General features: G+C 45.7%; 7 protein-coding genes and 1 non-coding gene across 16 annotated transcripts; 1 reads left to right on the top strand and 7 right to left on the bottom strand.

Annotated features, from left to right (window-relative positions):
* Window positions 1–5266: 5266 nt before the first annotated feature.
* Window positions 5267–7222, bottom strand: LOC109787309 (uncharacterized). Of its 5 annotated transcripts, none has more exons than XM_040393216.3 (4): window positions 6842–7126; window positions 6662–6751; window positions 5988–6318; window positions 5267–5903 (listed from the first exon to the last, which is right to left on the bottom strand). In XM_040393216.3, exons 2-4 carry the CDS (start codon window positions 6673–6675, stop codon window positions 5487–5489), a joined length of 762 nt encoding a protein of 253 aa, XP_040249150.1. In that variant the 5' UTR covers window positions 6676–6751; window positions 6842–7126; the 3' UTR covers window positions 5267–5486. The 5 variants fall into 5 exon arrangements, with proteins under 5 accessions (XP_040249150.1, XP_020201461.1, XP_020201460.1 ...); XM_020345872.4 differs by having other exon boundaries at window positions 5988–6322; window positions 6842–7071; XM_020345871.4 differs by lacking the exon at window positions 6662–6751 and having other exon boundaries at window positions 5988–6322; window positions 6842–7222.
* TRNAP-AGG (transfer RNA proline (anticodon AGG)) lies at window positions 6530–6601 on the top strand. The gene has a single exon. It is a non-coding gene; the product is annotated as a tRNA-Pro (tRNA).
* Window positions 7223–11039: 3817 nt separating the features above from the next.
* Window positions 11040–12524, bottom strand: LOC109787261 (uncharacterized). The gene has a single exon (XM_020345818.4). The coding sequence runs from the start codon at window positions 12491–12493 to the stop codon at window positions 11861–11863; it is 633 nt and encodes a 210-aa protein (XP_020201407.1). The 5' UTR covers window positions 12494–12524; the 3' UTR covers window positions 11040–11860.
* A 2324-nt stretch (window positions 12525–14848) lies between these two features.
* LOC109787262 (uncharacterized) lies at window positions 14849–16863 on the bottom strand. Its single transcript, XM_020345819.2, has one exon. It carries the CDS (start codon window positions 16723–16725, stop codon window positions 16129–16131), a length of 597 nt encoding a protein of 198 aa, XP_020201408.1. The 5' UTR covers window positions 16726–16863; the 3' UTR covers window positions 14849–16128.
* Window positions 16864–25415: 8552 nt separating this feature from the next.
* On the bottom strand, window positions 25416–30802 carry LOC109787312 (probable cytosolic oligopeptidase A). Its single transcript, XM_020345876.4, has 17 exons — window positions 30387–30802; window positions 30151–30318; window positions 29680–29803; window positions 29408–29484; window positions 28897–29040; window positions 28576–28806; window positions 28400–28490; window positions 27917–28038; window positions 27557–27664; window positions 27240–27485; window positions 26940–27085; window positions 26740–26857; window positions 26275–26434; window positions 26160–26191; window positions 26001–26066; window positions 25741–25812; window positions 25416–25649 (listed from the first exon to the last, which is right to left on the bottom strand). The coding sequence occupies exons 1-17, from the start codon at window positions 30756–30758 to the stop codon at window positions 25569–25571; spliced, it is 2358 nt and encodes a 785-aa protein (XP_020201465.1). The 5' UTR covers window positions 30759–30802; the 3' UTR covers window positions 25416–25568.
* Window positions 30803–32344: 1542 nt separating this feature from the next.
* LOC109787313 (two-component response regulator ORR3) lies at window positions 32345–35694 on the bottom strand. Of its 2 annotated transcripts, XM_020345877.3 has the most exons (4): window positions 35564–35694; window positions 34281–34523; window positions 33008–33149; window positions 32345–32926 (listed from the first exon to the last, which is right to left on the bottom strand). In XM_020345877.3, the coding sequence occupies exons 2-4, from the start codon at window positions 34419–34421 to the stop codon at window positions 32625–32627; spliced, it is 585 nt and encodes a 194-aa protein (XP_020201466.1). In that variant the 5' UTR covers window positions 34422–34523; window positions 35564–35694; the 3' UTR covers window positions 32345–32624. The 2 variants fall into 2 exon arrangements, with proteins under 2 accessions (XP_020201466.1, XP_020201469.1); XM_020345880.4 differs by lacking the exons at window positions 34281–34523; window positions 35564–35694 and adding an exon at window positions 33328–33465.
* Window positions 35695–35904: 210 nt separating this feature from the next.
* LOC109787311 (uncharacterized) lies at window positions 35905–43997 on the bottom strand. 4 transcript variants are annotated; one of them, XM_045230231.2, is made up of 6 exons: window positions 43665–43997; window positions 42972–43113; window positions 42529–42710; window positions 37288–42406; window positions 36752–36834; window positions 35905–36619 (listed from the first exon to the last, which is right to left on the bottom strand). In XM_045230231.2, the coding sequence occupies exons 1-6, from the start codon at window positions 43878–43880 to the stop codon at window positions 36476–36478; spliced, it is 5886 nt and encodes a 1961-aa protein (XP_045086166.1). In that variant the 5' UTR covers window positions 43881–43997; the 3' UTR covers window positions 35905–36475. The 4 variants fall into 4 exon arrangements, with proteins under 4 accessions (XP_045086166.1, XP_045086167.1, XP_020201463.1 ...); XM_045230232.2 differs by having other exon boundaries at window positions 36700–36834; XM_020345874.4 differs by having other exon boundaries at window positions 37195–42406.
* Window positions 43998–55781: 11784 nt separating this feature from the next.
* LOC109787269 (F-box only protein 8-like) lies at window positions 55782–56945 on the bottom strand. The gene has a single exon (XM_020345825.1). The coding sequence runs from the start codon at window positions 56943–56945 to the stop codon at window positions 55782–55784; it is 1164 nt and encodes a 387-aa protein (XP_020201414.1).
* Window positions 56946–69848: the final 12903 nt, after the last annotated feature.

Genomic DNA, 69848 nt, shown 5'->3' on the forward strand with positions numbered 1-69848 from the left:
CGAAGCCCTGCCGGGATCCCGCTACTTCCACCACCACGCCGTCGTGCTGTTGGATCTCCATCAACTTCTCCTCCCCCCTTGCTGGATCAAGAAGGAGGAGACGTCCCGCTCTGTACGTGTGTCGAACGCGGAGGTGCCATCCGTTCGGCGCTAGGATCATCGGTGATTTGGAACACGACGAGTACGACTCCATCAACCCCATTCTCTTGAACGCTTCCGCGCGCGATCTACAAGGGTATGTAGATGCACTTCCCTCTCTCTCGTTGCTAGATGACTCCATAGATTGATCTTGGTGATACGTAGAAAATTTTAAATTTCTGCTACGTTCCCCAACAGGCGCAGCGTATAGGTACGTCGCATCTAAGCTATTTTAACAAATGCATGTTTGAACCTGAGACACGGGACGGACGCGTCGGTGGTGCAGCTCCTTTTTCAGTGTCACGCGCGGATGAACGGGCCTGTTTCCCACGCGGCGTCACCGCCGATGCAAGTCCACGAAACGATGCATCTCGCATGTGCCGCCCGTGCCTCTTTGGATGCTCTGCCCGCCGTTTTTGAATTAATGCCCGCAATTACTTATGCCAGCACGAACGGAGAAGAGAAAACGATTGAAGGCATCGTTTACATTGACTACGGCTGCAACGCGGCTATAAAAGGGCACCATTTCCTCATCCCTCTCACACTCATCTCTCAAGCCTCCTGCGCTTCTTCGTTTCGAGCCAAATCCACCACTCGAGCCGCCATGCAGTTCTACGGCCCTACCTACCGTCGCCCTCGCACCGTGCCGGAGAGGGAGTACCCGGCCGGAGTCATCGTCGAGAATAGCCTGAGGGTGTGGGCCATCTCAAGGTGGAGGGGCCCTAGAGAGTTGACTCGCTTCTTCCTCCAAGCCGGCTACCGCCACCTCCCTTCGGGCACTCCGCCCATGTTCCACCTCCACGAGCAGTACGATGGCGACGCCAACGGCATCGTCATCAGCCTCTACGTCACCTTCACCAACCCCTACGACACTCACCACCTCCTCGGCCAGGTGTTCCGGTGTGGATGCGAGTTTATCGCGTTCACCACCTACAACATCTTCACCAACTTCCACCACATCTTCCCCCACCCCAACGGCATGCACACCCTCCCCTACCAGATGCCGGAGAACGACGAGTGAGGGGCATCGGCTAAGGAGGGGCCAAGGAGTTGTTTGAGTGCGAGTCTTTCTATCTATCTAGCTTGTGTTGTGTTGGTTGGGGCGTGTGTGCCCGTGTCTTCTAGCTATATGTCTAGTTTTAATTATTTTCCTATCATGTTTTATGCACTATATGTTGTAAGGGGATGGCCCTCTATATGTTCTCTAAGGGGATGCTACTAGGGTACCCGATGCCCCTCTATCGTGCTATCTATTAATGTTTTTTCGGGCCTAAAGTTTCTCCATTGCATTTTATTTATGTGGCCATGTGAACTAAAAAATGCACTAAAACATGATCCAATCATAAAAGTTGTTGTTAGCACGTGTCTAATTAATTATCTTCCTTTTATGTTTTATGCACTATATGTTGTAAGGGGATGCCCCTCTATGTTGTAAGGAGATGCTACTAGGGGCACACTAGATGTCTTCTTTTTTGAGAGGGGCACAACCTTTTTCGGTTGAAACACACGAGTAAAAACTTTGAAAACACCATAGCACAAATCAAAAAAATTAAAAATGGTGCTTGGTTGAAATAAACTAGAACCAAACAATTGCAACTTTTTTGGTTCACAAAGACTGCAAGTTAGACTGCTAACTAGAACCAACCTTTTGTTTTAGGCGAAACAACACGGGACCCTACCATCGGACACGATAGCTTGTGCATAAAAATAGCTCAAATAATTATCAGATGAGTTATCTCAAAAAAGGTGACTGCAGGAAACTTAAAATTTGTGAAATAACCTAAAGCCGAAAAGATATATCGATGTCAATGACCGTGTGCACTTTTTTTTTGCACTAGCTACACTTCTTTTATCAATGGGCCTGGATATGTTCTATTCGGCCCTGCCTAACTTCTATATGGGCCTGGCCTTTTCGGGCAACTGTGGACGAACCTTTTTTTCCTTTTCTCCCTCTACCACTGAAACTGATGACGAACTGAAGAACTGAAAAAACGGGGCCGAAACAGAGTGGAGAAGACATGCCGAATTCGTACAGCGCAACACTTTTATTCAAACATCCATATCATTACGATTACAAATGATGCCCAATCTATTCACTTACGACTAATTATCATCACATAAACAAATACGAGAGCAATTACACAAACATAAAAAAGTCCGGCCATCAGCCCCATCAAATTGCCCTGCTTCTGCAATTCGATGAGTTTCTTCATCTGCTTGTTCAGCTCTGCCGTCACTCCTGCATCGCCCCCCCCCCCCCCCCACAGTAGCACCAATGGAATGGGCGCCCCCAATGGAATTGCCAGATCCAGGGGCCCCAGATCCAGACGGGCCTGATCCAAACTTGCCCAACTTCTCTGCCTCCAACGGTAAATCGAGCTCCCCTGATGCACCCTCCAGTTGAATCCGCTCTATGTACTCATCTAGCCACTCAAAATGGATGCATTGCTTCAATTTCTGAAATCGGAAAGATGAACCCTAAATCCCAAATCCGATGAAAAATGGGCAAATATGAAATTGGGAGACAAAAGCCAAAATTGGCATATTGAGAAGTAAAATCTCACCTTTCCCTGCTCTGGTTTGCTCTCGCATTTCACGAATTCCCGCCCAAGGTTGCCATTCTTGTCAGTCGTTGTGACTAGCCGCTTCAGGGGTGCGGTACGTGGGCATGCAGGGCACCCTGTCATGGGCACTGCGCCATAGCGCGGCCATGAGCGGCGGGAGGCTGAAGCGGAGCTCGACATTGCTAGGTCGCGGCCCGGAACGGCGTTGCTGCGCGTCGTCGCCGGAGAAGAAGAACAACAACGGCCGGGGAGGGGGGGAGGATGGGCTCGGGTGCTGCACGGCTCGGTGTCCTCTTGTACCAATGCTGAGCTGGATAAGTTAGTGGGTCCCATGCTGTGGGTCCCGCTCACCTGACCAATGCTGAGCTGGATAAGTTAGTGGGTCCCACGCTGTGGGTCCCGCTCACCTGATTCGAGTTTTAAACATGTGTCTTTGGATTAGGCAGCAGTGTCGCACGGCAACTATTTTTTCCAACGCAGATGTCGCATGAGAGCCATTTGAACCAACGATGTCGCATGAGAGACAATTCAACTCAACGACGTCGCATGGGAGCTATTTGCCCCGAGGACAACTCGCTCGAGGAGTCGGTATGACACGGTGGGGCTGCCACCACAACTCTTTTCTCCGAGCACAGAAGTTTCCAAAAAAGAACTGAGTGTGGGCATGTCCAGAATCGGTGAAGTAGTGTTTCTTCTCTTTCACAAGCTGCACAAAAAACCCCAGCCTTGATATGCCGCCGCTGGAGCTCAGTTCCAACTGCCAGACCATTTCTCATTAACCTCCACATGTGAATTTTTGCCTTGTTAGGAGCACTAGTATCCCACAAAGCTAGCCATCCCTTGTGTTGGTTCACCGAGGAGGAAGAGCCTGGCCGTCCAGTCTTCACCCCGTTCAACCTCATCCTTAAGTGATGCGCCGACCTCACTGAGAACTGCCCATTCTTGGTAAAATTCCATGCTAAATAGTCTTCCATACTTGGGCCTCCAATCGCTATCTGTTTAATATCTCTTGCATCATCTGGTGAGAACATTTCATCAACTAGATTCATATTCATATTCCAGACCTTCCCATTCGGCATCATTAAATCCTGGACTTTTGTCACCCCTGGCACAAAGGTTTGCCCAAGCGGCTTCATACTTCCTTGCCTTGGAATCCAACTGTCATGATGTATGTTTATCCTAGACCCATCTCCTATTCGCCAAATCGTGCCTTCTCTCAACAGATCCCTCCCATAGATTATACTACGAAAGGTATAAGAGGCGCCAGAGGGACATGTTGCATTCATAATCGTCCCATCCTTGAAATACCGGGCCTTCAGAACTCTAGCACACAAGGATTGTGGGTACTGTAGCACTCTCCAAGCTTGCTTTGCTAACAAGGCCTGGTTGAAAGCAACTGGGTCTCTAAACCCAAGTCCACCGTCCCGCTTGGCAGTACACATTTTCTCCCATGCTAGCCAATGCACTTTCCTCTCACCGTTTGCTGCACCCCACCAGAAAATTGACGAAATTGATGTCAGGTTCCCGCACATCTTCTTTGTGAGTTGAAAACAGCTCATGATAAAAGTTGGTGTAGATTGTAGCACAGATTTGACAAGCACTTCTCGTGCCGCCTTTGATAAACCCTGTCCTTTCCATCCCGATACCTTCCCTTTAGAGCACTCGGTAACATATTTGAATGTTCCATCCTTGGATTTTCCAACCACTGTTGGTAGTCCAAGATATCTCTCACTCAGCGCCTCCGTTTCAATTCCAATAGCCTGCTTCAAAGGCCCCTTCTCCTCCTGCGCACAGCCCTTTCCAAAAAATATAGCAGATTTTTGAAGGTTAACTTTTTGACCAGAAGCGGCCTCATACCTCTCTAGAATCTCCCTTAGTGCTATCAAATTATTTTGGGATCCTTCCAAGAAAACAATGTTGTCGTCTGCAAATAATAGGTGTGTTACATGGGGCCGGTGCTCCCAAATGAAACACCCTTAATTGTTTTGTTCTGTTGTGCCTTCTTTAACAAAGCTGAGAACCCCTCGACACAAAACAAGAACAAATATGGTGATAGTGGATCCCCTTGCCGCAGACCTCTTGAAGTTGTGATGATTGGGTTGTGCGACATGCTCTGTTTTTGGGCTATATGGCGAACACAAAAGAAATATTTTCTTTTCAATCGTACTACTGATGCTGTGTTATTTATGTCCAATTTTATCTGTTACTTGGCGACCCTCCAGCAGAAAGGCATGCTCTGTACAGACAGACATAGATAGTAGTAACAAACTTGAATTGGTTGCAAAAATAGCAAATTAAGTTGGTGGTACACATGCATGGATGATGAAGCCTTCTTCAACCTCAACTCGTAGTTGCTGGAGTCGGCAAATTCGACGCGCATGAGATCTGTGGATATAGATCTTACATGAGAGCTGCTATACACACGACGAAATTGCAGCCGACGCAGGCACGATCCAATGTGGCAGCCCCGTCGTGTGTGATGGCATTTCGAGCTTACATTATTGAGAAGTTGGTCCCAATTCTTTTGACATGCAAAGTGCCCGCCTCAATGTCTCATTAACCAATGCATTTAAGCCTTCTCTCCCACTAAGCCATGCAAAATTTACCACATAAGCGAGTCATGCATTTAACTTATAAAGTACGGTTGTTTTTGCATTAGTCTATGCATGCAACGCTGCGAACGAAACAAGTCTAGGAGTAGCAGCCCAAGGCATCGCTTCATTCCCTGCAATGTCACTTAGTCTAGGAGTTGCGTTGCGTTGCTGAATGGTGTCAAGTAGTAGTTCATTTGTAGATCCACTCGTCGGAGCGCTTGCCGCCGCCGGCGGAGTCGACGTCGATGAAGATGCTGACGGCCTTGCCGATGCGGGGGCGGTCCTTGGTGGTCTCGAGCGAGTTGCGGACGTGGGCGACGGCGCCCCAGGAGCGGAGCGTGTTGGCCACGTCGTCGAGGCGGAGCAGGTACTCCTCCTCCGTCAGCGGGAAGGACCGCTGCTCCCGGTACTTCCACATCACGTTCATCGCCAGCAGGCTCCGCCCCATGAACTGCTTCCGGATGAGCGTCACGTCGTAGCTCCGGCCGTAGCGCTTCCGGATGAGCGTGGCCAGGTCGAGCCCGCTGAAGCCGTCGTCGTCCGGCGCCCCCACCAGCCGCTCCAACTCCTCCCGGTTCCGCCTCGACGCCGACGCCGACGACGTGCCCTGCAATCGACCACGATCAGTCGGCTCCCCTGTTCGTCAGCACTCGACGTGCACGCACGCACGCAACAAGATTAGGGCGTGTACCTCGTCGTCGTCTTTTCTTGGCTTCTCTTCGTCGTCGTCGTCTTTGCCGCTGCTGGATTCGCCGCCGTCGTCGGCGACGGCCCTGACCGGGACGACGGCGCCGCGGCGGAAGGAGCCTGAAGATGGCCTCCTCGTGCGGCTAGGAGGATGTGCGTTGATGGTGCTCCGCCGTGGACATAATAATAAAATGTCGTGTTGATGGTGGTGATGGATCATGCGCAGGTTCTGGGGGTGGCCGCTGGAGAGCACATTCATCATGGAGCTCGATCGATCACGTCGACTGGACCGGACAACCCCAAGATGGATGGATGGATGGATCGACTTGTCTGGTCTGCCTGGACGGACAAAGAATCGTTTACTTGCCAGGAGGAAGCACAACCACAATATAGAGTATGAACAAATTGTTTGTAAAAAGTAACTTTATGCGTGTAGTGTACAAAGAACAGAGGAGTCTATAAACGATAAAACTGATTATTCTATCTTGGCGAACTGTACGGATAATGAAGATATAAAGAAGTATGTAAGAGAAGACGCACAACAAAGGGCATTTGGTCTAGTGGTATGATTCTCGCTTAGGGTGCGAGAGGTCCCGAGTTCAATTCTCGGAATGCCCCATATATTTTTTTCATTTTTTTTTGAAAAAAAAAATGTCTTCCTCCCTGCACCACACACACCTGAATATTTCCATCAGTACCCGAAGGAAGGATATTTTGGTTTGTTCCCTGAACAAGCCCTCTGGTATGCATGCAGATGGTCAATCTAATCTAAAGAAAGAAACGCAACAAAAAAGAAACCATGTTTACCCAGGAGCGGAGGTAATTAATTAAGCAACCAGCTAGTTACTTACTACTAACCTCTGAAGCTTCTTCAGATCCTATCCCCTGCCCGGTCCGTCCGTCCGGCCGGCAGAGTTGGTGCGAGCTCGATTGCTTGCTCCGGCCTGCTCGTGAACAAGAAGAAGAAGAAGAAGAAGAAGAAGAAGAGTCGATTGCTTCTGGGAGAGCTCGCTGAGAGGAGGAAGAGGGCGAGAAGGAAGGAAGGTTCAGAAGCGGAGAAAAGCAAGAGGAAGAAAAGAAACAGAGGTGGAAGAAATCCCCAAGCTTTGCTTTTTGGTAGGCTTGCGTGACGCCACAGCCACAGCCACACCAGTGACCAGACCAGGCTCAAGGATGGATGGATGCGTGGTGGCAGACGCAGCGGGGACGCTCACCACCCACATTCCCTTTCTTTCTTTCTTTCTTTCTTTCTTTTCCTCCCTCTTTCTCTCAGATAAAAAAAATCACACCCATGAGGGAGGTTCTTGATTAATTCCCACAATATTGTATACACTCACTTACTTTTCTACTAAATCATTTCCTCGTTGTTTTCAACGGTTCGTTTTACCGGGCCGGATTAATATCTCTAGCACTATATTTATTTTTCTCTCTATCACTTTTCCCTTTTTCTTTGTACGCACGTACTGTGCATAGAATTGTGGTAGTAGCTTATTTTGGGGTGAAAAATGCTCCCTCCTCTGTCCGAAATTAGCCCAAGCTCAAACGGGCATATCTAGCACTGAAATACGTCTAGATACACCCGTTTGAACGTCAACTTATTCCGGACAGATCAAGTATAATTGTGGTAGCTGCTAGTAGTAGTATTGGCATCAAGGTTTTGGATCCCAAGCTGACCTTTTTTCTCGAGGGTCACCAGAATTTGCGGTTACCACGGTAACCGCCAAATTCCAAAAAAATCTCGGACGAAATTTAAAATTAAAATTTGAATTCAAATATTTTTTACTCGATATAGATACGTAATATTTTACTCAAAAGTTTCAGGAACCATTGCCTGGCCTATTTTCTAAAAAAGAATAAAAATGCGCCAGGCCAGAGTCGAACCTGCAACTAGCAGCTAAGGAAAGGATACCTTTGCCACTACCAGTCCTGTTGCCATGGAAGAGATACCGTCTATTTAACTGGTCAGTGAGCGTTTGAATTCAAAATTTTCAAAATATTCGAGATATTTTGCTCGGTATGAGTGTTTCTCGAGGGTGGACGGTAAACGAGGTAACCGCGTGAGATCGCGAAATTTCGCTCGGTACCCAAAACGCTGATTGGCATGCACCGGCCAGACCCCTGAATTAGATGTTTCTCGTTATCGGTGTCATATTATTGGACTTTGAATCTGAAATTAATTGTGTGTTGTAAATCGATCAGATGAATATTCAACGAATTTTGGTTACAAGTCTGTACAAGCAACAACTCAAATGGGAACATCTTGTAGGGCTTCTACTCCTGTCTTATTCTCTCTGTATTATATATGGGCATGGTTTGTGAGTATTCAATTCAGTGCCCGGGCTCATCTGCACCACTAGGTAAACAGTAAAATAAAAAACATATTAGAAAAATTCGGGAAAATCTGAAAACAAAATTGGATGCAAGATGATTCAGTGGACGTGGTGTGTGTGCGCAATGTCATGGCTAAATAAGATTCGAGGAGCTTGTGACAAAAAAGACAAAATGAGCTCCAAACAGTGTTGCTTTCAAAAGTTTCTCACATGCTCGGAAATTTTCTTTTCTGCTGAGAGCTACTCAATTGTCCAAACTCCATGAAATTTGGCACGGACTTCATGCACATGACCAACTCACATCATAACAAAAAATTGTTTTATTATTTTTAATTTAACTATTTTTAACGATTTCACTGTTCACAGATGGGTGCGTATGCACTCAAGAGCGTAACCACCGCTTCCCATGGTTTTTTGTCCCCCAAGAGTCACAAGGATACTCATTTAAGTATACAACTCAACATTGCACGAGAGCATCTCTAACGGATAAAAAAAGCCACGAGCCCCTTTCGGGGGCTTTAACCCACTCTAATCGAAATCCGAAAGGACTTTGATACTGTTTTCGAAAGGCCAAAAAACGTGCCACAGATATCTATCGCCTATTGTGACGTTATCTTCCATCTCGCCACAATGATTTTCATGTCGGGGTGCTACTGGCCGACTCAATATGAGTTCCTCCGGTAGCAGTTTTTAAGTGGCATTTTTTGCCTATCTTTTCCTATGTTTCCGTGCTGGGTTTCATCGTATTTTTTGCTTTTATTAGTTTTCTGTGTTTCTTTAGCAGTTTTTTATTTTTTTTGTTTTTCATTCTTTTCTTTTGTGTTTCGGGTTTCCTGGTTTCTTACTGGGTTCCTTCAGTTTTTTTTTCTGTTTCCTTTTTCTTTCTATTTTTTTCAACACATATCTAATTTTTTTCACACACATTGTACCCTTTTCTCATAGACCAAACATTGTTTTTATACAGATTGCTTTTTCAAAGATATATTTTGATGTCTACTTTTTTCTTCATACACATTATACATTTTTCGTATACATTTTTTGACATGTCAGCACTTTTCAGATATATGATTAACATTTTTTTTTCAAATGCATTTTTATGAAAAAATCAAATACATGTTAAATATTTTCAGATAGCTATTAAAATATTTTTTAGCTACTTGATTGTTTTTACATTGTAGATACATATTTTAAGTGTCATGAACATATTTTGTGAAATGCGTCAACATTTTGTTAAATTTATGGTACATTGTAAGTATTGTTTTTACATTGTAGGAGTATAAATATTATTAAAATTTCGTGTACATTTTTTGAATATTTCGAACTTTTTTTAAATGTCACAAGTATTTTGTAATTCTATCAACATTTTAAAAAATATACACATTTTTTTACAAAGTGTTAACATTTTTCAAATTTGCTGTTTTTAAAATTTGAAGTAATTTAAATTTGGGCAGCGCTAGCTTCAGTCAAACATCAAGCGGCTCGAGCTCAAATGATCTCGGATGAACATTAAAATCAAAGAAGGTGAAAAGAAATAAAAAAATTCTGAATTTGTTCTGGTAAACTTCGACAATTGTTCTAAGTGCTTGCAAATTTTCATCATGAGATCACATTCATCGAAGGATTGGAAAAAAAATTGATGCTTCGAAAATACTATTTTTGAAAGCATTTTGGAGCACTAATTTTGTTTGTTGGTCACGCCTTCCACGAATGTGATCTCATGATGAAAATTTGCAAACACTTAGAACATTTGTCAAAGTTTACTAAAAAAAATCACAATTTTTTGAATTTTTTGCAAGAATAATAATCGATTTTACTATTCAATGGAGCTCAGAAGGGTACTTTGGGCCCCCTCTAATAATATGTAGGAAATTCCTTTTTCGCTCCTATTCTCAATCCCAGTGCCAAAATACTACTTCTCACATGAGTGAAATTTCCTCTCCAAACCACCACTGCCGTCCATTTTCACCTCCACTGCTGATGCGGTTATCCAATTAGGATCTTGAACAACCCTCCCCCGACGGCCATGGTTATGAGCCCTGTGACGGTGCCTACTGCTGTGGAGGCACTACCTCGCCACGCCGCATCATTATCATCCGGGAGGTATGCTGCGAGATCCATCAACACTAACTAATTCAAAGGAGTTGGCAGAGGCATCTAGATTCGAGATGGATTAGGATGGGGTTCACCTCGAGGGAGGGGGGCGGTTAGGGTGGAGGCATAGGAGCACTATCGAGGAGTCGCGATAGGACTACCGCCGTGAGCTCGATACATGCCGAGTATCGCCTTGAGATCCGTTACCATAACCACATGGCTCCGACATGGAGCGCTTGGCGAATAAGGGGTGCACCGTCAAGGCGTCGCAAGCCGAGTACTACCGCGAGTCCTGGTACCGTGACCACGTCGCCGCCTAGTGCCTACACGGTGGTATGTTTTAAATCTCCACAGTTGATTCAATTAAGGGGGTTGTACCGAAGCAGATGACCGTACATACATAATCAAGGGAAATAATAATCGCCCTTTCTCTGACACAGCTTTAGAAACTAAGCAATTTAGAAAATTATTTCAAATACGTACTCAACGGTATATTTTCATGTAGCATATAACTCAAATTTCATTGATCAAATTAATGACCTAGGGTACGCGCGCTCGGCCCTTATAAGCCAGAAGAGAGTGAGTGGCACTAGTTTTTGTCTTCTTGCTCTAATTTTTTTTTAAGCACCAGCCTTGAACATGTGGCGCAAGTATGGACCGAACCTTTGACAGAGGGAAACTTGTCGAAAATCAGTCCATGCATGTAAAACAGTTGGAAAATAAACATTAGTCAGAAAATAGCTGGGGAATCCAAGGCCGTCATAGGTTTCCAAATGCCAGATTCATCATTGGATGGTTTTCTCTTTGCAATCCTTTCTCCGCACGACAATTAATTTATTGGTTCACCCATTAACTTAGTTGTTTATTATCAAATTGTATTTTGTTCCTAAAGTGAACAGTTTTTTTTCTTCCTTTACATATTTCTGTGCCACAAATGAGTTATTACGTAGCGTATTTGGTTGAATCATACGCATACCCTCAGCAACAACAACAAAAGAACCATATACTCCTTCCGTTTCTAAATATAAGTCTTTATAGAGATTCTACTATGAACCACATACGGATGTATACAGATGCATTTTAAGTGTAGATTCATTCATTTTGCTTCGTATGTAGTCCACCTAGTGGAATCTCTACAAAGATTTATATTTAGGAACAGAGGGAGTATTTAAAAACAAAAAAAGCTCAAAACCAAAAGAACCATATGTGTTGGTAAGAGGTGAATGAAATCGGCAGAGGAACCGTGGATCATCACAGAGGTCGATCACAATCACAGGGTAAGTGATAAGAATGGGTACTAAGTATAAACATATGAGTACTGGAGTGGTAGTTAATTTGTTTAATTACCAAAGTCAACGAGAAAACAAAACCATGACCGTACATATATTCTCAAGGAAACTAAAAATCAAACAACTTTAACAAGAGCTAGTAGTATGCAATGAGAGTTTGTTTTTCTTTATTTGGTCACTTTGTTAACGAGCACATCCAGGACAGCCATGGCCTTCTCGGCATCGTTCTTCTTGGAGACATCGTCGGGTGTCTTCTTGTCATTTGCAGGGCGACACCTATCGCAATTCCACTGGGCATGCGCCCCGTTGTTCTCCTTGATGAAGCTGCGGATTTCGGGGAGCTGGGCCATGCCGATGTCGTCCGAGCCCTCTTTGCTCGTGCACAAATTGTCGAGTTTTTCTCCGCCATTGGTCAGCTCCTTGTAGCAGGTTTCAAAGCATTCCTCGTCGGCCTTGGTCAGGTCTGGGTAGCGCTGCTTCTGAACGCCCGGGCTCGCGTCCGCGGACGCTTTAAGAAGGAGGGTGGCGGTGGTGAGCGCCGCCATCCCCGCCAGCTTCTTGTCGTCGGCGCCTTTGCACTCGTCATCGTAGCGCGCGATCATGTCGGCGCAGACGTCCGGGTAGGGCGTTTCGGCGCAAAACCTTTTGACGTTGGCGTCGCCGACCGCCGCTTTGGGGGCGGTCTCCACCGCCGTCCCCAGATCACCGAGCGCTATGGGGGCGGTCTCCACCGCCATCCCCACATCACTGAGGAGGAGGAGGACGGCGAAGGAGGAGATGATGGTGAATAGCCTCGCCATGGCAAGCTGGATTAACTGTTAGCTTCTTAGTTAGTTGTCCTATGCGGCAGTCCATATATATAAGCACATGCATACGGTGCTATATATAGATAGATATACATGCCGACCGCAGGGTACGTCACACTGAACTGACGGATAGCCGGAGGTGGAGGAGTGTGTCTTTGAGGATAGCCAGAGATCATAAAATAGGGGCATGAGAGGCGGTGGCCATGGTTAATCTGTGGAGGTGAGGCCACCGAGCCACAGATGCATGCATGTTGCGAATGGTACGACACGTGGTAACCCACGGATGGTCGGGCTCTTTCAAGAGGTAAGAAGAACTTTTAATCTTAGCCCTCGAGTGATCAAGCGTATGCTTGACCATACGAGTCCTCTAGTAGCTACTTATAGTAGGTGATTGTTGTGTCTGTTGAAAAGGTCATAAAGACATTATTATTTTCAAGTTACCATGTGATATGGTTTAGGACAAGGAGATATGGGTGTTATATTTTTTTGAACATGATATATGTGGGATGTTTTCGTCATGTTAACTGGCATAGGCAAGAGCTTGCACGACACATACGTCACTGAAACATATCATCGGATATGGAGTATCCTATCTTGGCGAAGTATCACTCCAGTGCATAGGGATGACACCATGCTGGAGCCTGGAGACAGAACTGCACATAAGGTATTACAATTTAGTTTTATTGGCCTACTCTTTTCAAGGACGCCTTAAGTTTATATTGTCTTGTGATGAATGTCAAAAGTTGATAATATTAGTACACACCAAGAAATATCTATGAATTATGCTTTTGTTTGGACATGAGGTTTTGACTATATGGATCTTTTCCAACTCCACAGGGTCACATTTCTATTTTATTTACTGTTGATTATGTCACTAAATGGATAGAAATTATTCCAACTAAAGGCGTTGATCATAGATTTTTATTAAAATGCTTAAATATGTTATTTTTCCAAGGCTTGAGGTTCCTAGATAGCTACTGATGGCCGTTCAGATTTTATGTCGGGTGTACTTAGGAAAGTTCTTGCTAAGTATGACATAAATCACACAGTAGCATTACCATATTATCATCAGCCTAATGGGCGGGTTGAATTAACTAATAGAGAGATCAAATTAATTTTCAAAAGACTATCAATAGATCGAGGACAAATTGCTCTAAAAACAATGCACTATGGGCTTATAGACGTGCTAATAAAAAATACTATGGGAATATCACTGTATAAGATGGTTTATGGTGGATATGAGTGTTTGAGTGGAGGAATGAAGCGAAAATGCGAATATGTTAAAGAAAAAGTTAAAATGTGGCATATGATAGGAGAATAGAGAAATGTGAATTTAAAATAGGTGATAAAGTTCTCTTGTAAAAGTCTCGTTTTAGATCTTTTCCAGGAAGTCTTGTCTTCAAATGGGAAGGACCATTCATCATCGAGGAAGTTTATCGGTTTGGGAAATTTAAGGACAACAATGCCGAGGGGACCAAGCCGATAGTAGTGAATGGGAAAATACTTAGGCATTACATTGTCGGTTACCCTCCCGAGGCAGAAACTGATGTAATACAGGTAATTACTTTGGAAGAATTCATTGAAATAAATTCTAGAAGGCTCCAGAACCCTTAAAATAGTAAATATGTGATCAGGTATATGGAAACAATCTCCGTAAAATCCATAAAAATCATATTTGGAAGTTTAGTCAAAGAAAAAATATCAGGCAAAAGAGGCAATTGAGGAGGTTCTAGTGGACCCCACGTGGGTGTCCCATGCAGCCGCCCTCCTAGATGACAACCTCGGATGCCGCCTCGGCTTCGCCTTTCGCCCGATGTCTTCTCTTGCATGATTTTTTACATATATATAAATTTCATGGATTTTTCCGATCTACGTACCACACTTTCGTCCTGTTTTCATTTCGAGTTGTTTCTGCCACGAATTTCTAGTTTCTAGAGCATGTCTTCATTTCATGGATCAAGTAACATGAATTATGTTGCACGACAAGCTTGTGTCGAAGAGAAGTATGGAGAGTTATGGAGGAACTTCATCACAGATCATTTTAGAGTACATGGTAGGATCACTGTGTCGGATGATGAGGGTGACCTTTATCATGAAGCTGACGGGTGGTCGACAGATGACGAGATGCCGCCAACCCGAGAGAACATGTGGAAGAAGTAGGAGACGAAGAACAAGATGAAGAAGTTCCACTTCCCCAACCTAAATATTTACATGTTGAAACCTTCGGACAAGCATCCTATACCCATGGGCTCGATAAGCGTACGACCTCCTAATTCTAACCCTGTGCGGGCTACACCTACTTGTCCCTATTAAGATATTCTCGCTTCCTTCGTCAATTATACGCATAATTATATGGGTAAAGGACCAAGCATAATCATATGGGTAAAGGCACCCTCCTAGGCTTGTTCCAAGCTTGGGGAGGTGCCGCATTATCTTTTAAATCGTTCTTTATTCTCTTTTATCTTTTGATCCTTAGTTTATATCGTGATTTAGAGAAGTTATAGTATGGTACACTGGCTGCAAGATGTTCTACCCTCTTCTTCAGAGAAATTATCAATGGTGTAAGGTTACAAATTTAAGAGATGGCATTGAGACTTCATTTTGCTTTTTCGTTATTATATATTCTAACACTGTAAGGCATGATTATATAGTCCTGATAGCTTGAAGCTTCTACCCACCCTGGAGCGTTCGTAATATGTTTGGCAACTTGTTGAGGTGTCTTGATAAATATTTCCCTCCCTTATTTAATAGATGAGGCAAATCTTTTGCCTCCGTTTCGAAAAAAATAAATATTTCCATTCACATATTCTCGTTTTGGTGGCAATCCTATGTTGGGCCATGTGGCTTTGTAGGAGTGACGTTGCTTTCAACAAAAAAGTGTGTTTCAACTGATGTGCTGGGTATTCATGTATGTACACACCGGCTCCATGCTTGGTCTATCATGTGCTAATGCTTCAGCCACGAGCTTACGGCTAGGGAAATTTTCTCCAACCATGGATGGCGGAGTAGTCTTCGACTCTTTGGATAGAATCTCCTCCATCTTAGTTTTTTTTTCCTGTAAGTCAATGCTTTTTATTTTTCATTTTTAAACGTGTTAGCTATGCATCTTGTTATGTAGAGTCTGGATATTCACTTAATGTAGGATTGAGTTAAAATGCCCTTTATGAAAAAATAATATAAACATATAATTAGTTAGTTTTATTATTTCGATAGCCGACAAAGAAAACAAAATCATATCATACATCTATATCTATACCAATACAAAAGACCCAAAGGGGCAAATTCAATTAATCTTAACCATCAAAACATGTCAATCCAATGACCATATTACTCCAACTCTGAATGCTCAAGAAGTTTAGCGTGCAATTAACATTATACCAGATATCAAAGACTATTTCTTTCAAGAAAAAAATAAACGTTTGTGCTACTCACATAATTAAGATGTAATTTATATCTTACATAATATCTACGTGCAATTAATTTGCACCCTAATAGCAGTGTGCATTGCACGTATGAATTTACTACTCGTATTACATAACCAAGGAAACTAATAAGATGCCCAAAAGACAGAAAATGAAACTAACCAAAAACGTAATAACAGCTAGTACTCAGTGAGTTTTTCTTTTCTTTTATTTGGTTAGTATTTTGTTGACGAGCGCCTCCAGGACAGCCATGGCCTTCCCGGCCTCGTTGTCCTTGGAGACATCGTCGGCTATCATCTTGGCTTCCCCTTGGCGACACCTCTCGCAGTTCCACTCGACATGCGACTCCTTGTTGAACTTGATGAAGTTGTCGATTTGGGGGAGCTGAACCTTGCTTACGCACAGCTTGTCGAGTGTCTGGGCGGCGTTGGTCAGCTCCTTGAAGCAGGTTTCGAAGCAGATCTCGTCGGCCTTGCTCAGGCCCGGGTGGCTGTCCCTCTGGACCGCCGGGCTCGCGGTGGCCGTCGCATTAAGAAGGAGCTTGGCGGAGGTGAGGGCCGCCATCCCCACAAGGCTTTCCTCGTTTGCGCCTTTGCTCTCGTCGTAGCGCGTGATCATGGAGGCGCAGAGCTCCGGGAAGGGCGTGTCGGCGCACAACTTCTTGACCACGGGGTTGTCGTCGTCTCCGTCGTCTCCGTCGGCGGCGGCGGCGGTGGCGGCGTGTGAGACTTCACTGAGGAGGAGGAGGAGGAGGACGACGACGACGAAGACGGAGGAGGAGACGGTGGTGAAGAGCCTCGCCATGGCCAGCCGATGCACAAACTGTCCAATCGTACGTTGGAGGCCTAGACTATTTGCTTCTTAATTGGTTGACCCATCTCTCCGTCGATATATAGCCAAATGTGGGGGGTGGTGCTATATATAGATAGACATGCATGCCAACCGCAGGGTACGGGACGACGAACCAACGGAGAGCTATGCTTTTCCTGAGATCATGGTCAATCGATCACCCATATACAGATGCATGCCACAAACCGTAAACCAACGGTGGTCAAATGTCGAGCACTAACGGGTGGTCAAACTCGAGCATAGGTGTTCTAGGTCACAATTAGCTAAGATGCAATCACGTTAGGCACTAACTAAAGAATGCCTTTTAAAAACGAAGCACTAAAGAGTTGTTCCAATAACATGCAGTTGTACTTATAGCCCACTGAATCATATGATGTATTCGTTTCCTTATCTTTTCTTTTTCTCAGTTTGGTAGACATGTTCTTTACATAAATAACATGTGTCACATCATTGGTTAGGACGAACGGTTCGTCAGTGTAGCCAAGATTGTTCAGATCGACTATTGTCATTCCGTACTATGGGTCTACCTGTACCCCGCCTCCTGACAGATTGACCCATTTGCACTTAAACAAAAGGACCTTAAAATCATGTCCATAGTCAAGTTTCCATATGTCCATTATGTAACCATAATATGTGTCATTTCCCCTCTCGGTTGCTGCATCAAAGCGGACACCGCTGTTTTGGTTGGTGCTCTTTTGATCTTGGGCGATCGTGTAAAATGTATTCCCATTTATCTCGTATCCTTTGTAAGTCAATACAGTCGAAGATGGTCCCCTGTACAACGAGTACAGCTCATCACAAACAGTGGTGTCACCTCTGAGACGTGTTTCCAACCAACTACTGAAAGTCCTGATGTGTTCACATGTAATCCAGTCGTCACACTGCTCCGGGTGTTTGGAGCGCAGATTATTCTTGTGTTCATCGACATATGGGGTCACCAAAGTAGAGTTCTGTAGAACTGTGTAGTGTGCTTGAGACCAAGAATGCCCGTCCCTGCATATTATTGAGTCCGCTCCTAGCGTGCCTTTTCCAGTCAGTCTCCCATCATACCGCGATTTAGGGAGACCTATCTTCTTAAGGCCAGGAATGAAGTCAACACAAAACCCAATGACATCCTCTGTTTGATGGCCCATGGAGATGCTTCCTTCTGGCCTAGCACGGTTACGGACATATTTCTTTAGGACTCCCATGAACCTCTCAAAGGGGAACATATTGTGTAGAAATACGGGGCCCATAATGACAATCTCATCGACTAGATGAACTAGGACGTGCGTCATGATATTGAATAAGGATGGTGGGAACACCAGCTCGAAACTGACAAGACATTGCGCCACATCACTCCTTAGCCTTGGTATGATTTCTGGATCGATCACCTTCTGAGAGATTGCATTGAGGAATGCACATAGCTTCACAATGGCTAATCGGACGTTTTCCGGTAGAAGCCCCCTCAATGCAATCGGAAGCAGTTGCGTCATAATCACGTGGCAGTCATGAGACTTTAGGTTCTGGAACATTTTCTCTGAAATATTTATTATTCCCTTTATATTCGACGAGAAGCCAGTCAGGACCTTCATACTGAGCAGGCATTCAAAAAAGATTTCCTTCTCTTCTTTGGTAAGAGCGTAGCTGGCAGGACCTTCGTACTGCTTTGGAGGCATGCCGTCTTTTTGTGCAAACGTTGCAGGTCCTCCCTTGCCTCAGGTGTATCTTTTGTCTTCTCATACACGCCCAAGAAGCCTAACAGGTTCACGCAAAGGTTCTTCGTCACGTGCATCACGTCGATTGAAGAGCGTACCTCTAGCTCTTTCCAGTAGGGTAGGTCCCAAAATATAGATTTCTTCTTCCACATGGGTGCGCGTTCCTCAGCGTCATTCGGAACAGTTAGTCCGCCGGGACCCTTTCCAAATATTACGTGTAAATTAGAGACCATAGCAAGTACGTGATCACCGGTACGCATGGCGGGCTTTTTTCGGTGATCTGCCTCGCCTTTGAAATGCTTGCCTTTCTTTCGACATTGTGTTGGGGAACGTAGTAATTTCAAAAAAATTCCTACGCACACGCAAGATCATGGTGATGCATAGCAAGGAGAGGGGAGAGTGTTGTCCACGTACCCTCGTAGACCGACAGCGGAAGCGTTATCACAACGCGGTTGATGTAGTCGAACGTCTTCACGATCCGACCGATCAAGTACCGAACGCACGGCACCTCCGAGTTCTACACACGTTCAGCTCGATGACGTCCCTCGAACTCCGATCCAGCCGAGTGTTGAGGGAGAGTTTCGTCAGCACGACGGCGTGGTGACGATGATGATGTTCCACCGACGCAGGGCTTCGCCTAAGCTCCGCAACGGTATTATCGAGGTGTAATATGGTGGAGGGGGGCACCGCACACGGCTAAGAGATCTCAAGGATCAATTGTTGTGTCTATGGGGTGCCCCCTGCCCCCGTATATAAAGGAGCAAGGAAGGAGGGGGCCGGCCCTAGGAGGGGGCGCACCAAGTGTGGAGTCCTACTAGGACTCCCTAGTTCTAGTAGGATTCCACCTCCCATATGGAATAGGAAAAGAGGAAAGGAAAAAGAGAAGGAAGGAAGGGGGCGCCCCCCTTCCCTAGTCCAGTTCGGACCAGACCAAGGGGAGGGGTGCGGCCACCCTTGAGGCCCTTTTCCTTCTTTCCCGTATGGCCCAATAAGGCCCAATATGTATTCCCGTAACTCTCCGGTACTCCGAAAAATACCCGAATCACTCGGAACCTTTCCGAAGTCCGAATATAGTCGTCCAATATATCGATCTTTACGTCTCGACCATTTCGAGACTCCTCGTCATATCCCTGATCTCATCCGGGACTCCGAACTCCTTCGGTACATCAAAACTCAATAAAACTGTCATCGTAACGTTAAGCGTGCGGACCCTACAGGTTTGAGAACTATGTAGACATGACCGAGACACGTCTCCGGTCAATAACCAATAGCGGGACCTGGATGCCCGTATTGGCTCCCACATATTCTACGAAGATCTTTATCGGTCAGACCGCATAACAACATACGTTGTTCCCTTTGTCACCGGTATGTTACTTGCCCGAGATTTGATCGTCGGTATCTCGATACCTAGTTCAATCTCGTTACCGGCAAGTCTCTTTACTCGTTCCGTAACACATCATCCCGCAACTAACTCATTAGTCACAATGCTTGCAAGGCTTATAGTGATGTGCATTACCGAGTGGGCCCAGAGATACCTCTCCGACAATTGGAGTGACAAATCCTAATCTCGAAATACGCCAACCCAACAAGTACCTTTGGAGACACCTGTAGAGCACCTTTATAATCACCCATTTACGTTGTGACGTTTGGTAGCACACAAAGTGTTCCTCCGGTAAACAGGAGTTGCATAATCTCATAGTCAGAGGAACATGTATAAGTCATGAAGAAAGCAATAGCAACATACTAAATGATCGGGTGCTAAGCTAATGGAATGGGTCAAGTCAATCACGTCATTCTCCTAATGAGGTGATCTCGTTAATCAAATGACAACTCATGTCTATGACTAGGAAACATAACCATCTTTGATTAACGAGCTAGTCAAGTAGAGGCATACTAGTGACACTCTGTTTGTCTATGTATTCACACATGTATTATGTTTCCGGTTAATACAATTCTAGCATGAATAATAAACATTTATCATGATATAAGGAAATATATAATACTTTATTATTGCCTCTAGGGCATATTTCCTTCACATTGATGGTTGGTCGGGAGGAATCGAAGATGGCCCAGGTACACATTCTTCCTGCATCTGTCCAGGTATATACTTTCGGTGTCAGCTAAACAGTGCGTGCACGCGTGGTATCCCTTGTTTGTCTGTCCTGAAAGGTTACTGAGAGCGGGCCAATCATCGATGGTCACGAACAGCAACGCCTTTAGGTCAAATTCTTCCCCCATGTGCTCATCCCACGCACGTACACCTGTTCCATTCCACAGCTGTAAGAGTTCTTCAACTAATGGCCTTAGGTACACATCAATGTCGTTGCCGGGTTGCTTAGGCCCTTGGATGAGAATTGGCATCATAATGAACTTCCTCTTCATGCACATCCAAGGAGGAAGGTTATACATACATAGAGTCACGGGCCAGGTGCTGTGATTGCTGCTCTGCTCCCCGAAAGGATTAATGTCATCCGCGCTTAAAGCAAATCATACGTTTCTTGGGTCACTTGCAAACTCAGCCCAGAACTTTCTCTCGATTTTTCTCCACTGCGACCCGTCAGCGGGTGCTCTCAACTTCCCGTCTTTCTTACGGTCCTCACTGTGCCATCGCATCAACTTGGCATGCTCTTTGTTTCTGAACAGTCGTTTCAACCGTGGTATTATAGGAGCATACCACATCACCTTCGCAGGAAACCTCTTCCTGCGGGGCTCGCCCTCAACATCACCAGGTCATCTCGTCTGATCTTATACCGCAATGCACCGCATATCGGTCATGCATTCTAAACCTTGTACGCACCGCGGTAGAGGATGCAGTCATTAGGACATGCATGCATCTTCTCCACCTCCAATCCTAGAGGGCATACGACCTTCTTTGCTGCGTACGTACTGTCGGGCAATTCGTTATCCTTTGAAAGCTTCTTCTTCAATATTTTCAGTAGCTTCTCAAATCCTTTGTCAGGCACAGCATTCTCTGCCTTCCACTGCAGCAATTCCAGTACGGTACCGAGCTTTGTGTTGCCATCTTCGCAATTGGGGTACAACCCTTTTTTGTGATCCTCTAACATGCGATCGAATTTCAGTTTCTCCTTTTCACTTTCGCACTTTTCCTTTGCATCAACAATGACCCGACGGAGATCATCATCGGGCACATCGTCTGGTTCCTCTGGATCTTCAGCTTCCTCTTGATCTTCAACTTCCCCCGTTGCAGCATCACCGTATTCAGGGGGCACATAGTTGTCATCGTCCTCTTCTTCTTCGCTGTCTTCCATCATAACCCCTATTTCTCCGTGCTTCGTCCAAACATTATAGTGTGGCATGAAACCCTTATAAAGCAGGTGGGTGTGAAGGATTTTCTTGTCAGAGTAAGACCTCGTATTCCCACAATTAGGGCATGGACAACACATAAAACTATTCTGCTTATTTGCCTCAGCCACTTCGAGAAAATTATGCACGCCCTTAATGTACTCAGAGGTGTGTCTGTCATCATACATCCATTGCCGGTTCATCTGCGTGCATTATATATAATTATGTGTGTCAAAAGTAAGAAAATTAGACAAGTATCTATCTAAAGTAAGAATTTTTTTTTCTTTCAGAAAGAAGATAAGAACAAGAGGCTCACCACGGTGGTGCCGGCGACGAGATCGGCGCGGGCGATTGACAGCGGTGAAGACGAGGACGGGGCGTGACGGCTCGCTAAACCTAGACAAATCTCGGAAAAAATGGAGCTTGGAGGTCGAGCTTCGAGAGGAGAAAGCTTAACTAGTGTGGCTCGGGCATTTCATCGAACACCTCACATGCATAAGCGGTGAGCTAGAGCACCCAAATGCCCTTCCTCGTCGGCCAGCAAAAAACAGAGCACTGTGGAGTGCTCTGCTCGCCGGTGATGGGGTATATATTGGCAACTCAGTTGTCCCGGTTCGTGACTGGAACCAGGACTAAAGGCCATCCTTCTGTCCCGGTTCCTGCCACGAACCGGGACCAATGGTTGTGGGCCAGGAGCGAGGCCCATTGGTCCCGGTTCGTGCCAAGAGCCGGGACAAATGGGCCCAGACGAATCGGGACCAATGCCCATGAGGCCCCGGCCGGCCCCCTGGGCTCACGAACCGGGACAAATGCCTCCATTGGTCCCGATTTGTGACAGAACCGGGACTAATGGGCTGGCCAGGCCCGAACGAAAGCCCATTTTTCTATTAGTGTACGTGACTTGTATTTTGATCTTTATGATATGAACGAGACACGTATTACCATGAAAAAAAAGCTCGATCGCACGGGATACGTCCTCTAAGTATTTTGCCGTTGGCCGATGTTTTGCTTTTTTTTTCACGTGGCCATGAGCCCATGAACCTTTCCAATTTGCATTGGTGTAAATCTCAAAAAAAAAAATTGCATTGGTGTGGCTAGCCAGCTAGGTTTAGAGTTATTGTTGTATCACATGTCCTACACCAGAAAGACCTACGTACGTACGCTTCACCCTTGTCTCAATCACATACGTACGCTTCACCCTTGAACTTTGCAGATTCCATCGCCGCCATTGCAACCCAGAGCAAGAGATCGAGTCCAGCCAACAACACACGACGATGGCGGCCTTGCCCGATGACATCCTCACCGACGCCTTCTCCTACCTGCCGGCCAAGTCAGTCGGCCGCTTCCGAAGCCTGTCGCGTTCATGGCACGCCGCCCTCTCGTCGGTCGTCGAGCTCCACCACCGGCGAGCCAACAGGCCAGGCCAACTCAAGCTTTTCTTCACCACTACCAAAGGGGCCTCGAAAAGAAAAAAGGAATCCTATTTCTATGCTTGGCTGCTCGGTTCTGCTGCTGTGGAGAAGCTCGTGCCCAGCAATTTCTGCTTACCGTCTCCTCTCACCGGGCCTCTCCATGGCCTCGTCCTAGCTAAGTCCTCTGCGCCGACACCGGGTACCACGTCTACAACCCTTGCATTTGCACCGGTGCTGCCTTGACACCAAACCATCGTCCAAGATGGTCCACTGGCCTGTGTGCTACCAGCATGTGGCGTACGGATTTGGTTATTGCTCGGCGGTCGGCGAGTCTAAGGCGGTGCGTCTATTCAGTGCCCTGGAGTATATATGCAGATTCAGTGCCCTGGAGTATATATGTATGCAGATGGCGGGTTTGACGCGAACTGCTGCGAGATCTTTGTCCTAGACAAGTTGGCATACTACTGCCCACCAACCGCCAGTGTTGCGAACCAGCCTGTGGTTGAATGGTTAGGCGGATTGTGGTATCCCAGCCCACTAGAGTTTAAATCCTGGTGCTCGCATTTATCCTGTATTTATTTCGGGAATTCCGGCGACACGTGTTCAGTGGGAGAAGACGTTCCCGTCGACTACGAGACGCCTACGGTGACTTTGTAAAATCTCAAGATATATGCTGGCTCGGTCTCTCGAAGATGCTCATAGGGGTAGGATGTGCGTGTGTGCGTTCATAGGGGTGAGCGTATGCACGTATATATGAGCGCTTGCGTTTGTACTCTGTTCAAAAAAGAAAAAACCGCCCGTGTTCCTGCCAGAGTATTCGGATCTAGGCAACAGTGCCATCGACATTTGCTCAATTTGATCTGTTGTAAACGCGCGTATTTTTACCCACGGTTGCCAGGTGATAGATATGGGAACATGTTATACCCTTGACAAGTATAGATGATAAATCAGTTCAGGGTGTAGGAGCACGGGTATTTTCTCTGTCTGGTCTGCCTATCATATAGAATGGAAACATCAGTTTCAAAACAACAACCTACCACATGTAGGACCGGCGGCCCCTAACCCTGTTTGGCACGCATTGTGGAAATTGGATGTTCCAAGAAAAATCAAGATATTCTGTTGGAGAGCTTTACATGGAATTATACGACTGAAAAGCATACTAATAAACAGGCATGTGGGAACGAGTAGTCACTGTCCTATTTGCCCGTGGGGGGCAGAGGACATCAAGCCTTTATTATTTACCTGTGTAAGAGCTAAGGAAATGTGGAGACAGATGGGTTGCTCGCAGACTATTTTTGAAGCAACACAAGAGGACAGATCGGGCTCCATCATCTTAGACCTGCCAAATCTGCCTTCAATAGGTTTGAAAGAAGCAATAGCGGCCACCTGTTGGTATCTCTGGTGGATGAGGCGCCAGCAAACTCACCACAACCAGAGTACACCGGTGACTAGATGTGCAATGTCCGTTAAAGCAATCTGTATAAATTGCAAAAAAGAAGCCTAACAATCAAAATTGTGCCTGCAATCCGTACAGATGTACTCCCTCCATTTCAAAATAGATGACTCAACTTTGTACTAACATTGAAACAAGCCACCAAGGGGAAATATCAAGCTAAATGTTGATGCCTCCTTTCATGCTGAAACAGGTAGTGGTTCCATGGGTGTGGTGATCCGAGATAGTTATGGCACCTTCCTTGATGCTTCATGCTCTTTTCTACCACATGTATTTGATGCTCATGCAGCAGAAACTCTAGCACTGGCGAATGACATGGGACTACACTCAATTCAAATTGAGTCTGATGCACTGCAAGTGATTAATGCATGCTCGGGACAAGATAGACTCTGGAATGAAGCTTCAGCTATTTGTAATTGGGTCAATGAACCTCCAGATGTCATCGTAGAAAACCTTGCAAACAATGTAACTATTCTACCTATGCAATAAAGTAGCCATGATGGCATTCCCTCAAAAAAAAAGGTATGGTGTGGCTCCGTACCCATACCCTACGGGTGCCATCCCATCCCTAGTCATCACAACGGGGTTCTTCCAAGAGCGACTTAATTTGCAAGCATCATCTTCGATTCTCCATCTTTTGCAAAACAGCTGTAATTCTCATAATTTTTTGGACAATACAGTTTCATTTTTTATTTTGGCTATGTTTATCGCCTCTTTGTGGGACATGGGTCGTCAGATGCCTTATTCCACAACAAATAAAACACGGCTAAAATAAGCTCATACGCAAACCAATGGTGATTGATAGTCACTGACTGAAAATAACTACTTTTAATTTAATTACAACAACAGTACTGTTTCATCGACTTCACATGGAAATAAAATTTCCTAAAAGATGGTGCGGGAAATGAAAAAAGAAAAGGAGCGACCAACACCCTACGCAGCCACAGGTAACAGGCCATTGTGCCTAAGCAGTGGCTCCGGGGACGGCTCCCGTCCTCTGAAAGCAACGAAAACCTGCAAAAAAGATTTTCCGGCGTCGGTAGCGGTCCTCCAACAACTCAAACACAGGGAGAAGATATTCTTCAAAAGTAGCTCGACGACTTACCTCGAGCGGAGATTTTCCACCTCCAAGTGCAAGAACCGTTTCTCTGAATCGTCTGCCCGTCTCCTCAATGGCCTACAAACAAACAACAGGGATTCATCAGCAAGATTGAAAAATCATCGTGTTTTTTTTATTTTGCAATAATGGCTGGACGCAGTTTGGAAATACATACATTTGGCAAGATAATCAAATAAAGTTGAGCGAACAAGTAACAAAAAGAGACATGCTAGTATCAGTTTCCTCTGAGCGGGCGGACAACATACCTTCTCATTATCCAGACCAACATCTTCAAATGCTGAGAATGCATCAGCTGATAGTACTTCAGCCCACTGCAAAGAGGACACGGAAAGATACAAGCTTTAGTCGTGTTCACCATCAGGGGTCAGGACAAACAGAAATTCAGATGTGCTATGACAATCTACCTTGTAACTGTAGTATCCAGCTGCATAGCCACCTGCACATAGCTCATGATGTAAATGAGAAGCGGAATCCATGATGAATCGGGTGAATTTACATGTTAGTCAAAGCGTGGCAAACCTGCAAAAATGTGGCTGAATCCACACAGGAATCTGTCCTCTGGCAGAGGAGCGAGAACCTGGGTTTTTTCTGCAACCCTTCGGTCAACATCATACACGGACACTGGTCCACTTGGATCATAAGTTGTATGCAGCTCCATATCCACACTTGCAAAACGTATCTGCAGACAAACATTTAATTATTCAAATGTTTGATTAAAAACATGTGCATACAACATCCCACCTATCTTACAAACAACAGTTTTCAAGCCATAAACATTCCATTTCAAGTAACTGTTTCTAAAATTTAAATCAGTTATAATGGTCTGATTGCATATATGTCTAGTCATCAAGTTCATCGACCTTTGACTCAAGCACGCAAGTTTAAGGACGTACGGTGAAATTTGCGATATGCAATGTAACCATTACAAAACAATACCAAATAATGATAACAACAAGGAAAGCATGAGAGCCCAAGCCAACATACCTGACGGAGACTGAAGGTGCCAGCACGGAAATTCTTTGCAGCAACAAGCTTAGCATAGATTTCCTCTGGAAGAGGTTCACCGGTTTCATAATGCTTTGCAATGCTTAAAAGAGTATTCCTGTTACATCAACAAAACAAGCCATTAATTACCAGAATCAGGCAAGAATCAAGCTAAACCAAACAAAATAGAGCCATCGTACTTGTGGTAGCACCAGTTTTCCATGAACTGAGAGGGTAACTCTACGGCATCCCATTCTATTCCACTGATACCAGCAACAAAGGCTTCGTCTTGTCTGGTAAGCATATGCTGCAGCGCGTGACCAAATTCATGGAACACGGTTTCAACCTACAGAAGCCATGTGCAATGAATTTTTTCTTACAAAACATAATATGGATAGATGATCTTCCTATATATTTACAGCATGCATACATATCATAACTTCTCTTATATGTATATAAGAATACCCAGAATAATATACCATAAGAAGTACGCTGCTTACCTCACGGAAGGTCATAAGACTGGGCTTATCGCCAACTGGCGGCATCTGATTACACACCATATGGGCAACAGGCAGCCTTACAGAAGACCCATGGCGAGCTAGCACACTACTACGAGAAAAGACGACATTCATCCAAGCCCCACCACGCTTTTCAGATGGTCTTGAGTATGGGTCGAAGTAAAAATAAGCAACGGGGCTATTGGAAGAATCTTTGACACAATAAAATTTGACGTCACTGTTCCAAACCTGAAAGAGTGATCACTGGTCAACATTTGCAGAATATTTACTTATGTTAAGAGAAGTGAATGGATACTTACAGGAGCCAATCCATCTGCAGCTTCAACGGTTATTCCAAAGAGCTTATTCGCAAGACTGAAGAGGCCATCCATAACCTTAGGCAGTGCAAAGTAAGGACGCAGCCCTTCCTGCAATGGCAACGCTCAAGTCAGCTCAGTGGCACATATCATTATGATGTGCAGTATGTCAGCACTTTGTTTTAAGCAGAGCAATTTTGTTCAGCAAATATATATTGGATAAGTCTCAGCAACATATTGGATAAGTCTCAGCAACAGAAATGCAAGGAAATGTAGTCGAAACAGTTCTGAAAGCAGACTAATGAGAAACCTATCAAATCGCAGCAAAAAAAACATTGAAATATACTTCTGTAAAGAAAGAACCTCATCGATGTCATATTTAGATTCCCGCAGTCGTTCACTCCAGAAGTTAAGATCCCAGTGTGCTAGATCATTGGCTTCTGCAGAACCAGAATCTTTCACAAAGGCTTTTAGGTCTTCCATATCTGCATTAAGAAAAGCAGCAGTTAAGATATTTGTGGTATTTCATCCTAGTCCTTGGCCTTCATAGAAAGATACATGAAAAAAATATTTGCTAATGGAGAGATATAACGATGGTGACGGATAGTTGCTCCTACTTTTGTTTGGGATCTCAAGAGAGTCAAGGTGGCAATACAAAAACAAGAAGCACAACATCAAACATAAATGATAAAAGAGAAGTCCAAACTCCAAAATGTATCTTCTGCTACGACAACTCCAAAATATCTTAATAAAATAGGCAAAAGGAATCTGGAACTCTGGCTAGAAAAAAGGATCTTATTAATCTGATGTAAAGAATATCAAAGAGAATAACTTGGCTGGTTTTACCTTGGACAGCATGATCCCAGGAAGCAGCACGGATTTTCTCAAGAAGCTCTTGCACCCGGTCAACAGTTGCCATTTTCCGAGCCATGCTTACCTTCATGATTGTCATCAGTTAGCTAAAATACGATAGTACTGGGCACTGTTTTAAATGTGGACAGGGCAATGGTAAGCTTGCGGACCTCAGCAAAGTTCTTGTAGCCAAGTAGTTTAGCCTTCTCTAGCCTCAACTTGAGAATCTGACTTATGATATCGGTGTTATCAAGATCGCCGCTTGATGCACGGGTTAGATAAGCACGATATACTTCTTCACGAAGAGCCCTGTTCTTAGCATGTTGCATGACAGCCATGAAGCTTGGTGCGTCTAGTGTGATCATCCAAGGTCCATTTTCAGCTGAAGCATTTTCATGACCCTAACAAAATAATTTGTCAGCATAAAAATTCATGCAGGTGGAGCAAACTCCTAAGCTACCGTATTTTTGTTCACACTTCATAATGCTCACCTTCGAAACAGCAGTCTGTGCTGCCAAGCCAAGAGCTGAGGCAGGTAAACCATCGATTTCTTTCTTATCAGTAATCAATTTCTCAAATTTCTTTGTTGCATCCAGCACATTTTCACTGAACTTCTCTGACAGCTTTTCAAGTTCCTGAAAGAAAAAAAAATCCATTAACTAACATACATCAACAAGAAGCGGAAATATGAAAGATAACACAGTACTATGTCAGGCATTGGAAGTACCTAACAACATGCGATCAGCAACAAGACTAAAAACAAACTACGCACACCGTAATAAGTGACAACAAAGGTATGCATGGGCAGTCACCACCACAATGGTTCAAAGAAAAAGACATAGATGTAATTATTTTAAGATGCACAGACTCATATACGACAGGGAATGGTTCGCTTGCTAGACCATCAATACATGTACGGTAACGTTTCCAGTCAGGTTGGTACACTTAGCATATGTACAATAAATATAATCTGTCAACATCTGACAAGAACAAATAGCCTACTTGTTGGATTTGATTGAATTTCTCCCTCTGCTCATCCTCAAGCGCAACTCCACCAAGAACAGCGTCCTTTATTTGGCCTGGCGAGGAAGGGAAAAAACACCATTAGGAACGGAAAATGCATATGCAACATGTGCAGTGAAGCAGGAAAATAAAAGCGATGAGACTGACACGAGCCGGCTCTTAGCAAGTATTGAGAGACAGCGACGTTGCTTCTTATTGGCAGCAATACAATTGACTTGGTGTGTCACAGTGGGTGTAGAGAAGGTTGTTACCTTCGACGACACGCTTGCGGGCGTCGCTGAGGCTGTCCCAGTCTGAAGAATTCCTGATGGCGTTGAAGGCCTCGTAGATAGGCTTGCTCTGCCCCAGCCTCAGGTAGAACTTCACTTTCTCGGGCTGTTTAAATTCAAGATGGATCGAGTTAATCAGTTGAAGCAACACGGGGCGTAGCATATGTGGTAGCTGTGTATCAAGCACTTGACTGAAACAGCAAGGAATCGTCAGCCTCTGCCCTCTAGTCTGGTACCATACCCCCAGAAAAAACCATGCGGGCCAAAGTCGTAGTAAGCACTAAAACAGGTTACAGCCAGGATCTATCTATGATAATTTTCTACTACTATGCGCTACTATTGCTGGATAATAATTGGTGGAGCAAGGCAAAGTACAGACACAGGATCTGACGATGCGCTAACTAATGGACGTCCAGATCACGGTGACGGAAGAAGGGGAGAGGGGAGTGTCACCTGTACGTCCTCGACGGCGGCGCGGAGGTCGGCGGAGTCCTTGACGGCCTTGAGGTGGTCGACGACGTTCCAGACGACGTCGAGCCTGTCGACGATGCGCTCGAGCGGGTGGACGAGCTTCTCCCACGCCGGCTCCACGCCCTTCTCCAGCTGCTCCAGCTCGCCCTCCTGCGACCACACCCAAACCAAAGGTCAGATCCGAACGGGCGGAAGGAACGGGGGATAAGAGGGCGTACGAGGCGGGCGAGGAGCGCGCGGATCCCGGGGCGGACGTGCGCGGGCTCGACGCGGTCGAAGGGCGGGAAGTCGAAGTCGGCGAGGAGCGGGTTGCTGCTGGTGTCGTCCGCCATGGCGGAGGAGGCGGTGGAGTAGGCGGAGCAGGCGATTGGGGAGGGGCGGGCGCGGGGGCAGAAGGCGCGGAGCGGGGAGGAGGCGGGGAGGAGGGAGAGGAGGCGGAGGGGGGTAGGGCTGGGCTTCCGGGCGAGGCGGCGGGCGGAGTGGGAGAGGAGGTGGGAGGCGCAAGTGAGGAGCGTGGGAGTCATGGCCGCCGCCAGGAGGAGGAGGAGGGCGAGGAGCACGAGGGTGGAGCGCTGACGTGCCGGGCCCATCCGGGTCACGTGTGGGCTTTGGACGGACGGACGGACGGAGATGGGCCGCAGCGGGAGATAATCCTCTCGGGGTTTTGGACGGCGCACGCCACTCCACGCCGTTTCTGTGGAAAAAAAAAACAAATAACTTTTGCTCAAAACAAAAGAAAAAAGACGTAACAAAGCGGAGCCAGCCCTCCCACCGGCAGGGGCCGAAGCGAGCCGAAACAAATAACTTCGGCGACTATGAAGCGAGCCCAAGGCGCACCTCCATCTCGCCTTCCTGAGCACACCATAATAAAACTCGAAAACACATCTAAAAGCGGAGCGCTCCCACCGGCAAGGGCCGGGATCCACCACGTCCCCATGGCCCTAAGGCCGCCGGAGACGAGGCGGGCCGGCGGGAGGTGGAGGAACCCCATGTTTTTAGGGGAGGAGGCCGCCACGTGTTTACTGTAACTGCAAATGTCCATAGCTCTCTTCTTCTTCTTCTTTTTTGAAAACACAAACATTCATAGGTCAATCCACTAGGAAAGACGTAGTTGTGTTCTTTTACTCCCGTTGCTGAGCCTGAACCTGTGTTTTTACTCCCTCGAATAAAATAGTTGTGCTTGTGAAAATGTACTTCAAACTTTCTACACTTGCACGAATCCCGTGTTTAGATTGGTTGGTTATATATATATATATATATATATATATATATATATATATATATATATATATATATATATATATATATATAGTAATACTTGCACGAATCCCGTGTTGATCCGATGGCTATTAACGGCGACATGGAGATAAGTATTTCTCGGTCACACGAGAAACAACCAAACCGTTAAAAAAAAAGAGAAATAACCAAACTTTTGTTATTATTATTACTGGGCTACTCTGAGCCTCTAATATTGTCTTTTGATTTCCTCGGATTTACTGTCCTTTTTACTCCGCATATAAGATTTGTCTGAAGTCAAACTTCGTAAAATTTGATCATATTTATTGAAATCCAAACAATGTTGCATCTAATGGTATTGATTTCGTATTGTGAATGTTAGAATTTTCTCCAATAAATTGATCAATCTTTACTTCAGACAAAACTTATATGCGAAAGTAAGAAGGACCGGAGGAAGTACATATTCACTGTTACTTTGTTTGTGTACACAACAAGCCATGATATCTATAGAAAACTCTGTTCATTTATCCGGTATATATTCACCTGATTTGATTTGGGTAGCATTTCTCGCGGCAAAGAGCTAGTACGTGCTCTATTTAGCTTTTGACCGGAGTATAGATATAGACATAACCACACATCGCAACCTCAAGTTCCAAGACTTCAAAATTAACAAAGTCACCACAAAAGCCTCGCTATGGATGGAAGCGAGGCATCAAACCTACCTAGGGCTTAGACCCCCCTTAATTGTAGGTTAGGCTTGGCATAGCGTAATCCCTCCTAAAGCAATTTAGTTCCTGAATTGCATTGAAGTAGTTTTAGAGGATGCCCGCAAAAAAAAGAAGGTGGTTTTGGATGATAATAATATCAAAATGCTATGTGTGTACTTGTTTTTTCATTTTAATTCTTCCAAATTTAATACTTTGTAAACCAATTCCAACAATTGCTCAATCAGATTCTTTGAATTGATTGGTGGCCTGCCGCTTTACTGTTTCACAGTTAGTGGTGGATTTCATACATTGGCAAGTAAGGAATACATACATTTCCGTGGGTTGTCATGGAATTCATTCAGTTTTGATTTCACCATGGGATGCAACCCTGCAGCAGACGCATGTACATGGGGATATCTCGTCAGTGAGAACTCAGCAGAGGAGGGAGGGAGGATTGGATTAGCAAGCTAGCAGACTAGCACCGATCAGCAGCACGGCACCGACCGGCCGTTGCTACCGCATGGGCATGGCGGCGATGGCCCGGTTGCAGAGGCGGGAGACGTCGGAGGGGCGCACCGGCTTGATGAGGAACTCCTCCGCGCCCTCGTCGAGGCACCTGCGGATCCTGGCGGGGGAGTTCTCCGACGACATGATCACCACCGGGATGCCGCGCAGCTCCGCCGACTCCTTGACCCGCTTGAGCAGGTCGTAGCCGGTCATCTCCGGCATGCAGTAGTCCGTGATGATCAGCTGCACGCTCTCGTGGCCCAGGCTCAGCACCTCCAGCGCCTTCTTCCCGCTGTCCACCGTCGTCACTGCACAAATTAGAAAGAAGTTCATTCAAGGCTCATTTCTTCTCAGTTCAGATTCAGTCATGGAATGGGATGAAGCGGTACCTCTGTACTTGGAGCTGCGGAGGAGCCTGGAGATGACGACACGGTCGACGAGGCTGTCATCCACCGCCAGGACGTGCGGCGGCTCCTGCACCGTCGTCGACATCGGGCAGAGGCAGCACAAGGGGATGGATGGAGCCGATGCCTGTTGATTTGGTTGACAAGTAAGTAGCTTAATCAGCTGGGCAAGGTGGCAACAGGAAGCAGCAGTTTTATATATACAGGGGTGGTTAGCGAGGGGCCGTCCCACGGAGTAGAACAGAACCCCAAGAAAGAGGCAAAATACAAAGTACAGAAAGAAAAACAAAGGGAGGAGATCTAACCAAATCTCGAGAGCCGGTGGCGCAGCGCTGGCCTACGCGAAGCAGAACAGAATACTATCCAAATCAATCAATAACCCCCGAGTTTTGTAATTCGATTCCCGGGTCCCCAGATTATACTAGTACATGTTGCACATGCCGCAATTGAGCCGAGCTCTGTGACCCCAGGGCCAGGGCAGATGATGATGATGATGATCAGCACCCTCATCTGATTAAAAATGCCAAGCATCAGGCAAGTCAAACGCAGGTGTGAGTGATTAGGAGGATTAGGGCGCTAACTAAACAACCTCGCTCGATCTCATCCGCTCCGTTCCTGATGACTCACCGGTTATCGCTTGGTTTTGTTATGCTGAAACCTAAACGAGATCCAGATCCTGACTAGTATACTGATTCGGTTGGCTGATCTCTAGACAATGGGCATGCATGCTTGCTTCACTCTCATGATTTCGAATCGCGTTAGTTGGTTGCCTAATTTGGATATATCTCAAGAAGCCAGGCAACTCTGCTAGGTGCACTGTCTCTTGTTTCGGCCAACAAAAACTATGCCCCAAACACTGAACCTGTCGACGGTTTCAGGCCGAGCAAGGAAGGGTTAAGGTATGCAATGTAAGGCGCTGAAATTGGAGCCGAGTTCAAAATAACATTTAAGAGAAGGTGTATCTACCCCGACCACAGCCTATGTTGCCCACCCAACAGCAGGTGTACTAAACCATCCACGTCACGAAGAGTAACTAATTCTGGAGCACCACAGAATAATGCTTTTGATCACGCACGAACTGTGCACATTCATCATATAATTAAGAAATAGAGCATCTTTCGGATCATTAGTTTTTGTGCGCGGCAACTACTGCCCCCGCCCTGACCCTGCTCCAATATTGAACTGGCAGAAGCGTGCAATAATTCGCGAGGCAACCAAAGATATAAGAGCCCAGAGATTCTGAAACATGATGTCTGACCTGAAGAAGCCCGTTTTTTAAACTCGTGGAGTCAGTTCCTCTGCATCTGGACCGCCATTCAGAGAGCCCGCATCCATGCTCCAGCGGATGGCGTGTGAGGGCAACATGGCTGGTCGCGGAAGGGGGATTGGTACTGCTCATTGATCTTGGGAGCTGCACAACTTTTATTTCTTTCCGGGGTATTTTACTGGCTCATATTCAGAAGCGTACAGGTGTTAGCTGTCCATGCACGAGCCGCTGCTCCTGCGTAAACATCAAAAGAACAGAAGCAATAAGGTCAACTCAAGAGAAACGCAATTCAGCTGTTGCTTCTGGTAAACATAAGAACTACAAGGCTAAATGTCAACCATGTGATGTGGTACATGCACTCAAATGAAGATGGTACAAATTTAGGACCTGAAAAATATAATCTACAGGAAAACTGATGCAATATACCGAGTTCGTGGCACATTGCTTACTATCAGAGTCCTTCAACTCCGAGGGCACCTATTGTGGGTTTGCTTTCGAAAAATATACGAACCCAGACTACACTGCCTGCATGACAAGGCACATCTTTCATCAGACAGATGGCATCATGGAGCACATGAGGTCCCTGATTTCAGGCTGTTCACATCAAGCATTATCATCCAAAAGATTTAATGGGTTGACATACAGTTAACCACAGCACTACGTGAGATTGACAAAAAAAATTAAAGTTTGGGATCGATACTCTATGCAAGTCAACCATGTCACTGTGATCTGAAGCATCTACCATGATCAGCCGACCGAAAACCACGAGATTGTAACAGTTCATTGACAGCTGGTGGCATGAACGCAATGATGCACAACTGAGAGTTAATCAATCAAAGTGCATTGTACTCCCTCCGTAAACTAATATAAGAGCGTTTAGATCACTACTTTAGTAATCTAAACGCTCTTATATTAGTTTACAGAGGGAGTATCAGACAAGTACTGACAAACCAGACAAGCCTCATTAAACATGGTTCATCTAGGGTGAGTGGTGACAGACTGACAGTTCTCAGGATATCCTATCAATCACACAAATCACAGAAATACACCCAAATTTCATATATATGACAAGTAGACAAACTAGTTTGGACCGAACTATAGTTTACTAGTACTGGACCTTATCAGAATCAAAATAGTACTCCCTCCGTCCAAAAATAAGTGACTCAACTTTGTACTAACTATGTATTAAAGTTAGTACAAAGTTGAGTCACTTATTTTAGGACGGAGGGAGTATCACACATCTTGTAACATGAGATGCAACAATTTTGAGTTACCAAATGTAGTATCTCTCCGATGGGGTTGTCTCAGGACATGGATGGGATGGTCTTCACAGAGAGCCATTGTTTGACTGATAAAGAACTGCAACACAATAGTTATGTAGAATAGCTGCAGGACAAATTTATAATGAAAGCCTCGGTAATTCACAAGCCACAAAACAGAGCAACAATTATTGAAGATAAATAAATTAGAATGCATATGAGTATATGACAAAACTAGGAAAAATATTTGACAAGATATTACTGTTGCTAGAAGTAATATATTAGATGTACCAACTTGAAGTGCACAGGAAGAATCTCTCGCTTTTACTCATTACCAAAATCAAAACAGAAACTTCTGTTGTAAAATTGCAATGCTTTAATACCCTTCAACTCATACAAAAAAAAGGCACCAAATGAGGCACTCATGCAAAGTACCACTGCCTAAAGAATATCACACTATGACATATTATACATGGGCTACTGCTGGCAGTATATTTACCCAGATATACAGAACTATACAACTTCAACCCAAACTAAAAAACAAAGAGAGACAAAACAATGAAAGATAGCCTTGCCTTTCATCAAATCCTAGATTCTTGATGGCAAAAGGCAAGAACTAGGGCATTTCCACTCCAAGCGCAAGCAACTCTATCAGAGGCGATTCCGATTTTTCACCTCAAGATGATGATTTTGAGAACTCCCGTATTACTTTGTACAAAAACTCAATGTATTGGACTTCTTTCCGTCGTCCTCTGAGCACACAAAACTAACAAGAACAATCTCCAATCTGCACTTCTCCAGTATTAGAAGCTTTACAAAAAGCACAACAGAACCAGCTCCAGTTGCAAGCTTTTAGATGCTCTTGTGAGGTTATTCAGCTGTTGACCATTCTACTGAAACACGTGCAGCTTTATCATTTAACCTGCTTCAAATATCTGTTGCAGCAGATGAAGGTAGAGGAGCACTAAGAGTTTCAGTATCACCATCAACCGACTCTGTGTACTGCAAATCAGCTAGCTCAGATACATTACTGCTCCCAGTGCTATGACTGATTGTAACTACTGGTTTCCTCTGCAGAAATCATATCAAACCAGTAAGCGGAGTTCAGTTACCTTATTCAATCATGATTTAAAAAAAATCATACAACTCACCTCAACAAAGAAGATACAAGTTCAAAGCAGCATCTGAGGGAGTGCTACTCACCTCATGGTCGTCGTCCAAATCTTTGGCAGCCTCTTTCATGTCCTCAGATTCACCGTCTTTTGGTTCCTTATCCTTGAGGAAAACTGAATAAGAGTAAGAGGCATCTGTTAATAAAGATCCAATTTCATTTTCTCCAATGAAGTGACCGTACAGATTCGATGAACATATATATAGCTGTAATGTATAATAATCGATAAAAAAAAGGTTATTGAACTGTTTCCTTTTCTTTTCCACTTTAAATAGCACTATCACTATTTTCGTAGCACTCCTTTTTTTCTGATTTTAGATTCTGTATATCTTAGCCAAGTGCACAATGAGTGAGCGCAGATCATTCCATGAAAACCACTCATTTCAGATCCAAGTATTTTTTAAGCAATGCAGCATATCAAATAACAGCAATAACAGGGATCTGTTTTCAGAAAGTTATTTTCACAGGCATTCACCTTTTTTCCTTCCAGCGTCTATAGGCAGTTCCTGGGGCTGGGGAGCCTCCATGAAGCTGATGCCATTACGAGATGAAGCGGAGCTGGAATTACCACGATTTGAGCTACTTGATTCTTCAGTATCAACCTCGTACGGGGAGATAGAATTAACTGCATTTTCATCTTCTGGCTTGAAAGACCCTTCTTGAAGACCAGGGAGACTTGTTGTATCGGTCTGTGCAGTATGCATAGCAGAACCTGAATTGTTAGGAAAATCCTCAGCATTGTCATCACCATCTAGAGATATTAACGTCCCCTCGAAACTGAACATGCCATCGTAAAGTATCTCAGATGACGATCTCTCTGCGGCTTGAAGACTCTCCGCCACAGTGACATCTGGAATATCTAGGGACCCTGAATTGTCACAGTGATCTTCAGAATTGGCTTCCTCAAAACCCAACATGGTTTCATCTTGTTGCTGAGTTCCTTCGTGAGCAATGCCACAAGGTTCAGCCAAGTTGGCCTCTGTAGAATACAAGGATGACTTTACACCGTCTAAATCATTTTCAGTTTTCAAACCCTCTGGATGAACCAAATTCTCCTCAGAACTTAAGGGGTCCTGAGAGTCAGGTGATACTTTTTCGCTGAAGCAGTGGTTCTCTGGCATGTGAGGAAGATCTGAAGCATAATCATCAGCCAAAGAATTTTTGACTTCGCTGATATCTTCAGGAGACATGTAAGCCTTATGAAGAGTTAAATCATCTTCATCTTCCAAAGCTACAGTTGATGTTCTCTCACTATCTTGAGGATCATCAATTGTATTGGTGAAATAGTTTTCAGCATCGTCAACCTCCTTAGGGGACATTTGGGTCTGCTCAAACGTAACATCATTTTCAAGTTGAGGCTCAGAAAAAACCTGACCACTTTGCAATGTTTCAAATGCATCAACCACTGGAGCAAATGAAGAGGATGATAAGTCCAAGTGTTGATCTGATTGTGTCATGCCATTGATTACATCTGGAGCTACAAAAGAGTCCAGAAAGTTTGAAGAAACTTCGTGCGGTGAACCAGCAGTTGTTTCATCAGCAATATTAAGAGTTTCAATCATGTTGGTCTCCAGGATAGATTCAGCAGTCGCTGGATTGTTTGTGTAATTTTCTGTACTGTGCAGGTTGTGAAATATCACACGGTTCCTCTCATCAAAGCTTAAACCACGATCATTTTCTGGTTCAGAAGATGTTCCACTTCTGAGAGATTCCAGCATGTTGATCTCTGAAACACATGAAGATGACCTGGAATAGAGCGAAAATATTTCAGAGTTTATGCCCTCATCTGAGGATGTGTGACTTCCCTCGATAAGAAAATTAACGTCCTGTAGTGTTTCAGATGGAGCTTGTTCCTGGTCGTGAAGAGATTGAAAACCGTTGCTGTCTGGGATAGACTGAGAAGGTCCAGAGTTGGCCGTCAAATTTTCTGCAGTTGTAACCTCATCGAGCAAGATGGAAGTCTCTAGAGAAGTCAAAGCTATTTCATCTTCAGACTTAGGAAGTCCTTCCTGACCAGCAAATGGTGCTTCGACTTTCACTTCATCATGATTGACCTCACCTGAAGATAAGAATGCTCCTTCAGAATGACAAGTGCTTTCGTGTGGTGACTCAAGCAATGCTGGCTGACCAGCTTGAGAAGCTTCCTTTACACTCGTGTCTGGAATTACCTGGGCAGATGTTGAATTACTTGTCAAATTTTGGGCGGAACTATCATCAGCTGGAGAGGCAAGAAAAAGGTTTCGATGATCAAACGCTGCCTCGTCTTCTGATTCAGAGAAAACTTCCTCGACAACTCCATGAACTTCTGTCATCTTAACCTCTTCACTACGTATCAAAAGTTCTGATGTAACTAACGCATCTTCAGCAGTATCAACTACAAGTGGATCCAGAAAAGGCTCCTCCAAATTAAAAGCTAGGGCCTTCTGCTCATGTAAGTGCAAGTCGGACGTTTCATCCTCGTGTAAGTCCCTGTCCCCCTCTGAAAGTAACTCTGAAGATGCAGAGTAGTTTAATTCAGGACTGGTTGTAACAAAGCTAACAATATCCGGAACATCCGTTGTCTTGGGAACTTCACTAGATAAAGAAAACTCTGATGTTTCCAAGCACTGATCAGTAGTACTGACCACAGGCGCAGCTTGCAAAGGTTCCTCCTCCAAATTGATGAGTGTCTCATTCTCCTCATTTGTGTTTAATTCGCGTGTTTCTTTCTCCCTAGCATCCTCACCACCCTCTCCAACAAACTCTGGAGAGGATAAGAGGCTCGACTCAGGACTGACCTTAATATAGCTGACACTTTCAACAACTTCCCTTTCCTCACTCTCTTGATTGTACAAAGAGAACTCCTGAGTCTCCCTGCAGTATTCAGTATTATTGACCGCAACTGGGGATAGCAAAACTTGCTCCTCCAAATTGAAGGGTGTTCTGATTTCCTCTGGTACATGGAACTTGGACAATTCATTCTCCTCAACTCCCACATCATGCAGCTCTGGTTGAAGGCTCAGTTTAGGACTGACTATATCAATGTCAACAATAGCTGCACTTTTAACCTCATCCAGGCAGATGGGAGTATCCAAAGAGGCAATAGACATTTCATCTTCAAACTTAGAAAGTCCTTCAGAGGGTGCAGCATCTTCCACCACATTAGCATATGAATTTGAGTTGCTTGAATAGACTTCATCATTATTGATCTCCGCTGAAGATAAGAACATTCCTTCAGAATGGCGAGTGCTTTGGCGTAGTGGCTGAGAAAATGCTTCCTGGCCACCTTCAAGAACTTCATTTAGGTCGCTGTTTGGAATGAATTTCACTGGCATTGAATCAATAATCAAATTTTGAGTGTCACTATCATCCTCCGAATCTGTGACAGCAAGCTTTTGATAGTTAAATGCTTCCTCGCCTTCTGACTCAGAAAAACCTTCCTTGACAACATAATGAACCCCTGTTATCTCGACGTCCTCGGCAGTATCAGCTACAGGTGAATCCAGAATAGGTTCCTTTTCAAAATTAAAAGGTAGGCCATTCTGCTCCAGTATGTGCGAGTCAGACGTTTGATCCTCCTTGAATTCTTCATTATATTCTCCAAGTACCTCTGGAGATGGTGGGTACATCAATTTAGGATTGGCATCTTGAATGCGTAAAGAGACATCTGAAGTTTCCAAGCATTGTTCGACAGTACTGGCACTGACTGTAAGTGGGTCTTGCAAAGCTTCCTCCTCCATATTGATGAATATACCGTTGTCCTCCTTTCTGTTTGATTCACATAATTCTTTCTCGATGGTATCCTCAGCACCCTCCACAACTAACTCCGGAGAAGATGAGAAGCTCAACTCAGGACTGACATTCATAAAGCTGACACTTCCAGCAACTTCCATTTTCTCAGTCTCTTGACCGCATACAGAGAACTCTGGATAGATCTCCACATCAGGAATGATCGGTAGTTCCTTGTCATTGACTGCATACGAAGTAGGGCTCTCCATTGGAGTCAAAGAATAGACTTCGTCATTATTGATGTCCCCTGAAGATAAGAACATTCCTTCAGAATGGTGAGTGCCATGGTATAGTGGCTCAGAAAATGCTTCCTGGCCACCTTCAAGGGCATCATTTATGTCGCCGTTTGGAATAAATTGAACACCAATTGAGTCAGTTATCAAATTTTCAGTGTTACTATCACCATTTGAAGAAGCTGCAACAAGCATCCGATGACTAAATGTTTCCTCGCCTTCTGATTCAAACAAACCTTCCTTGACAACATCACGAACTTCTGTTATCTCAACGTCCTCGGCCGTATCAGCTACAAGTGAATCCAGAATAGGTTGCTTTTCGATGTTTAAAGGTAGGCCGTTCTGCTCCAATAAGTGCAAGTCAGATGCTTTATCCTCCTTTAAGTCATCGTCACCTTCTGCAAGTAACTCTGGAGATGCTGAGTGCATTAATTCAGGATTGGCTGTAACAAAGTTTATAATTCCAGTAACTTCCCTCGCATTGCCATCTTGAATGCATAAAGAGGCATCTGAAGTTTCCAAGCATTGTTCACTAGTATTAGTACTGACTATGAGTGGATCTTGCAAAGGTTCCTCCTCCATACTGATGAGAATAGCATTCTCCTCCTTTGTGTTTAATTCACATAATTCTTTCTCAATGGCATCCTCAGCACTCTCCACAACTAACTCTGGAGAGGATAAGAAGATTAACTCAGGACTGTCATTAGTAAAGCTGGCACTTCCAACAACTTCAACTCTTTCAGTCTCTTGACCGCACAAAGAGAACTCTGGAGTCCCCAAGCAATGTTCGATATTACTGACTGCAGGTGGGCACAGTAAAACCTCCTCTGAGATGAAGGGCGGCATACTTTCCTCTGGTATACGGAACATGGACGATTCTGTCTCCTCGACTCCCTCACCAAGCAACTCTGAATAGGTCCCCATGTCAGGACTGATTGGCAACTTCTTATCATTGACTGCATACGGACTAGGGCTCTCCTTTGGACTCAAAGAATACATATGCAACACTTCTGACTTGTGCGGATCAAGCAATGCTTCCTCCCTGACACTTTCTGGAGGCAACATTTTCAAGGTTTCTGATGCAGGTAGTACCAGACCAGACAAGTCAGGGCTGAAGTCATTTAAGCTATTATGAGCAACAAAGTCGTCTGGTGAAGATGCAGGGGAGCGTGAATCGTCTCCGTCATAAAAATTATTATGAGAACCAACTGGAGATATGGGATTCTCCTTGCTGGAATTGGAACGAGTTTCCACAATGTCCCATATTCCATCAAACCCTTCTTCGTCACCATCTCCTTCAGACAATTCTTGAGGGGTATCTGCAGGTTGAGCATGCATGCTGCGGCAATCATCGAAAGGATACGAAATAGTATCTTCAGTGGAAATAGGGACATGGACATGCTGATCTAAATGTGCAGAGACAGATGGTGTTTCCTGAGTCTTTTCCACACTTCTTTCTACAAAACTGCTGCTGGTCATGTATGTTTTTGAACTTGACAGTCTTCTCATCCTTAGTCCACCCGAGGGTGCTGGCTGGAAGTCCTTGCTATGACCCCAAGCCATATCTGCTCCACCATCATCTCTATGCTTAATGCTCGACTGGCGATGTTTCATAAGCTTAGCAGTTTGTGCCGCTGAATCAGTTCCAACCAGAGAATTACTAGCATCGTCCACATCATCACAGCTCTGCACCAGCAAACAAACACCGATTATGTTAACTAGAAGGACGATGTCAGAAGAACAGGACTAAAAGGCAGTGGTGGATTAAAACTATCTGCAGAACATTAGGTTGAAACAAACAGACAGACCTGGACATTGTTTTGGTTGTTCCGGTCAAACTCCCTTGGTTCACACTCAGTTCGCTGCTTGTCCTCTTGAAGTCTTTCAAGCGTTTCCTTGTCCTTGAGGTCAACTGACTCCCTTGGTTCACCATCAGCTTGATGCTTGTCCTCTTGAAGTCTTTCAAGCGTTCTATTGTCCTTGAGGTCAACTGCGGAGCAAGATTAGCTGGGGTCACTCAGGAGATACTTGTCACCAACGCATTATCAGAACGTACAAGGCACTCATTTTAGCAGTTTGGGAAGATTTTGCTACTCGAACTTAAAAAAAAACAAGTTTATAACTGCACATTGGGTGACCTGTGACCAGGGAGGATAACTGCTTTAGCACTAGCGGCATCATTCATATGTTTGGGTGCGTGCATGAACGAATGTCAAAATCCAGATATGACATGGGAAGCGAAAATTATTACGCATTCTGGTGAAGCGGACGAAGGCGGCGTAGATGAGCGTGGCGAGAGCAGGGACCGCGAGCACGGGCAGCACCTGGATGGGCTGCCTCCAGGTCAGACTCCGCCTCCTCGCCCTCCAGAACGCGTAAACGAATACCAGCACCTGCTCAATGCAAAAGACAAATGAACCATCTGTTCAGACCCCTGCGCCGAAACAGCTAACAGGTAAAATACCGCAGCCTACTATCTCTGTCACAAGTAGGCAAACATGCATAAATTGTTTCTGAAATAACAAAAACAGAACAGATTGTCCATTCTAGTTGAACAGGCATAAATTGTTTCTGGGCAGGAGTAGTTACAAGTTTGAAACAAGCAAGAACGTCACAGATTGTGCGGTCCAGTTGTGCGTGCGTCGTCGCTACATCTACATGAAGAGCCGACGAATACTAAATTAATGATCACTGAATAACTCTGGTTTGTAATTCAATTTGTCCAAAGAACTGGAGGTGAATTACTCCAGCCTATTTCACCGGTAGATACTACTTGATTTCTCCGGGCAAAGTAAGAACTAAGAACTCATCCGTGATCGTGACTACTAGCAACGGCGAGCTGGCTGACTGCTTGACTTGGCTTGCGCATACAAGCAACCACCTGAAGCGCGCCCCACCTCAACCAATCTCCCTTGGGAGAGAGCCAGAGCACGAGCTAGCTCACCTCGAGGTTGAAGGAGACGAAGGCGAGCTTCCGTCCGACCCGCCGCGCCGCCGCGGCCCGCCTCGCCAGGCGCGACCGCACGGTGGACTCCTCCTCCTCCCCCTCGCCGTCGCGGGAGGCCTGGCCCCGGCGGCGCCAGACGGAGGCCGCGGCGTGGAGGCGGGACCAGACGCCGGAGAAGAGCCCCGCGGGCGCGTCGTCGCCGGCGGCGGCCATGGGTGGGAATCTGGAATGGAATTTTGGCTTCTGACCAATCAGAGACGTCGACGCCCACCACCACCGCTGCACTACGCCACCTTCCTCTTCCTTTCTCCTTTTTCTTCTGCCCTTTTTTCTTTGCTTTTCTTTTTTTATTATTAGCTGGCAAAATTATTAGCTCAAGCATAAGGTGAGGAGCTAGCATGCTCTATTACTTGTTTTTCCCTGCTTTTTATTTACCCGGTATTTCACCCGGCTAGAGCCGGCTGCGTGCATGTAGGTCCATGGTTGGCGCATCATCTATTTCACTGAGATGCGTGCACATTTTTTATGACTAGTGAAAATGTGGAATATACCATCTTTGGCGTTGTGGTCATCCTCCTCCTCCTCTTGCATTGCGGAGTGATACCAACAAAAGCTCTCTCAAACAAGAGAAATAAACATATCATCTTTTTCATAGATGTTGCAGGTCTGTGGCACGGTATTTCTTTTCCTTTCGAGGGAACCGGCTCCACGACACAATGTTCTCTTAAATTTGTTCCTTGAAAACAAAAAAGGGCCACATTTTCTCCATCGTCCATCCTCACCTGTGTGCTTCTCTTCTTTTCTTAAATTTGTTCCTTCAAAACAAAGAGGGAGAAGTAACTGCATGCATGTCTTTGCAAAAGATACAAGTGGCATACAAAAAGAAAGCAAAAAGATGGATTGGGAAACAACTATCTTCTCAATTGCGCATCACCTCATTCCATTGGCCGCGCGAGGCTCTGCTCAAATAATCCTAATTTAAGCTAGGCTTATTGTGGTCGTGAAAGCTGCCGCCAATCGCCTCATCCTCGTCCGGGCTGAATAGGATCTCCGGTTCATCGCCGTTAGGTATGTTGAGAGCAAACACCTTGCAAGTACCTGCCGAGTTAATTATGTCCAAGCCGTTGGATCAATTTGACAAAGTTGCTCCCAACGTTGTTGTTGGTTAGCGTAATCCCTCAGCAGCCATATATGGCACGAGCCATGACGACGGTTTGTGGTAGACGCAATCATTCTGAACGAAGCATGCTTCATATCGGGCGGTGGCTAAGGAAGTGGATAGAGCGGAGTTAATTACTGCTCCCTCCATTTCAAAATAGATAACCCAATTTTATATTAATTTTGTACTAAAGTTAGTACAAAGTTGAGTCATCTATTTTGGAACGGGCCAAGTAATTGGCACCAGCGAGCTAAGCATGCAGTGGATAAAGGCGAGTTTTGGAACAATCTTTGGATAAAGGGGTGTTTATAACTTGAATATGCATAGTTAAATAAAAAATGATATGTACTGATAAAGGGGTGTTCCCCACTCATGGATACTGACGGGGAACGCAGTAATTTCAAAAATTCCCTACGATCACGCAAGATCTATCTAGAAGACGCATATCAACGAGAGGGGAGTGTGTGTCCATGTACTCTCGTAGACCGAAAGCGGAAGCGTTTAGTAACGCGGTTGATGTAGTCGAACGTCTTCGCGATCCAACCGATCCAAGTACCGAACGTACGGCACCTCCGCGTTCAGCACACGTTCAGCTCGATGACGTCCCTCGAGCTCTTGATCCAGTTGAGGCCGAGGGAGAGTTCCGTCAGCACGACGGCGTGGCGACGATGATGATGATGTTACCGGCGCAGGGCTTCGCTTAAGCACTACGACGATATGACCGAGGTGTGTAACTGTGAAGGGGGCACCGCACACGGCTAAGAGAAGGCTTGGTTGGTCTTTGGGGTGCCCCCCTCCCCCGTATATAAAGGAGGGAGAAGGAGGAGGCCGGCCTAGGAGGGGCGCGCCTATAGGGGGAGTCCAACTAGGATTCCCAATCCTAGTTGGAGTCCCCTTCCTTTTCCAAGAGGTGGAGAGAGGGAAGGAGGAGGAGAGGGAGAAGGAAAGAGGGGGCGCCGCCCCCTCCTAGTCCAATTCGGACTAGCCCATGGGTGGCGCGCTGCCTCCCTTGTGGCCCTTCTCTCCTTTCCACTAAAGCCCAATAAGGCCCAATACTTCCCCCGGTGAATTCCCGTAACTCCCCGGTTCTCCGAAAAATACCCGAATCACTCGGAACTATTCCGATGTCCGAATATAGCCTTTCAATATATGAATCTTTACCTCTCGACCATTTCGAGACTCCTCGTTATGTCCGTGATCTCATCCGGGACTCCGAACAAACTTTGGTCATCAAATCACATAACTCATAATACAAATCGTCATCGAACGTTAAGCGTGCGGACCCTACGGGTTCGAGAACTATGCAGACATGACTGAGACACATCTCCGGTCAATAACCAATAGTGGAACCTGGATGCTCATATTGGCTCCTACATATTCTACGAAGATCTTTATCGGTCAAACCGCATAACAACATATGTTGTTCCCTTTGTCATTGGTATGATACTTGCCCGAGATTCGATCGTCGGTATCATCATACCTAGTTCAATCTCGTTACCGGCAAGTCCCTTTACTCGTTCCGTAATGCATCATCCCGTAACTAACTCATTAGTCACATTGCTTGCAAGGCTTATAGTGATGAGCATTACCGAGAGGGCCCAGAGATACCTCTCCGATACACGGAGTGAGAAATCCTAATCTTGATCTATGCCAACCCAACAAACACCTTCGGAGACACCTGTAGAGCATCTTTATAATCACCCAGTTACGTTGTGACGTTGGATAGCACACAAGGTGTTCCTCCGGTACTCGGGAGTTGCATAATCTTATAGTTAGAGGAACATGTATAAGTCATGAAGAAAGCAATAGCAATAAAACTTAACGATCATTATGCTAAGCTAACGGATGGGGTCTTGTCCATCACATCATTCTCCTAATGATGTGATCCCGTTCATCAAATGACAACACATGTCTATGGTCATGAAACTTAACCATATTTGATTAACGAGCTAGTCTAGTAGAGGCATACTAGGGACACTTTGTTTTGTCTATGTATTCACACATGTATCAAGTTTCCGGTTAATACAATTCTAGCATGAATAATAAACATTTATCATGATATAAGGAAATAAAATAATAACTTTATTATTGCCTCTAGGGCATATTTCCTTCAGTCTACCAATTGCACTAGAGTCAATAATCTAGTTCACATCGCCATGTGATTTAACACCAATAGTTCACATCACCATGTGATTAACACCCATAGTTCGCATCGCCATGTGACCAACACTCAAAGGGTTTACAAGAGTCAATAATCTAGTTCACATCGCTATGTGATTAACACCCAAGAGCACTAAAGTGTGATCATGTTTTGCTTGTGAGATAAATTTTAGTCTACTAATCTGCAACATTCAGATCCGTATGTATTTTGCAAATTTCTATGTCTATAATGCTCTGCACTGAGCTACTCTAGCTAATTGCTTCCACTTTCAATATGTATCTAGATCGAGACTCAGAGTCATCTAGATCGGTGTCAAAGCTTGCATCGACGTAACTCTTTACGATGTACACTTTATCACCTCCATAATCAAGAAATATTTCCTTATTCTACTAAGGATAATTTTGACCGCTGTCCAGTGATCCACTCCCGGATCATTATTGTACCCTCTTGCCAAACTTATGGTGAGGTACACAATAGGTCTGGTACACAGTATAGCATACTTTATAGAACCTGTGACTAAGGCATAGGGAATGACTTTCATTCTCTTTCTATTTTCTGCGGTGGTCGGGTTTTGAGTCTTACTCAATTTCACACCTTGCAACACAGGCAAGAACTCCTTTTTTGACTGTTCCATTTTGAACTACTTCAAAATCTTGTCAAGGTATGCACTCATTGAAAAATCTTATCAAGCGTCTTGATCTATCTCTATAGATCTTGATGCTCAATGTGTAAGCAGCTTCACCGAGGTCTTTCTTTGAAAAACTCCTTTCAAACACTCCTTTACGCTTTTCAGAAAATTCTACATCATTTCCGATCAACAATATGTCACTTACATATACTTATCAGAAAGGCTATAGTACTCCCACTCACTTTCTTGCAAATACAGGCTTCACCGTAAGTCTGTATAAAACTATATGCTTTGATCAACTCATCAAAGCGTATATTCCAACTCTGAGATACTTGCACCAGTCCATAGGTGGATTGCTGGAGCTTGCACATTTTGTTAGCACCTTTAGGATTGACAAAACCTTCTGGTTGCATCATATACAAGTTTTCTTTAATAAATCCATTAAGGAATGTAGTTTTTATATCCATTTGCCAGATTTCATAAAATGCGGCAATTGCTAACATGATTCGGACAGACTTCATCATCGCTACGAGTGAGAAAATCTCACCGTAATCAACACCTTGAACTTGTCAAAAATCTTTTTCCGACAAGTCTAGCTTTGTAGATAATGACACTACTATCAGTGTTCGTCTTCCTCTTGAAGATCCATTTATTCTCTATGGCTTGCCGATCATCGGACAAGTTCACCAAAGTCTATACTTTGTTCTCATACATGGATCCCATCTCAGATTTCATGGCTTCGAGCCATTTCGCGGAATCTGGGCTCATCATCGCTTCCTCATAGTTCGTAGGTTCGTCATGGTCTAGTAACATGATGTCCAGAACAGGATTACCTTACCACTCTGGTGCGGAACATACTCTGGTTGACCTACGAGGTTTGGTAGTAACTTGATCTGAAGTTTCATGATCATCATCATTAACTTCCTCACTAATTGGTGTAGGAATCACTGGAACTGATTTTTGTGATGAACTACTTTCCAATTCAAGAGTAGGTACAATTACCTCATCAAGTTCTACTTTTCTCCCACTCACTTCTTTCGAGAGAAACTCCTTCTCTAGAAAGGATTCATTCTTAGCAACAAAGATCTTGCCTTCGGATCTGTGATAGAAGGTGTACCCAATAGTCTCTTTTGGATATCCTATGAAGACACACTTCTCCGATTTGGGTTTGATCTTATCAGGTTGAATCTTTTTCACACAAGCATCGCAACTCCAAACTTTAAGAAATGACAGCTTAGGTTTCTTACCAAACCACAGTTCATACATGTCATCTCAATGGATTTAGATGATGCCCTATTAAACGTGAATGCAGCTGTCTCTAATGCATAATCCCAAAACGATAGTGGTAAATCTGTAAGAGACATCATAGATCGCACAATATCCAATAAAGTACATTTACGACGTTCGGGCACACCATTACGCTGTGGTGTTCCAGGTGGCATGAGTTGTGAAACTATTTCACATTGTTTTAAATAAAGGCCAAACTCGTAACTTCAAATATTCGCCTCCGCGATCAGATCGTAGAAACTTTATTTTGTTGTTACGATGATTCTCCACTTCACTCTGAAATTCTTTGAACTTTTCAAATGTTTCAGACTTGTGTTTCATTAAGTAGATATACCCATATCCGCTGAAATCATCTGTGAAGGTCAGAAAGTAATGATACCCGCCGCGAGCCTCAACACTCATCGGACCGCATACATCAATTTGTATTATTTCCAAAAAGTTAGTTGCTCATTTCATTGTTCCGGAGAACGGAGTCTTAGTCATCTTGCCCATTAGGCATGGTTCGCAAGCATCAAGTTATTCCAAAAGCCCATCAGCATGGAGTTTCTTCATGCGCTTTACACCAATATGACCTAAACGGAAGTGCCACAAATAAGTTGCACTATCATTATTAACCTTGCATCTTTTGGCTTCAATATTATGAATATGTGTATCACTACGATCGAGATTCAATAAACCATTTATGTTAAGTGTATGACCATAGAAGGTTTTATTCATGTAAACAGAACAACAATTATTCTTTGACTTAAATGAATAACCATATTTCAATAAACATGATCCAATCATATTCATGCTCAACGCAAACACCAAATAACATTTATTTTAGGTTCAACACTAATCCCGAAGGTAAAAGGAGTGTGCGATGGTGATCTTATCAACCTTGGAATTATTTCCAATACACATCGTCACCTCTTCCTTAACTAGTCTCTGTTTATCTTACAACTTCTGTTTTCGTGTTACTACTCTTAGCCACTGAAACAATATCAAATACCGAGGGGTTGCTATAAACACTAGTAAAGTATACATCAATAACATGTATATGAAATATAGCTTTGTTCACTTTGCCATCTTTCTTATCCACCAAGTATCTAGGATAGTTCCACTTCCAGCGACCATTTCCTTTGCAGTAGAAGCACTCAGTTTCAGGCTTGGGTCTACCTTTGGGTTTCTTCATGGGAGTGGCAACTTGCTTGCCATTCTTCTTGAAGTTCCCTTTCTTTTCCTTTGCCCTTTTACTTGAAACTAGTGGTCTTGTCAACCATCAACACTTGATACTTTTTCTTGATTTCTACCTTCGCCGATTTCAGCATCGCGAAGAGGTCGGGAATCGTTTTCGTCATCCCTTGCATATTATAGTTCATCACGAAGTTCTAGTAGCTTGGTGATAGTGACTAGACAACACTATCAATCACTATATTATCTGGAAGATTAACTCCCACTTGATTCAAGCGATTGTAGTACCTAGACAATCTGAGCACATGCTCACTAGTTGAGCTATTCTCCTACATCTTATAGGCAAAGTACTATCAGAGGTCTCATACCTCTCGACACGGGCATGGGTCTAAAATACTAATTTAAACTCTTGGAACATCTTATATGCTCCGTGGCGTTCAAAACGTTTTTGAAGTCCCGGTTTTAAGCCGTAAAGCATGGCGCAGTAAACTATCAAGTAGTCATCATGCCGAGCTTGCCAAACGTTCATAACGTCTGCATCTGCTCCTGCAATAGGTCCGTCACCTAGCGGTGCATCAAGGACATAATTCTTCTGTGCAGCAATGAGGATAATCCTTAGATCACGGACCTAGTCCGCATCATTGCTACTATCATTTTTCAACTTAGTTTTCTCTAGGAACATATCAAAAATAAAACAGGGGAGCTATACGCGAGCTATTGATCTACAACATAGATATGCAAATACTATCAGGACCAAGTTCATGATAAATTAAGGTTCAATTAATCATATTACTTAAGAACTCCCACTTAGATAGACATCCCTCGAGTCATCTAAATGATCACGTGATCCAAATCAACTAAACCATGTCCGATCATCACGTGAGATGGAGTAGTTTTCAATGGTGAACATCACTATGTTGATTATATCCACTATATGATTCACGCTCGACCTTTCGGTCTCAGTGTTCCAAGGCCATATCTTCATATGCTAGGCTCATCAAGTTTAACCCGAGTATTCTACGTGTGCAAAACTGGCTTGCACTCGTTGTATGTGAACGTAGAGCTTATCACACCCGATCATCACGTGGTGTCTCGGCACGACGAACTGTAGCAACGGTGCATACTCAGGGAGAACACTTATACCTTAAAATTTAGTGAGAGATCATCTTATAATGCTATCGCTGTACTAAGCAAAATAAGATGCATAAAGGATAAACATCACATGCAATCAATATAAGTGATATGATATGGCCATCATCATCTTGTGTCTTTGATCTCCATCTTCAAAGCACCGTCATGATCACCATCATCACCGGTTTGACACCTTGATCTCCAATGTAGCATCGTTGTCGTCTCGCCAGCTATTGCTTCTACGACTATCGCTACCGCTTAGTGATAAAGTAAAGCAATTACATGGCGATTGCATTTCATACAATAAAGCGACAACCATAAGGCTCCTGCCAGTTGCCGATAACTTTTACAAAATATGATCATATCATACAACATTTTATATATCATCACGTCTTGACCATATCACATCACAGCAAGCCCTGCAAAAACAAGTTAGACATCCTCTACTTTATTGTTTCAAGTTTTACGTGGCTGCTATGGGCTTCTAGCAAGAATCATTCTTACCTACGTATCAAAACCACAACGATTTTTCGTCAAGTGTGCTGTTTTAACCTTCAACAAGGACCGAGCGTAGTCAAAATCGATTCAACTAAAGTTGGAGAAATAGACACCCACTAGCCACATGTGTGCGAAGCACGTCGGTAGAACCAGTCTCATGAACGCGGTCATGTAATGTCGGTCTGGGCCGTTTCATCCAACAATACCGCCGAATCTAAGTAAGACGTTGCTGGTAAGCAGTATGACTATTATCGCCCACAACTCTTTGTGTTCTACTCCTGCATATAACATCTACGCATAGACCTGGCTCTAATACCACTGATGGGGAACGCAGTAATTTCAAAAATTTCCTACGATCACGCAAGATCTATCTAGGATACGCATAGCAACGAGAGGGGAGAGTGTGTCCACATACCCTCGTAGACTGAAAGCGGAAGCGTTTAGTAACGCGGTTGATGTAGTCGAACGTCTTCGCGATCCAACCGATCCAAGTACCGAACGTACGGCACCTCCGCGTTCAGCACACGTTCAGCTCGATAACGTCCCTCGAGCTCTTGACGCAGTTGAGGCCGAGGGAGAGTTCCGTCAGCACGACGGCGTGGCGACGGTGATGATGATGTACCGGCGCAGGGCTTCGCCTAAGCACTACGACAGTATGACCGAGGTGTGTAACTGTGGAGGGGGCACCGCACACGGCTAAGAGAAGGCTTGGTTGGTCTTTGGGGTGCCCCCCTCCCCCGTATATAAAGGAGGGAGGAGGAGGAGGCCGGCCTAGGAGGGGCGCGCCTATAGGGGGAGTCCAACTAGGATTCCCAATCCTAGTTGGAGTCCCCTTCCTTTTCCAAGAGGTGGAGAGAGGGAAGGAGGAGGAGAGGGAGAAGGAAAGAGGGGGGCGCCGCCCCCTCCTAGTCCAATTCGGACCAGCCCATGGGTGGCGCGCTGCCTCCCCTTGTGGACCTTCTATCCTTTTCACTAAAGCCCAATAAGGCCCAATACTTCCCCGGTGAATTCCCGTAACTCCCCGGTTCTCCGAAAAATACCCGAATCACTCGGAACTATTCCGATGTCCGAATATAGCCTTCCAATATATGAATCTTTACGTCTCGACCATTTCGAGACTCCTCGTTATGTCCGTGATCCCATCCGGGACTCCGAACAAACTTTGATCATCAAATCACATAACTCATAATACAAATCGTCATCGAACGTTAAGCGTGCGGACCCTACGGGTTCGAGAACTATGCAGACATGACCGAGACACATCTCCGGTCAATAACCAATAGTGGAACCTAGATGCTCATATTGGCTCCTACATATTCTACAAAGATCTTTATCGGTCAAACCGCGTAACAACATATGATGTTCCCTTTGTCATCGGTATGTTACTTGCCCGAGATTCGATCGTCGGTATCATCATACCTAGTTCAATCTCGTTACCGGCAAGTCTGTTTACTCGTTCCGTAATGCAGCATCCCGTAACTAACTCATTAGTCACATTGCTTGCAAGGCTTATAGTGATGAGCATTACCGAGAGGGCCCAGAGATACCTCTCCGATACACGGAGTGAGAAATCCTAATCTTGATCTATGCCAACCCAACAAACACCTTCGGAGACACCTGTAGAGCATTTTTATAATCACCCAGTTACGTTGTGACGTTTGATAGCACACAAGGTGTTCCTCTGGTACTCGGGAGTTGCATAATCTTATAGTGAGAGGAACATGTATAAGTCATGAAGAAAGCAATAGCAATAAAACTTAACGATCATTATGCTAAGCTAACGGATGGGGTCTTGTCCATCACATCATTCTCCTAATGATGTGATCCCGTTCATCAAATGACAACACATGTCTATGGTCAGGAAACTTAACCATATTTGATTAACGAGCTAGTCTAGTAGAGGCATACTAGGGACACTTTGTTTTGTCTATGTATTCACACATGTATCAAGTTTCCGGTTAATACAATTCTAGCATGAATAATAAACATTTATCATGATATAAGGAAATAAAATAATAACTTTATTATTGCCTCTAGGGCATATTTCCTTCAGTCTCCCAATTGCACTAGAGTCAATAATCTAGTTCACATCGCCATGTGATTTAACACCAATAGTTCACATCACCATGTGATTAACACCCATAATTCGCATCGCCATGTGACCAACACTCAAAGGGTTTACGAGAGGCAATATATAGGCCTCCAGTACGGTGCGACACCGAGGACGAAGACCTCACAGCAGGTCTTGCCGCCTTTGTAGTTGCTGCTGAATAGGCGCACCGCCTTGTACTTGTCGTTGACCCAGCAGAAACCGAGGCCATATGTCACGCACCGGTCGAAGAATGGTAGACGGTTGGTCATCTTCGCCGGTAGGACTGTGTTGGGAGAGCTAGGGCTTCACCAGTGGAAGGGTTAACGTCATGGTACCCGGTGTCGGCACAGTTGATGAGGACGAGGCCATGGAGGGGCCTGGTGAGAAGAGCCGGCCGTTGGAACTTGTGGACCATGAGTTTTGTGGGCGGTGCACCACCAGGCTGCCAGGCGTAGAAGTACGATGATCCATCTTCCTCTAATGTCTCGTCGTTAGTGTTAGTGCTGAAGAAGACCTTGAGCTGGCCTGGCCTGTTGGCTCGGCGGCGGTGGAGATCTTGGAAGGACGCCGACGACAGCGTGGCGCACCATGAACGCGACAGGATGCTAAGGCGGCCGATCGACTTGGTCGGCAGGTAAGAGAAGAACTCTTGAGGATTTCATCGGGCAAAGCCGCCAGTGTGGTCTCTCGCTGAATTACGGAGTTGGCGATGTCCACGATCGAGTCCGCAACGTGGTGTCCAAGGAGTACTTTCCTGCGACGATGGCCGTCAACGACGACGGGTGAAGCAAGAAGCTGCATTGGTTTTGTTCGTTGCCGTTGCAATCCCGTCGAAGCACTTTACGCCGAGATGCACCGGGTCACACAATCGACGTTGAATTTACTACTCGATTGGTCGGTTGCTACCTAATCTAAGGGCGTGTTTGGTTCAGGGACTTTTTAGTCCCAGAGACTAGAAAAAGTCTCTAAAAAGTCCCTAGGAACCAAACGGGAGGGACTTTTTCTACGGTGACTAGAAAAAGACTCTACTAGAAAGTCTTTTTTGATTAGTCCCTGGGACTAGAAAAAGTCCTAAGACTTCTGAACCAAACACCCCCTAATCATAGTACGATGCTTACCAAGCAGGTTTCTGGAGTACAAGTACTAGATGTAATAATAGATCAATGACTCTAGACCTATATATAGCCTACCAATGCAAGTTGGAACGTACATGAACGTGACATAACCTATCACGCCACCTTCGTCCTCGGGTCTTTCGACCAGAATGTCTCCGGAGGCCCAAGAGAAGAAATCTGACTGCCCACCGCAGTTCATGAGGCTCCACGCGCCATCTCGGCGTCTCAGGCAGGGTTTCACCTCCTCCTTTGTCCCCAACGTTGATGGCCTCTTCAACTATGCCAAGCCCCTTGTGTCGCACTGCGGACTTCTCCTCACGCGCCTCTTGCCTAGGCCGCTTGACTTCGGGGAGCTCCACCTGGCGGTGAGCCAACCTCTTATTGGCTACGTGCACCTCCTCTCACCGCCTACCGCTGGCCTGGCACACGACCACCTAGGGAGAGATGTGACGGGGTACATGCTTCTCATGGAACCAGCGCCGGCTTTTCGTGTGCTTTTTCAGCGCCTTCCGCTCAAACAACCGGTTTGTGTACGCCTACTCTTATTCCTCCGCCACGGCGGGCTGGAGCGCGCCCATGAAGTGTCCAGGCGTCGACCGGCTCACTATAAGTTGTATTGCAATATATACCTCACGTATAGATTTTACCACACCGTCAAAACAAAGTCGACGAGATCACTTACAAAAAAGGTGGATGAGATCACCCGGGGTAATTAAGCTCAACTAAAATTGCCAAGGGAAAAGAAGCTGTGTGCTTTTGCAAAAGATACAAGAGGCACAACAACCATTATGCACTAAGCAAAAAAGGTAAAGGATGATGGGGAGAATCAAGTCACTTGGGTAACAACCGTATCCCAAATTGCGCATCACCTCATTCAAAAGGAAAAGGAGTCGTGAGGCTCTCCTCGAGTAGCCCCAACCTAGGCTCACCGTGGCCATCAAAGCTGCCAGCAATTGCCTCGTCCTCGACCGGGCAGAATAGGATCTCTAGTGCATCACCGTCAGGTACATTTACAGCAAACACCTGGCTAGCACCCGCAGCCAACATGATCCTCGTCTGTCCATTCTCTCCATTGTACATGCCAAGTGGAGCCATCCAGGGGGAGCACAACTGCATCCGGTAAGATTTTGTCCAAGACGTCAGATCGATGCGACAAAGCTGCTCCCACCGCCGATGTGGTTTCGCGTAATCCCTTAGCACCCATATATGGTATAGGCCTTGACGGATATTTACGTAGGAGACGCATAGGCACCCATCTAGTTCGGTCATTCTGGCCGAAGCATGCACATGCACCCACGGATTTGGTGGTGGCTCGAGCGCGCCAAAGGTCTCGCTGCTAACATTGAAAGAGACAATGCGACAACCATGGCAAAGGAAGTGCAGACGCCCGTCAAGGAATACGCCCGGGTTCTTCTCATCCACGGTGCACGTGGGAGGAGAGTGGCCAACAGTCCACCATTCACCAATACTCCTCCAGTACGGCCGACCGCCAAGGACAACGACCTCGCAGCGGGTCGGGGCGCGAGGGCCGCTGAATATGCGTACTACCTTGTACTTGTCGGTCACCGAGCAGTAACCAAGGCCGTATGCGATGTTCTCGACGTAGAATGGTACATATTTAGCCATCTTCAACGGCAGTGCGGTGTCGGGGAGAGCCACGGCTTCCCCCGTAGAAGGGTTGCAGACGTGGTAGCCGGTGATGTCGCAGCGGACAAGGACGAGGCCATGGAGGGGCCTGGTGAGCGGAGCCGGCCAGCGGAACCTGTGGGGCGTGAGCTTGGCCGCAGGTGCGCCACCGGGTTGCGAGGCGTAGAAGTATGATGACGGTCCATCTTCGTGCAACATCTTGTCGGAAGGGCTGAAGAAGACCTTGAGCTGGCCCGGCCTGTTGGCTCGCCGGCGATGGAGATGGAGGAAGGACGCGGACGAGAGGGTGGCGCGCCACGAACGCGACAGGCTCCGAAAGAAGCGGACCGACTTGGCCGGCAGGTAGGAGAAGACCTCGGTCAGTATATCGTCGGGCAAAGCCGCCATTAATTGCTGCCTCTCGCTGAGTTGGTTACGATCGACGTTGGTGATCGATGTCGCCTTTTTGTTTTTGGAGAGAAGGCAAGCAGAATCGGTATGTACGTACGTAGTTTTCTTCTGGTGTAATAGTAGAACAATGAGTCATAACATACACGTATATATGACCAGGTTGGACCAACCGAAACCTACTCAAAACAACCACGTCTAAACATACTCGGACATAGCTTCCGATTAAACCTGAAGCCAACTCACCTTGCCTATATTACTAGGATACCAATATCCAGCGTCTGGAATTTGTTTTTGCCATGCTCAACTTTAAAACTACCATCATCTACATAAAATATTCCACGAACAAAAAGATACGCACAAGTTTATAAAAATGCCAAGATACAGGCGTCGCCGGAATATCCTTTGTGTGCTCCACTGTTCTTCTTCTTCCTCTGTCCGTGCGAGAGAGAGTGAGGGTGCAGCTGGAGGTGTCCTGGACTCCAACAGCGAAGGCGTGTGGGGCGGTCTGCTCAAGGTCGTTGGCTGCTTGGCGCCTTGGCGGGGGCGCTGCGCCAGGGCTTCGGATCCGGCGTGGTCGTTGTCCAGACCCATTCGGCGGCGCCTTTCTGCGGGGCTTCTAGCCCAGATCTGACCGGTGGGCGACGGGCGCGTGGATGTGCGCGCCGGCTTGGCTTTGAGATTGTGGTGCTGCTCGGCTCTATGTGCAGTGCGGCTGCCGGTGGCGTAACTTGGGCGGCGGCCTCAGGTCGTGAGCGAGCTCATCCATCTCAGTAACCCGTCTTTTCTCTCTCTAGCTTTTTCTACTAGGCTGGGCGCACCCATCAATGGCTGCATGAATCTTTTCTATATCTTCAACCTCAACTCTGTCTCCTTCTTTAGGATTTTATTTGCTCAAATGGCAAATTAGCTCTGACCTGGGCATCCATGCTTATATCACCCTTTTTTTTGTTGGCTTGTTGATTCTCATAACTCCTAAACGTATATAACTTGTTAGGATTTGATGTAAAAAAGAAGAATGGGACTATTAATCAGAATATGGAAGTTTAGCATAGGTACAAGAAATTTTGGTTTGCTTCTGCCGTAAGGTGCGGGGAGGGCAGGTCGTGAGATCGATTCCCAAGTGTTATTTTTCTAGCGGCCCATAACAAAAAATAAATTAGAATTGTGGAATTTTTGTGGGATGGTACCACTAACATCTCAGGACCAGGGGTGGAGTCTTTCACCTCCAGGAAAGTTCCATCTAGCTCCACCACTGGTCACAACTCGCAACTTTGTAGTAGCAAATAGGGCGGTCGGGCTATCCTTTCATATGTGATATGTGTTGGTCATAACAGACCGCCTCGGCAAACAACGAGAGACCCATCGAGCCTTCCTCTATCCCATAATATAAGAGCGTTTTTGACACTTGGGATGGAGGGAGTATAATCTTGATTCTTAAGTAGCTTATAAGTAGGTGTCCATGCTAGTTTAGCTAGTTGGTTGAGTTCTGAGTCTAATTATGCTAGGTTTATTAGGCAAGCATGCACGTAATACATGGCTTGGTCGTGCACGAAAGTTTGTGTAGGAGTCATATATTGGGCTTAAGTAGCGATCGATTTGGCCGTGATTAGGTTAGAAAAGAAGTAACAGTGCAGAGTCCGGCTTGAACTTAAAGTCATGTCCGTCTATGTCTAGGAGTTCGGCTTGGGTCGGCTGCTTGTGCTATGTATAGCGCGTTGTGTCACGTTGTACCATCGAGAAAATCGAAAGGAAATAAAGAGAAGAATTATAGGGTATACGAGACACCCTTGGCTATAATGAGTATGTAAACGCGTGTGTTTGTCTACTTTGGTGTGATCGGTCTTTGGGGAAATTCAACAAGCTCTACATCGATGGCCAACGCCAATGTGTGCGCCGCCGCAAACACAATCCCGGACGAGCTCCTCCTTGACATCTTTGCGCGCCTCCCAAACCCCGTGGACCTCCTCCGCTGCACCGCCACCTGCACACGTTGGCTCCGTGTCCTCGGCAATGATCAGGCCATCCTCCGAAAAGCCGACCTCCTGCCGGAAAAGGAGAATGCGCGACATGCCACCTTCGTCCTTGATGCTTTTTACCAGAATGTCTCTCTCGTGTCTGTGTCCGAGGCCCGAGAGAAGAAATCTGACTGCCCGCCGCAGTTTGGGAGGCTTCATGCGTCATCACGGCGTCTCAGGCCGGGTTGTGCCTCCTCCTTCATCCCCAACTTTGATGGTCTCTTCAACTACGCCAAACCCCTCGCGTCACACCGCGGGTTCCTCCTCACACGCCTCTTGCCGAGGCCGCTTGACTTGGGGAAGCTCCACCTGGCGGTGTGCCAACCTCTCATCGGCGACGTGCATCTCCTCCCGCCGCTGATCGTGGACCTGTCTCACGACCGCTTGGGGAGAGACGTGACGGGGTATGCGCTTCTTACGGGACCGGCACGGGCTTTCCGTGTGCTTTTCACGGCCGTCCGCTCAAACAGCCGGCTCGTGTATGCCTACTCCTATAAATTTTTTTGGAACACGGTAGATGCTTACATACACGTACATACACTCAATCCTATAAATGCATGCACATATACCCTACCTCATGAGCACCTCCGAGATACTAAGTCGGCACAATATCTTAAGATTAACGAAATTGCCACAAATGTCTTCATAGTCAATGGAAACATCTCCTCACACAGAACGCACATCAGCGAAAGGCCTGAAATAGGACTTGAACCCTGATGGGTTGGTTCCACCACGGGGAACCTAACCATTTGAACTACTCTCAGTTCGTGGTGCATGCATGATGGATTGATCAGACATCTACTATATGATTTAAAGTATTCCCTCATTCACTACTAGGATCCTAAGCTTCCCCTATGGTTGAGAAACCATCGGCTATGGAGATCGTGGAAGGACGCAGACCAGAGGGTGGCGCGCCACGAATGTGACAGGCTCTCAAAGCGGTGGACCGATTTGGCCGGCAGGTAGGAGAAGACCTCGGTGAGGATATCATCGGGCAAAGCCGCACTGATTTCTGTCTCGCTGGGTTAGTTACGATCGACGTTGGAGATGTCTACGTACGATAGATTCCTGCGTCCACCCTCTGTCACCTTTTAGGAAGGAAGGCAAGCATAATCTGTGGTTTCTGGAGTAATTGATGTGTAATAGATCTAGAGGTACACGTATATGACCAATTGAAACATCCAGACGTCTAGACATACTCGGCTCCCGTTTGAATCTGAAACCAACTCGCCTTGTCTAAATTAATACTCCTGAAACGCTCTTATATTATGGAGTGTTTGATTGACAAAAAGCTACCACATTAGGGGTATGTGTCCCACAGAACTATCACATTTTAAAAAGTGACGGAAAACTATCAAAATTTCTTAATTTTGTGACTAAAAACTACCAAAAAAGTTTAGTGAGCTTTTTAGACAATTTAAACACGTTTATGACAAGCGGGGCCCATCTGTCGGGGCTGACGTGGCAGGAAAGTCAAAACCGTTTAATTTGACCATTAAGTCAGCCAGTGGGCCCACACGTCAGCATCAACTTCTTCTTCCTTCTCTCTGTCTATGTGGCATTTCAACAAACACTTCATGTGCGCGCACGGGGACGAGCAGCAGCAGTGCTTATTGGTAGACTATGGGTGCTTATTACTACTAGCTTTATCTAATTAATCCTGGGATCTTAACCCAAGTCCCACAAAGACACCAGTTAATATTTATCATATGAATAAATAAATAACTTGTATTGCAATATCTACCTTAAGTGAAGATTTTGCCACACTGTCAAAACAAAGTGGATGAGATATTTCACAAAACAAGAAAAAGAGAACAAAAAGTGGATGAAAAAGAGTTGTCTCTGTGATCATTTGAAAATGATCGATTCCTATTAAGAGGTAATTATGTCTTTGCTTGTCTTTCAGCCACCACTTTACATGAAATTCCTCATGGTTCTATTTTGTGACTACTAATTTGCATAGTATTCTCGGTACTAGCAAGAATTTCAAATAATGGTATACACCCGCTGGGTGAATCAGATAATTTTAAGAAATCATATGTTTCTTTACCATGGAAAACGGTAGTACCATCATAAAAGGATGTAAACTGTATTAAGGGCTTTTCAACTGGATTTGCATGATATGAAATCTCAACTCGAAGTCGATTTCTAAGTAACAGAACTGTAAGCTGTGATAGACTTGAGGTCTTGAAAATTGAATGGTGGTCATCATTGATGTGCTCATGGGAGAATATTACTCTTAAGGGAAATATTCGAGAGTAAATAAATATCCATCCCTTATGTACTTCATTTGAGAACTATGTGAAGTTGATGACATATAAAATGCATATGTACGTACTCCCTCCGTCCGGAAATACTTGTCCGAGGAATGGATGTATCTAGATGTATTTTACTTCTAGATACATCCATTTATATCCATTTTCACGACAAGTATTTCCGGACGGAGGAGTACTTAGCTATTGAGAGAATAGCAATGACACATTTTTTCGAAGGTGGAGTTATAGTGGCAAAAATGGCAATGACTGATGTCATGAATCATCTTAAGATAAATACTCCCATTTAATGTGAACTTAGTGCATTTGGAAATGTCGGCCATGTGTTACATGAAAATGCTCATGCATTTATTTAATTTACTTCTAGGAGTAAGGCATATATATGTATGAAATGATTTATTTGAGAACAATCATGACCAAGGTGATCCTCGGTGAACCTGGGTGTATCTTTCAATACAATGCATGTGATAAAATTGTTGCTAATGTTTTGGACTTCATTCTCGAGGAAATGTGAGACTTTAGAGTCACTGCAAAACACAAAGACTTTGCATGCTTAACATTGGTTAGTCACTATGAAAGTATAACCACAATGTGTTATGGAACTTGCAACAGTGCTGAGACACTCAATCATTGCTATAAATTATGGTATCCATCTTGATGGATTGATGGCGCTATAATTAGAAATAGTGACATAGGCTCCACTGCCATGTATTTTACCAATGTAATAGAAGGTAATCATCGGAGTATGCAAATATGTGTGTAATTTTTTACGTCTTATTCAAGCAAAGTGAGGCTTAACTAGTTCATATTAGCACAAAAATACCGTTTCGACATATAGCAATTGTGCATGAACAATATTTACCGTTAGATTAAATATTTTAGTGAACAACAACAAATGCTTCGGAGGAGCAACTTTTATGTAGTCGATGCTATCGGGCCACAAAATATATAGAAAACACTTTAAAGATAATCACTGGATGCAGTGTAGATCTCACAGTAATAGGATGCATAATCTGACTTTTGTCAGTAGATGCTCATGGTTTCTATTACCTTGTGTTTACTCTAATATTAATATTTGGAAGAGCACTTTGAAGGTAGTCATCTTATTAATATGACATGATGTAGACCTCACAGTAGTGGTGGATAATCTGTAAATGATATAGTAGATGCCACCAATACCTTGTGAGTCACAAATAAAATTTGGGTTAGTCATATTAAGTATGACACTTATATCAATGTTGCATGAAAAACTATTTTATATTGCAAAATTATACTTATTGTCCTAATAATGCATGTCATTCCTCTCTCTGCAATGGCTCCTTCCCGTCGCGCAGGGAGCACGCACACTCCTCCGTCACGGCTCCGCTTTGACATCGCCGCCATCGCCATTCATCTCTCCTCCAGATCTGGCAGTCGGAGGGGTGAAGCAATAGTGTGAGTGGGGCCCGGGGGCGATGGATGGGAGGAAGAAAGTGGGGATCGGGGGTGGATGGGTGTGCCGGGCAAGTAGCAATTCGTTTGGGCTATCACGCCCATGTACCACACGTTTTGCTGACGACGTGGCAAAAAGATGCGCATCAAGATTTGTGTTGCTGATCAGACGGCTACGAAAGCATTCAGGCTGAAAATAGAAATTACTGACATGTGCACTTATCATTTGGGATTGTGTTAGCTAACTCACATGTGTGACGAAAAAATTCACCAAACCAGACCTCATCTATATATGTTGCACATATATTGTTGTATGTATATATATTTAACCGAAATCGCAGCCACGGTGCAAAACTGAGAGCATCTCCAACAGGCGCGCTATCTTAGCCGTGTGCTGGAAAAAACAATTTTTTTCCGCGCGCGGGGCCATAACGGGCGCTCCGGCAGCCGCGCAATAATCGTGTGCGTGGTATAATGGGTTCAGCGCGCGGAGGAAAACAACATGGTGCGCTGCTTATTTCGTGCCCCCACTCCCGCGCGCGAGCGACCAACTGCCGCCAACCTCTTCGGCCGCCCCGCCCCGCGCCGCTGCCGGCGAAAATCGACTGATGGAAGGTCGTGCCGACATCCCCTCAACCCCTTCCTACACCCGCAACCCCTCGGCCACTACCGCTGCCGACGCCGCAAACCCTAGCGCGGGGTTGAGCTTCGGCTTCACCGCCGGCGCACCTCCTTCAAGCACCGGTCTCGTGCACGGCCTTTTCATGGCGCCACGGACGACCTCGCAAGGTGGCGTCGCGTCGCCGCCCGCCGTGAAGCCACGGCCCCCCGTCTCCAAGCGACCGAATGCGGCGGCGGCGACGGCTTCTCGGAAGAAGAACAAAGCGGCAGACGGCTCTTGTAGGCGGCCGAAGAAGAAACTTGCAGGGCGTCCGGCCGTGCCTCCGCCGACCAAAGCGCCGGAGAGCTCGCAATTTGTTGCGCCGGCGGCCAATGCGCACAAGGTGTTTGATGAAATGCCCACAAGGTATCATTTTCGCCCCCCTTTTTTGTTGTTGTTTTTTACATGAATGGATACATATGGATAGCTTAGTTTTCTTCTATATACTTTGTAGTTTCAATGATGACACATATATGTCTAACTATGGGTGTTGGCTCCAACAATTCTCATTGGTCTCAAACCAATGAAGTGCATGAAGATGATCATGAGTTTGAGGTGGATGAGGACGGTGAGGGTATCGTTGATGCGCCGAAAGGAAGAGCGGGCAACTACACCATGGACAAAGGCATCTTGCTATGCAATACATGGTTGCATGTGTCTATGGATGCCAACGTTGGAGGGGACCAAAGTAGAGATACATGTTGGGTTCGGATGAAGGAGAACTTTGATATACACAACAAGAGTGGAATTGAGCGCACCAATAGATCTCTTCACTCCCGGTGGTCGACAATCAACAAAGATTGTCAAAGGTGGGCGGTGGCACTTAAGGCAGTTGACACGATAAATCCAAGTGGCACTAATGATAGAGATAGGGTAAGTGTCATTTCTTTATGTTCCATGTTCATGCTTCTTCTTTGGTGTTTCAAGTGCTAACTTGTTCTTTTGTTTGTAAATCACTATTGCACAAAACTTATTTCAAGAAGAAGATAAGAAGACCAAGAAAGGGAAGGTCAAGAAAGGGAAAGCATTTGTGTTGTCCCATAATTGCTACATTGTGTTGAAGGATGAAGAGAAATGGAAGCCTCGTGATGACCAAGAGGGGAGCAAGAAAAGCAAGGCAACTATTGATTTGGATGATGATGAGGAGGAGGAGGCATTAAGTGATGGCGGCAAGAGAAGCCCTACACCAAACTCAGTTGCCTACTCCAGGCCAAAAAGACCAAATGGAGATAAGAAAGAAGCAAAAGAAAAAAAGAAGAAGAAAGGAGATGATGAGTTAAAAATGCTATGGAAGATATTGTGAAAGCAAGAAAGGAAGCAAACGAGACAAGGAGGATGGCAAGGAGCCAAGATGCGGCGGCCGGGGAGAGGAGGTTGGCAGTCGACGAGAGGAGGGTGGCGGCCGAGGAGAGGAAGGTGGCATTGGAGGAGAAGAAATTGGCTATGGAGGAGCGAGATAGATCATTGGCATGGGAGAAGTGCTTGTTCTTCACGGACACATCTACCTTCGATGATAGGCAAAAAGAGTACATCGATCTTTCCTGTGATGAAGTCTTGGTCCAAAAAAGATCCATGGCCATGGGAGGGATAGGAGAAAGCATGGGACCCATGGGAGGCCTTCAGAGGCATGGGAGCTACCATGAGAGGCTTGGGAACAAGCATGGGTGGCATGGGAGCCATGGGAGGCATGAGTTTTTGGTCTCTCATAGAAGGCATGGGAGCACCTCCGGGTGACATGGATGGACGCATGGCTTCCGGTGTGCCTCACATACCTTCGCATGATGCCGTTGGAGATCTTGCGAACACCATCCGAGCTACCGATGACAACGACACGCCTGAAAATAGAGAAGAGCAGGAAGAATCGTCTTTGGGAGAGTCGGAAGAAGAGGAGGAAGATGATGTGGCATGATTGTTGATGGGGAGTGCCTAGAACTCATTTAGATGAGATATAATTTGGTCTCATTCACCTTGAAAACAAAAACAGATACAACCCACGTCAGCACACACGCATCTTATAGCATCACATCCAATGGCTATAAAAGATGAATGAGACCAAACTATATCTCATCTAGATGAGTTCTAGCAAAACTGTTGTTGATGTGCCATTTGTTTGCGTGAACTTTTATTTGTCATGAACTTGGTTGGGTGATTTTGAACTATGTCATATTGTCAAATGGATATGTGTTGATCATATTTGCGAAGCGCCGGTTGCTCGCGCGCAGGAAATTTAGCGTGCCTGCTGGAGCTATAGCGTCGCGCCATATTTTGTAGCGGCTGCTGGAGCAAACGCCCTGCTGCGCGCAAAAAAAAAACTATTTTGACGCTAAAAAAAATTAGCACGCCGCTCAGTTGCGTGCTTGTTGGAGATGCTCTGAAGAGATATTTCAACAAGTCGCAGTTTGACGAATATTGTTTTATATAAATTTATATTTGAACTAAATTTTAAATTAATAAAAGTGCACCCGCCAAAAAGAAAAGTGAACGTGGACAGGACCTGGTTACGTATCCGAGTCGCCTCTGATGTACGTACTACTACTTATTTATATGCACGTTTCCCTCCCAACATGCAGCAGCGTCATCAAGCGTCGCGGCGCGGGAGGTAGGAAGGAAGAAAATAAAGTCGGCGACTTGGGAGAGCTAGGTGATCGAATCCGGAGGAGAGGATCCATGGTGCAGCGAAGGCGCGTCCTTCCCGTCGTCGTGGACGACGGCGACTGCGGGTACCTCCTCTTCAGGATCAACGTCAACCGTCTCTTCTCCTCCTCCCAGTCACAGGAGACAAAGATGCGGCGCCTCCCGGCTCCCGTCACGCGGTTCGCCACGATGCCCCACAGGCCCGAGCGCATCGACTTCGCGCTGGCCGGCGGCGGCGCCACCCTGGTCGGCGTAAGCAGCCAGCACCGCACCGTCCTGCACGACGCCGCGTCCGGCGTCACCTCGGCCGGGCCGGAGCTGGCGCACGACAAGGTCGGCTGCTGCTTCGTCGTCCCGCTCGGCCGTCGCCGGCTCTGCGCGGTCAAGCGCCGCCACTATGACTATCCCGCCAGCCCGGACGAGCCAACTGAGCCACTCGGCGAGACCCTGGTCGGCGGAGCCTGGCGCGCGCTCCCGGACCCGCCGCCCGACCTCATCCGAAGTAGACGTGGCAACCCGGCGTGCCTGCTCACCGCCTGCTTCGCCGCGGGGAAGCGCCTCTGGGTCTCGGCCAGGGACAGGGGCACCTACTCCGTCGACACGGCCGCCCGCGCCGCCGATGGGTGGCGCAAGGAGGGCGACTGGCAGCTGCCGTTCCAGTGCCGCGGCCTCCTGGCCCCCGACCTGGCCCCCGGCCTCTGCTTCGGCCTCTGCCCCCGGACCACCCGCCTCTGCGCCTGCGATGTCCGGCGCTCGCCGCCGCCGGTCCGGTACGCCTGGGACGACACCCGACCGTGCTGGCCGACGTCCTTCAGCCAAGAGAACATCGCCACCGTCGCGCGGCTCCCGGACAGCAGCCTGGCATACCTCGGCGACGGCGAGTTCTGCATCGCGTGGACCATCGCGATCAGCGAGGACAACTCGACCATACGGCAGCGTGCGCTCTGGTTGATGAGCGTCAAGATCGGCAAGAACTCCCCGTCGGCTCCCCTCCGCCTGCTCCACCACAAGGCCTGCATCTACGAGTTGCCGGACCGGGCTCTGATGGCCTACGCTCTTCATGCGGATTGATTCGTAGTAGGAGCAGTAGATTCCTTTGTACTCACAACTTTTTTTTCTGTTTGTAAATAGTACTGATTGTTTTTCAATGTAACTATTAGATTGTACTCCCCCGATCCAAAATAGATAACCTAACTTTGTACAAAGTTAGTACAAAATTGAGTCGTCTATTTTGAAACGGAGGGAGTAGTAGACTTCTTAGGTAAACATAGGAACTCAGCAAGTTTTCATATTGGCATGGCAGTTTTATAAAGTAGCATGTCATTTTTCAGTTTTCAGCACCGTCACCCTAGTCCTCCAAGGCACCACACCGACAGGCCATCACCAGTTTTTTTGGCCATCACCCGCTCTTTGATCTCCGATGGAGGGGACCCCTTGGGGAGGAAGACAACGGGGTCCAACCGAAACCACCTTCCACTTCCTCCGAGTGAGACTTTGAATTCAAATTTAGGCCTCCTTTGGTTTGTATGAATTTTATAGAAATTCTATAAGATAGGATTTGCAAAGGAAAATTTCATTTGAAGCCCTTTGCTTTGTAGGAAAAAAATATTAGCCTAGACTCAATGCAAAAATTCATATCCTATGCATCAAATGGCATCTCTTTTTTTATAGGAATTGAAATGCATGTCATCTCACTTCTTATGATTTTCTTATTCCTATATAATTCCTGTCCTATGAACCTAACGAGGCCTTAGTATACAGAAAAGAAACCTAGGCGTCTCGCGTTTTATTTTCATATTTGATTTTTTTGATAACTGACGCTTTATTACTTACAAGGTCTAAGCATTACATCAAACCTCTGCATACTGAAATGCACACAACTAAGTTCACTCAGAGAACAAAAACACAAAAAAAGATAAAATACAAAGAAACATATAGAGTCTGTATAACACCTAAGTTGTAGGGGGTCAATCTTAAGGGCCTGTTCGGTATGAAGGAAAACTAATGGAAAAGTAATCCCAAGGAAACGTTGCCTTTCTCGCCGTTCAGGACGAAGGAAACGCTCCCTCCCAATCCTATGTAAAGTCTTCCTTACCTGTGTTTTCACGGGAAACAAAACATCCACTCCTACCTCATTTTTTCTCGGAGGCCTGAGGTAGTGCAGGGAGAAAGCCTGCCGAATTACGCATATTGGGGCCCACCTAGGTCGGGGAATAATTGATCTACAGATTCTTTAGCATTTAAAACTCGCTTCATGGGACCCACATGTGTTGATTTCCTGATATCCTCTGCCCTACGTACCGAGCGCCAATTCCGTAGTTTCCTATAGTGTTTTCTAGGAAAACTATTAAAATCATTCGACTTATTTTTCACGAACGTAAACCGTTTTTGACGGGCGTCACGCGTCCCTGCTGGTCGCTCCTTATCCTTATCTTTTCTCTAGAAGAAGCATGAGCCACTCATTCTTTTCCTCCTTTTTCTTCTTCCTTCGAGCAAACGTGCTTTCCCAGGGACGGCCCTCTTCAGCAGTCCCAATCGCCGTTCACTTCGTGTTGGTGTAGGGCTAGGCTGAGAGGATGCTCCTTCCATGGCTGGCGGCGGAGCTGCGTTTGGTGATGCGCGACGACGTTGCGGCCACGTTGACGGCAAAGCTGCGTTGAAGCAGAAGGTGCTACGAGCTGCTGCCATGACCGGCGGCGCTACTGCACAGCGACGGCGAAGCTGCGTTTCAGCAGCAAAGAGCTATGAGCTGCTGCCATGGCGGGCGGCAGAGCTGCATGGCAGCATGCAGCAGGCGATGCATCAATGAAGCTTCGCCGGTGCGTCAATGAAACTTGGCCGGAGCTCCATTGAAGCTTCACCGGTGCGTCAATGAAACTTCGCCGGAGCTCCATTGAAGCTTGGCCGGAGCGTCAATGAAGCTTGGCTGGAGCTCCATTGAAGCTTCGCCGGTGCGTCAATGGAACTTCGCCGGAGCTCCATTGAAGCTTCGCCGGTGCGTCAATGAAGCTTCGCCGGAGCTCCATTGAAGCTTCGCCGGTGCGTCAATGAAGCTTCGACGGGGTGGCTCGGTGTTGCTATGGAGCAGCACCTGGTGGCTCTCGGTGTTGTGATGCAGCGGTCGTCGGTGGCTCCGGGGACGCGAGGTCGCCGAGGCAGGGTGACAGGGGAGGGTCTGCATTGCTCTGCATCAGGCGGAGTTGTTGTGTGCTGCTCTGTATCAGATGGCTGGGGATTAGTGGAGAAAGGCCCAGGTTGTGTCGCGGCGATCGAACGACCATCAGTGCGGATCGAACGGCTGGCTAGGCGGATGATATCTCTAGAAAATCATCCGCCTGTTTTGTAGCAGCCGCCTGTTTTCTATCCCTATGTTTTGCGTCTCCTTGCCTTCCCAATTCCTCCATTTTGTTCCAAAACTATGTTTTGCTTTCCTATGAACCGAACAGGGCCTAAGATCATGCTGCCATCCATGTTAGGTAAAAGTATCTCTCGTGTAGCCTCAATCATGTACACACCTCCGTAAACTGGTCATGATTCTCCACATGTTGTAGAGGCGACCATAAACAAAGCGTCCCGGTATATCTGTAGATAACTTGCATAAGAGAAGTACATTTCCCGATAAAAACCTTATCATTTTTACATAGCCCAAGCGACCAAATAACAATGAGCGCTCCCACCCCGAGATCCTTCCCTCAAGAACATCAATCTACACTAGTATTAATAATCTCGGTGTATATGGTGGACACTCCCTCACTGATATTTCCGACCATCGGTGATGGTTGCTTCTCCTCCTTCCCTGGGTGCATTACGAAGGTCGATATAGCACAAGGAAAAGAAAGAGAAACGACCCCACAACAACAGTCGGGATTCTTCCTTCAAGAACATC

The sequence above is a fragment of the Aegilops tauschii genome, chromosome 6 (assembly GCF_002575655.3).
Source record: "Aegilops tauschii subsp. strangulata cultivar AL8/78 chromosome 6, Aet v6.0, whole genome shotgun sequence".
NCBI classification, from domain to species: Eukaryota; Viridiplantae; Streptophyta; class Magnoliopsida; order Poales; family Poaceae; genus Aegilops; species Aegilops tauschii.

What these genes read in the sequence shown, in the direction of transcription:
- LOC109787269 (XM_020345825.1), bottom strand. Translation starts at nt 56,945, where the DNA reads ATGGCGGCTTTGCCCGACGATATACTGACCGAGGTCTTCTCCTACCTG.
- LOC109787311 (XM_020345874.4), bottom strand. Translation starts at nt 43,880, where the DNA reads ATGGCCGCCGCCGGCGACGACGCGCCCGCGGGGCTCTTCTCCGGCGTC. An exon ending in AGACGCTGGAAGGAAAAAAG is followed by an intron (nt 36,835 to 37,194) that starts GTGAATGCCTGT and finishes ACTCTTATTCAG; the next exon opens with TTTTCCTCAAGGATAAGGAA. An exon ending in ATTTGGACGACGACCATGAG is followed by an intron (nt 36,620 to 36,751) that starts GTGAGTAGCACT and finishes TGATTTCTGCAG; the next exon opens with AGGAAACCAGTAGTTACAAT.
- LOC109787313 (XM_020345877.3), bottom strand. Translation starts at nt 34,421, where the DNA reads ATGAGCAGTACCAATCCCCCTTCCGCGACCAGCCATGTTGCCCTCACA. An exon ending in TAAAAAACGGGCTTCTTCAG is followed by an intron (nt 33,150 to 34,280) that starts GTCAGACATCAT and finishes CCAAATCAACAG; the next exon opens with GCATCGGCTCCATCCATCCC. An exon ending in CCGCAGCTCCAAGTACAGAG is followed by an intron (nt 32,927 to 33,007) that starts GTACCGCTTCAT and finishes TAATTTGTGCAG; the next exon opens with TGACGACGGTGGACAGCGGG.
- LOC109787309 (XM_040393216.3), bottom strand. An exon ending in CAAGAAAAGACGACGACGAG is followed by an intron (nt 5,904 to 5,987) that starts GTACACGCCCTA and finishes GGTCGATTGCAG; the next exon opens with GGCACGTCGTCGGCGTCGGC.
- LOC109787262 (XM_020345819.2), bottom strand. Translation starts at nt 16,725, where the DNA reads ATGGCGAGGCTCTTCACCACCGTCTCCTCCTCCGTCTTCGTCGTCGTC.
- LOC109787312 (XM_020345876.4), bottom strand. Translation starts at nt 30,758, where the DNA reads ATGGGCCCGGCACGTCAGCGCTCCACCCTCGTGCTCCTCGCCCTCCTC. An exon ending in CACAGACTGCTGTTTCGAAG is followed by an intron (nt 28,807 to 28,896) that starts GTGAGCATTATG and finishes TTATTTTGTTAG; the next exon opens with GGTCATGAAAATGCTTCAGC. An exon ending in CTGGATACTACAGTTACAAG is followed by an intron (nt 26,067 to 26,159) that starts GTAGATTGTCAT and finishes TCCTCTTTGCAG; the next exon opens with TGGGCTGAAGTACTATCAGC.
- LOC109787261 (XM_020345818.4), bottom strand. Translation starts at nt 12,493, where the DNA reads ATGGCGAGGCTATTCACCATCATCTCCTCCTTCGCCGTCCTCCTCCTC.